The sequence below is a fragment of the Polyodon spathula genome, chromosome 18 (assembly GCF_017654505.1).
Source record: "Polyodon spathula isolate WHYD16114869_AA chromosome 18, ASM1765450v1, whole genome shotgun sequence".
NCBI lineage: Eukaryota > Metazoa > Chordata > Actinopteri > Acipenseriformes > Polyodontidae > Polyodon > Polyodon spathula.
This window is the reverse complement of record NC_054551.1, coordinates 3,584,493-3,656,067: the sequence shown is the minus strand read 5'-3', so window position 1 is coordinate 3,656,067 and position 71,575 is coordinate 3,584,493. Positions and strand designations below refer to the sequence as shown.

Below are 71,575 nucleotides of genomic sequence, written 5' to 3'. Positions count from 1 at the left end.
CTTTATATTTAAAAAAAAAAAAAGTATATACAATCTGGTACAATGTATGTGATTTTAACAAGATATCTGGGTATTAAAGAAATAAACAATCATTTCTGAAGATGTGCATCACCTGAGTAGAAGCACTGGGTGTGCCACGGCTAGCTTCCTGCAAGCCATGTTGGCATCAGACATGCGGTTCTCTGCTGACTTGGAGTCTCCTGTCTCAGCCAGCAAGGTGATCAAACGGTGCACCAGGACATCCAGCTATGGGAAGGCGACAAAGGACACAAAATACTACAAATTCTGCATCTCTGAGCTGGACAAACCGCAGTTCAAGGGGAAATAGATCTTCTAGACTCGCACTGCTTATCAGCACAAGCGTTTTTGTATAAGCCTTAGAGACGCCTCATACCTTTTGTACAGGTAAGCACTGTTTACCTGTAGAAGATTTCAGATAGTTAAGACTGCAATGGTTTCTTTATCCCAACAACCAGATAAGAGTCTAGATAGAACCATATCCCAAGTTCAGGTGCAGAACATAGTTTCTTGTAGTTACAGTACCTTACAGATGCTGCCATCTGCTGCTCCCTCACTGCTAAGGATGGCGTCTGGCAGCGTCACGTGTTGGATCACTTCCGGAACCTGCAGGTAGATCTGTAGCAGGAGGTTCTGGCAGCGTTTACTCATCACGCTGGAAAAGCAGAAAGGGTAAGAAATCAGGCAAGGCTTTTCCATCATCACGCCTTGGACAGGAATATCAGTTTCAAACCATCCTAGCAAGGTGCAAGCACACAGTTCTAACTTCTAATTCTGATACAGATCACATCTAACTCACCAAATCCTGGTGTTATATATTCACTAAACTAAAACACTGTGCTGTACATGCTTGTACCTGTCTCCCCACTTCTTGATGCAGTTAATGAGATACTCTGACACCTTCTTGACACTCTCTAGGTCTCCATGGCAACAGCTGTGCAGTAAGGGCAGTCGTGATTGGATAAGCGAGCAGGAAGCCTCATCCAGTGTCGTCTTGCTTTGGGAGTGGCTACGGCTGTTCATTTCAGACTCTGAGAGAATCAGGTCAACCAGGCAGATCAACTCAGGGGGCTTCAAGCACAAAACAAACTCATCTGTCCTCTTCTGTTTATTAAAAGAAAGAAAATGTTAAACCCCTATATCTTCTAGACCACTCCCATGGCATTCCTCAAACACTAGAATTACTGACAATTCACAGGGACTTTCCAGATACAACACAGGAATGCAAACCATTAAGCTTTTCAATTGAGGCGAATAAAGCTTTCAGCAGCCATCTACGATTACAGCAGAGCAGGAATTGCCCTATTTATATCATAACATGCATTGGTGTTGGCTGTTTTGTATAGAATAGATGAACCACTCCCAATAAAGGTTAGCAAAACAATGTTGTACCAAACAAGCTAAACATTTCCACAGAGACTACCTTTGACTAGAACAAAAACACAGTTGGTAAATACAGATTTATTAACAAGTTCTCAAACAATCTTCTGCCCCTACCTGTGGAGTTTTCTGGTCACGGCCCTGCCAGATGCGGGGAATGTGAATGCATGCCCAGAGGAAATCCAGTGAGGGTGATGGGTCAAGTCTAAATATGAAAGGAAGCAATGAAATGAAGAAACAACCTTTAGGTCTTTCCAACACATACTTTATGATGGAGTACACACTAACCCAACACATAATGAGCCACAAACAGAGTAACAGGGTATAGATACCAATGACACTGGTATAAACCACAACCCCAAATTTGATGTGGGATTAATAATGAACAGGGCATCACTTCACCTGAGTTCTCTTTGCTTGCTGAGTAGAATACTGATGCACTGATGCAAGGTGGTCCAGTTCGATTGGTGCGTCAGCAAAGCCAATAGATATGGCCTGTAAGTGGGTGTCTGTGCCCCCATGCTTTCTTTACCCTGGAGGTAAAAGCACATGTGAGATATTTACCTTTGCTTCAGGATGAATTAAACTACAATGCCTGACTGCATTACTAAGTTCAATCTAAGCATTCAAGAGATCATCTACAATGCCAGTTAACCAAGACCAGAATGAGATCTCTATTTTGGGAATTGATCTGCAAGCATGAAGCTCATACAAATAATAGTAGAATGCTATTATATTCTCATGATACATAGGAAGACATAAGAAAATACACTGTAAATCAGATGTATTTCAAATCAATACTTTGAGAATTTGCTGCTGTTTCCAAAGAAGAACATTTGCTTTTTATTATATGGATTTCCAGCTACCTTTTTCCAAGCAAACAGGAGCCTCTGTTGCAGGTCTGGACAGATAGAGATAACTTCAGGATCAAGCAGTTCCAGCCAGTCAATCAGCAGCCCAGAGGAGGACACTGTATTGGCCATTTCCATGCTGGAAAAAAAAACAACAAACAAAAAATAAATATATAAAAAAGTGTTAAAATATATATTTATAAAGATCTTTAAGATAATCAACCAATTTCATACCTTCCTGCATCAGCTTCCATTTTGACGGATGTCTCATCACCTTCTTGGAGAAGTAGTGTGTTCACCATGGAGACGGGACCTGCAACTGGGTGCTTGGTAACGGTTTCCATGCCAATGGTCAGCAGCACGGACAGGAATTCCTCCAGGTATGAGGACTTTGCCTCAATCAAGCCCTGGAGCACTGAGAAAAAGCAGCAACTTGCAATCCTTATATTTTATATCAAGTTTGATTCAGGTTTAATTTGTTGGTTTACAATTTATAAATTGAGTAATATATGTTTTTATATATTTATCTGCCTTGGGAAACGTATTAATTTGATACATTAACATGGATTATGCAATTGTGGAAACAAGCTCTTTAGCAGTGCAATCCAACTGGAAGTCAGTGAGACAAACATTATTATTTGTAATACCTTTGCCAACCAACTCTGCCTCTGCATTGCACCTCTCTCCAGATTTCAGTGTTGCAATAATTGTACGCACAGTGGCTTCAGATTCATGTTGATAGGCAAGAGCATCGGCCAAATGAAGGAATCCTGTTCGAACTAATGAATAGAAAAAATACAGGAGTTAAATTTACTACTCTTTTGCCCTGGAGAGGAAAACAAACTGTTTAATTTCTCTATGTCAACTATCACAATGTCTCATTTAACCTAACTCCTCACACTAGAAATTGACGCTTCTCCAAAAAGCAAGCAACAAGTTTTAAAAAAGTTTTTGTTTCAGGGAATCATACCATCACTGAGTCGGTGTTTGAGAGAGTACTGAGCAGCGAATGATTTGAGCTGAGCTTGCAGGGCACCCCCCTCCACTGCAGGATTCTCCAGCCAGGTGAGCATCTGCCTGACTGCCTTGAAGAACAGGGAGGAAAAAGCCATGTCCTGGGGAACACAGCGCTGGAGGAGAAATGCAAAAGGGACCGCAATCAGTGATGTGCTTCTAACACAGACAACGGGCCAGAACATATGCAGACATCACTCGAGTTACTTCAAGAATGTTTCTTTCAAAACGTTAGTCTACGAATAAAATAAAGTTTGATATTAAATGTTCCTTGACTCCTGTCAAAGAAGCCTTCAATGCACACCATATATTATGGGACAAACTGCAAATGTTACTGCCCAGCCCAGCCCAGCTGGAAAGCTCTTTACCTGGTACTGGTAGAGCTGGCGCATCAGGGGGCAGGACATGACGTGGTTCTGTTCCATCGCCATGACGAGAGCCCCGCCGTGCGGAGAGTTCAGCAGCACCACGATGGCCTGGAGTAGCCGCACTGCGATGCCTGTCACCTGGGCATTCCCTTGACGGATACGGGCCAGCTCCTGGGCCAGCGCCTGCTGTAGAGAAAGACATACCGCCCGAGGGTTCGAGCTCTGCCACCTGGGATCAGCGTTCAGGGGAAACAGCTGCCAAGAGAACAAACACGTCACATAATTCACACCGCGTTTCCAGCTCTCATCGAGCGTTTTTCTGTAGTTTTCAATTTCAGAACATTTTGGTTCATGCTGGGAATTTATTAAGACCTTTTTTTTTGTAGTGAATAAAGCCACTCAGTACCTGAAGAATCATTCCAGCCAGGTCATCGTCGGGTCCAATTACTGGAATTTGACTGGCCGCTCGGATCCGTACCGGCCCCTGAGGGTCCTCCACACTCACTTTAGGTCCTTTCCGGTCAGCGCTGTCTGAGAATGCATTAGGAAAATAGGTTTACAGAAGCCAAAAGGGTTTATAAAGCAGAAAGCAAATCTTTCTAAAAGGTACATTGTTAGCAGTAGGGTGTGTTGAAGCCCTGCACCTTGCTTACCTCTGCGGGAGGAGAGGGAGGCACTGAGCAGGGTGTGGAAAGTGCGCCCACCAGTTGCTCCTCTCTCGTGCTGAACCTCAACAAGATGAGCCATGTAGTCTACAGTACATGCAAAACAAATTTTAAATTAATTCAATTCATATCACGCTTTAAAAGACATCGATACCAGCAACACATAGTGTATGTGTTCCATGTTAAACAGTATGAACAGAGCTATATGAGCAAGCACATTTATGGAAATAAGTCATGATTTACTACAGTCACATGCACAATAGAAACTTTCTTCTGTGATGATCTAAAACATATATCTGTATTCTTTGGGTTAAAGAGTACACCCAAGTTTACATTTGAAAATGAATTTAAAAGTGTCCTGACAAAAGCAGATGACTATAGAAACGAATCTAACTCTTATCCATGATGTTCTGTTCGAGTGTCTGGGGGTCATGGGACACAGCCTGGTCCAGGTATTGCAACAGCTTGCTCATACTGGATACCGGGATACCAAACGACTGCACAAACAGCAGCAACTGCTGGGGCTCAAGGTCCTGTAATGCTGGAAAAAACAATATAATCATCACATTTCACTGCAGTACTTGTCTAACAGATTCATGAATACATGCAGATTCTACTGGTTAAATAGCTCTTAAATAGGAGCATGTACTGTATACTAGAGTTTGATAATAAAGAGATCTTTACATACAAGAGATCTTTACATGTAAAAATATTACATAGGTAATAACATGAATTCTCTTGTTATTTACCTGCATCCACCAATCGAGAGACTTCTGACCGGATCATTCTGAGTTTAAGCCAATCGGGAAGCAGCAGAGCCTCCTCTGAGGTGTCCACGAGGAAGGCAGTAGGGAGGGGCTTCTTTTCTGGGAACCAGATATCCAGCAGGCTGTAGAAATCACTCTCACCTGCCAAGGGACATAAACAGATACATTTTTCAACGAGTAGTGAGAGACCCCATTAAGAATCAGAAAGATAGTTTTTTTTTTTCGTGGATTATCAGACAAGTGATTCGATGCTCACATACCTTTCGGGGGCCCCAGGGTCAGCAAAATGACCATGGCGTGGACGACCAGGATGTGCATGGTGGCAGTCTCACCAGTCGTCCAACGCAGGAAAATCTGGTCCTGAGACTCTGACTGAAAAGCAAAAGAACACCATAAAATTAGAAAAGACAATCAAACAGAAGCTCCAATTCCCCCACTAAAAAACATTGAATGATTATCTCATTACAAAAGAAGTACATTTCTCATCATTCAAACCTTCCATTGAATCCTCATGGAACTCCTTTTACTGTTCACTCCAATAGTTGACCATTTTAAATGCCTGAGTTACCACGTACACAGTTACTACAGTTTTATTGCACTCACCCAGCTGTATAAATCCTCCCCCTCCTTGGTTTTTCTCATCCTCCTGATGTATTTGGAAAAGACAGAGACAAGTGCTGAGAGCACAGCTTCTGACTCTGGCCTGTAGGAGTGCTTGGAAAAGAGGTGGGACATGATGGTGGATCGCTCCACAATCAGCCGTGCAACATCCTAGAGACAACAGAGGTATAGTATAGCCAGATATAGAAAAGTCCTTTTGAGTGAGGAATGCATTTTTTAATAAGTAATCTTTCTATCTAAGTAAAGTATACTGATGCTTCAGTAATATTTCATTCAATTTTTTACTTTTATAAAGAAAACATGATTCTCCTACCAAGGCAAGATCATTATGACGGCCTTGCTCCTCCACTGGTGAGTACTGGGATAGGTAGATCAGGTAGGCACTGATGGTCTGTGGGTCTGTCTCCATGTGGATAGCCTATATTAAAAGGACAACATTAAAAGTAAACGTATTGCCTCTGTATACATTACTAGGGGTTTTAAGTACACACGCACACAGATTGGGTGAAGTTTCACCTGTTGCAATGCAACTGACGTCATGCCTCGAACACTATCAAATAAAGGTAGTTTGGGCAGATCCTGCAGCAGCCACTGATAGCCAGGAAGCAGCTCAGCATCCCCAGAGTCTTCCTCCATGGGTTGGTCCCGTTCCTCACCATCACGCAGCCCGCCCTCCGTCAGGACCAACGACAAGCCCTGCCAGGACAGAGGAATAAAAATTATTAACCTTAATAACCAGAAGAATAGTCGTTGCTGTACCCCAGTGCTAGAACATGCGAGTTGTGGATCAGCGATCCCAGCAGGCAAAGCAAACAAGCACAAACCTTCATGGCAAGAACCCTTGATGCAACCTGAGATGAACTGAGCCGCCGTAGGAAGTAGTCCAGCACCTCACATGTAGTCTGTTCATCTGCTTTGGGACCCAACAGCAGATCCTGTAGGCGCCCAAGAAGCTGCCTTTGTTTTTGCAGTCTCTGAATTAAAAAAAAGACAATAAAACATCAAGCAACTAACATTTCACATTTCACTTTTCTATACATTGGTTATCCTATCCCCTTCCTTCATTCCTTGCCTGTCGCTTTTTAACTCTCTGCTCCTTGCTCTCTCCTTCCTCATCCTCCTCGACCGAACACGGGTCATCTGCAGCGTCATGCAGCAGGAATTCACAGAGGCACTGCACAGGCAGCACATCCAAGGACCCTTCACTCGACTGTACAAGGTCTGCTAACCAGGGCATGGACTGTGAAGAGGCCTGAAATACAAACATTGTGATTGAAGATACATACAGTATGATTGAAGATTTTGCTTATTGCCCTAATACAGATACTGCTGTAGGGACAGTTTCACCCTTCAGTTCACGACGCACCTGTCTCTGGATGATGTTGAGAAGGAAGTCGGGGCTGCGACTGCGACACAGCAAGTGTCCGAGACGCAGGGATTGGTTTAAACTCTTCACTTGTTCTTGGACTTGAGGGGGTGGCCTACGCGGAGGGCCCCTGGGTAAAACGGAACAACTGAAAGGTCAGCCATGCACACTGCCATTGTAAACACATACTGAGAAAAAGCCTCTTACTTACACAACGATGCCGATTCATAGCACCTCATTATTTTTCTTTTTTTTGTGTTGGTGACTTTAGAAACGTTCTACATTGTTTAGCAACATGTGTTTGTTAAGCAAGAAGACAAAGTTTAAGGCAATTTTCAATTGTATAAATAAAGTCCTGAACAAAATCAGAAATAGCAAACTACTGCACCTGTCTACTAATCATACTTTATGTCACATGTTAAAAGATAATAGACTTGGGAGTATCAGTGCACACACACAGACACACACAAGAACCCTCTATAAAAGGATGCTTACTGTGGGTCGAGGCTGGTTAGCTGCGACAGTAGGAGGCTGTTGCTCTCTGTAATCGTCTGCTTGGTCGATGCTGCAGCCAGGTGGCTCTCGAAAGCCAGGATCTCCTGCTTCTCTCTCTGGGAAATCTGCAGCTCCCGGTTTATCATCTCTGTCTTGGTTTCCTCATCCGCCACGGTACAGGGAGGGTATGAGTAGTTACTGAGAAATACAGAGAGGAGTTTGCCATTGAGGTGCGGGACAAGGATATATTAAAACACTGGTATTTTAAGTGAATATTCAAATAAATCTAAGAACTGCCTACATATTGTAATTAAAGATTGTGTAAATAAAATAAATCATTGGTAAAGTTGCAGAGTAATCAGGCTGACATGTTACTTATATTTTGTATCAAACCACCAGGGGTCAGCACTACCTAAATAAACACAACTATCCTTTACAGTATATTGTTTCGGCAGCTTGGATGCACTGAAATATTTCCTGTATGCAGTTGTGAAAACAAACATACTTGGTCATGACCATCTCCATCAGCATTTTCAGAGTGGGGTAGCCATCCCACGCAGCCAAGCCTGCAAGGTCATTGATAAATGAACATCAAATGAGAAAAAAGGGGTTTGTGTAAAATGAAACTTAATACTGTGTGCTTTTATGATGAAGCATTACCTATATTCTGCGGGTTAAAGGCAGCCACAACCAGCAATAGCAGCCAGGCTTTCCAGTACAGTGTGGATATAGCCAGGTTTGGTGGTTGGTACCTATAACAGGGAAACAATAAGGAGGTCAAGTTTAATTCAATTCATTATTAAATCTTTACTACTATTGTTCAGGTTCAAAGCAAGTTGTGCATTCAGATACATATTTTTTTTTACCTTTTACTAATTTTCATTACATATATATAAAGATACAGATATAGATAGAGAAAGAGAGAGAGAGAGTCTGTTTAACAGTGGGAATTACATGGCTAAACCCCAAAGTGAGAATCTCAGATGTCCTCTGCAACATACCCAGGGGGGAGCTGAATGTTCTCAGGATGGTGGTAGGTACACAAGTTAAGAACAGCATCAATCAGTTGAATTCTTTCAACCCTTAAAACATCCAGGTCTGAAAAAAAAAAAAGGGAAGACAGTTGCTGTGACTACTTTTTTTTTTTTTTTTTTTTTTAGTTGTCTATTGATCTTACCCCATTTTTCTCCCAATTTGAGAATTTTGCCGCTCCCTGCGCTGACTTGGGAGCGGCAAAGATGAATACACACTGTCCTCCGAAGCGTGTGCCATCAGCCAACTGCTTCTTTTCATCCTGCAGGCCTGCTATGCAGCCAACCCAGAGCTACAGTGTTGGAGGACAACACATCTCTGGGCAGCTTACAGGCAAGCCTGCAGGCACCCAGCCAGTTTACAGGGCCAACCTAAGCCCACCCCTGGCCCTGGGGTGGCGCTAGGCCAATTGTGCGCTGCCCCCTGGGAACTCCCATCCATGGTTGGCCTGGACTTGAACCAGAGACCTCCAGGCTATAGGGAGCATCCTGCACTCCACGCAGAGCGTCTTTACTGGATGAGCTACACGGGGTTGCTGTTACCTCTATGTTAAATTAAAAATAATGTAATTTTATAATATATAAAATGAAAATGGTATTACCACAGCTTTTGGAGCTGGAAATATTTGGGGAGTGTAAAACTGAATTGGTCTTAGAAGAGGATGCCACATACAGCCGACTCTACTGCAACATGATAGTCATTTCTTTATTCTCCTTCCTGTCACAGCCACACAGAACACAGACCCCGGGTACCATCTGATTGGACAGCAGCCGCTCTCTTCACCAGGTGGTCAGCCAGCTCCATGGCGTCTGCAGGACCCAGTGGCAGGTCACGTGACAGTCCGATCACCAGGATGCGCATCAGTGTATCCTCCAGCAGGGGGACCTCAGAGCAGAGGCGAAGGAAGAAACTGGGGCGACACAGACAAAGAGGGTTCAGAAACTGTCCCTTGCACATTTTAAATTATAATAAATGTTGTAGGCTTAAAGTTATGGAATTTTTTTTTTGGGGGGGGTATTTAAACTTCTAATACATTTGTATATATTTGTCTATATTATTATTGGTTTCTAAAATATAATTGAATTTGTGTATCTTTTATGTAAAACAGAAAGACGATCTCCATCACATTAAAACTTCTAATCTGCTTACTTTCTGTCACTCTCTGGTGGCCAGTTATCCCATTTATAATAGGTCTCAGGCTGCTCAGTGAAAAGGAGTTTGTGGAGGCTGAAAAAACAAAAGGGAAATTAATTTATAGAAACAGCACTAAAGAGTACAATGAGCAAGATATGCAAACTAAATAAACAACTTGGCAATCAATGCATTACCGAAAGCTAATAATTCCTGCTGCTTTTAGCAACTCAGAATTGACTATATAGTCCAAGCACTTTAACAGATTTTGGCACATAAAAGATATCTGGAGAGGTTATAAAAATTTAAAGTTGAATATTTAGTCAGCTCAAATGGGTGCAAACAACAGAACATTTTGAATAGCTATGTTGGAAAATGCACACAACCTATAACTAAACAAGCATTTTTATCTGTAAAAGAGTTTTATAATAAACATGTACCAGTGGACATAATCCTTAGCCCCCACTTTGCTGATGGTGGGGACAACAGTGTGCAGCCACCACACTGTATCCCGCTGGATGGCAGCAATCTGATTCTGAAACGCACGCAACACTTCCAAGTCTAAAATATAAACACACACATGTATATATTAAAAACAAATAGTTTTGACTGAAAGATGACATGTTTTCTGGTTAAAAACAATGCCTTTATAGAGATAATTCTGAAAACCTGGCTAAAAAGGAACAATGCAATTCAACTATTCTGACAGTGGTTACATCCTTCATCATAACATCTGATAACCTAGTTGGCCAGTCAATAAAAACTCTATTTGATACAATATTAAAAACATAAGCAATTACTCTTTTTCTCTCCTTTGTCCCAGGCGATCCCAGCCTCTTTTACTTGAGCAGTGATTCCCAACATCATGGAGACAGTGAGCAGATCTGTTATCTGGCTTACAAAACGCTCCTGCAAAGATTTAATACATTAATTAAAAAAACACAAATACAATACACAAAGAAAAAAGGAAAAAATAAGAAATCTCCTACACTTTGAATCATTAAAGGGGTATTCTTTTATTTATTCTTTAAGACTTAAAGCATCGTTTAGAGAGTAAGTAGTGGGGTTCCGAAAAATAGTGTTACAAGTCCCCATGTGTTAACTTATAACTTTAAAGTCTGTTTTAAATTTTCAAAATGTCTGCTCTAGTGCACTATAGGAACAGCGATAACAAAAAAAGAGCGATTAAAAAAAAAAAAATCAAGTGCTCTGGCTTTTCTGTTCTATGCCACATCATGGATCGTTATTACTGTGTTACCTGTTTGACAATGTGGGCAATAATCCTTACACTATCAGTGCACTAGAGCGGACATTTTGAAAAAAAGCTTTGAAAGAGACTTTAAAGTTGTAAGTGTAAAAAGTTGTCAGGGTTTTAACAATGAAACGAAAAATTACAAGTATGTTAGTTAACATGTGGGGAAGTGTAACACTATATTTTTTGGAACCCCGCTACTTACTGTTTACCTGTAGTGTCTTAACGTTTTCAAATTGATACGGAGTGAAAGATGTACTCACTTTAAATTCCAAGTCAACATACGTGGGTTCTTTCCTCTCCTGCATCAGCCCCAAGCAGAACGACTGAAAATTGATCTCGTGCTTCGTCTGTTTGATAATCTCCCTCAGCAGGGCTCGAGATGCACGCAGGTAATCATCCTTATTGGTCAGAAGGTCCTGAAAAACCATCGCCAGGAACTGCGAGGGAGACGGAAAACAGTGCATCAGTTACACTACACATAAGGGAGATAAATAAGATCAGTTTCATGTTACCCATGTAAAGTAGTACCTTTGAAAAGCAAGCAATCATTTAAGCACTGGTTTCTATATTTATTGAGATCAGTGAAGTAATAAACAAAAAAAATATTCTTTTGGATTTCAATGGGTACAGCAGTTCTTATTTTGAAATCAACCATGTGCGCTATTGTACACCAGTATTAACGTTGAGTCCATTATGAATGTGTTATGAATCAGAAAAAAAACATTTCTTAAGCTAAACTGTATACAGTATGTCCCACACTCACCTTTGGAGCTTGCTCAGGACTGTGCTGCAGAACAGTATAGAGGACCTGCATGTTATTTGGATTTCTGGCATTTGACAGCTCATTAAAAATCAAAAACTTCACCATCGTACCCAGGTTATCTCGGTGTGCATTCAGCAGCTCCCTGTAAAAAACAACATTACCCTTCTGTAAAGACACAGTACACACAACATACTTGAATGCATAGGTCACTGTCAGATTCCCTTTCCTTTACCTGACGCAGAGCATGTAGTGGTTGAGGAGGACTTTGGGTTTCAGGCGGATTTTAATTAGACTGGAAACAACCTCCATGTCCTCAGTACCGTGAGTGTTGCAGTTCATACAGAGAGACATGAGCAGATCCTGGGCTGGACGAGTCAGCTAAGACAAGAATAGAATTCACTCTCATTACAATGACTTTCGTAGTGCACGTCTATTACAAACAGGTGAGAACAATGATCTAAACAGTTTAAAGTAAATCTGTATAAACAGTACATACCTGTGGTATGTATGCTCAATTGCCCTTTTATTCTGCTTTTTATTAAAAGGGCACCAACAGGAGCCCTTCTGAACCTCTCACCTTCGGGTTCTGAAGCCACATCTCCAGTCGCTGCACAGTCATTTGCCGAACATCCTTGTAGCCACAGGTGGCCGTCAGTAGCCGCAGTAGATTCCGGGATACGTTGTCCATGGGCTGTCGGCGGTTTAACTGGTCCCGCAAGACATCCAGGACATAGTCTTCCACGCTCTCTGCCAACTCTTCATATCTGCAACATGGGATTTAACAGCATGCATGATTTGTAGAGTCAGTTCTGTGCAGCAATAAAACATTTGTGACTGGCGTCTGGTGTCTTACCTGGGCATGACCTGTCCCTCATCCTCAGGACTCAGCTTCTCCTCTGCAATCAGTAGCTCTGCTTGATTATCATCCTCATCAGGATTGGAAGGGTGGGGACTGCTGCCTAAACAATGCAACACAGACTGGTAATAATAAATAATAATAATAATCTTTATTTTTATACAGCGTCTTTCATAGTGGACCACCATCACAAAGAACTTTACAAGATACGAGACTAGTGTGTGAACTATGCAACAGCTGCAGAGTCACTTACAACAATGCCTCACCCGAAAGATGGAGCACAAGGAGGTTAAGTGACTTGCTCTGGGTCACAAAATGAGTCAGTGGCTGAGCTGGGATTTGAACTGGGGACCTGCTGGTTACAAGCCTGTTTCTTTAACCACTAGACCGCACGTGGCCAGCCTGTACCTTTGTCCTGCATTTACCAGAATCAGATCTTTTTATTCATTTCTATCTGGAATCTAACACATGCGGTACACAATTGATTTGTGAAGGATTCTCCGTATACCAAATTTGTAATTAACCAGCATTACAAATGAATTCAGAAATGGCAGTAAATAACCTTGTTTTTCTTACTTCCATTGCACAAAACAGTAAGGGGCAGAATCTTCCAGTTGTGTCCAATTAGGCAACTTTAAGCAAATTGTTTTTCCCCAGTGTCGCCCTACCCCTCCTCCCTCCCCATCCCCCAATGTACCTGCACTGACTTCGCCACTGGAACGCCCTGTATCTATCTGTAACAGCATGCTCTTCGGGGGCATTTTGGTTCCAAAAGCTGTCTGGATGTTGTCAACAAAGTTTTTACAGTGTGAACTATCCACCCAGATCCTCTCTCCCAAGGAGTCCTCAATGTACACCTTAAGGGAAGTAAGCACAGCTGCTAAAATGGGTGGGCATGAAGCAAAAACACAAAAAAAAACAACGGATGCACAGTCACTTAAATTGCTAAAGCAGGCAATTCTACAAAACAGGTGAAAGCTCTTTTTGAAAAAAAAAAAAAAAAAAAATACCCAGGACTTCAAAAATAAAATACACTCTTCCTTCTTACCTTCACAAATATTTCTGGCCAGTTCTCATCCTCCTCGTAGGCAGCCATGAGGAGATTGCAAGCCAGCACAGAGACAAGGTTGTTCCCCTTTGCTTTGAAGTTTATAGAGGCATCGCGCCGCAGCAAGCTACAAAGAGCCTGTTTTGGGGGGGGGGGGGGGGGGGGGGGGGGGACAGAAGTGCGACAATTACAACATAATTAAAAAGATTTTGTTTTCACCGCACCACAGCACCATCATCACCATCAAGGGTCTAAAGCAGTTTGTTAGAATACACTTACCTCAATGACACCTTCTGTAGCAAAAACGTTGGGTTTGATTTTAGCCAGGAACATCAGGCTCAGGTACAAGGTGATATCTGGTTTTGCTCGGTTCATTTTCAGCTGCTTCACAGCCCCGCAAAGCACACCCTCAATCTGATCATCGTTGCCTTCTCCCTCCGCAGCCTCAATCTCATCCAGCAGCAGTGCAGGAGGGACTGTGAACACAGAAAGAGCAATCAAACTGTTCATTTGGAAATTAAATGGGTGGTGTTTTTATGGGGAAATAAGACAACAAATAAATATTGCAGACCAGTACTTTCTTATTATCAGGTGATTTAAGGGTGTTGCTTGTTTGTGTGATTGCTTTCTTACTTTCAATTGGCACAACTGAAGGTTCCTTTATAGAAGGTGAGATGGCTCGCTTGTCAGCTGCGGCGACATCGGCCAACCGCCCCAGAGCACTCAGTGGAGGTGTGGAGGAGAGTTTTGGCCGTTTGGTGAGACCCGACAACCCGGCAGATGGAAGCGCTGATGTGGCTTCCCTCTTCCGATCAGCAGGTAAACCAGTCGAGGCTGGCTTGAGCAGAACAGCGGGGGCTTTGGGCTCACTGGTCTGGCCCTTGGAGCCCAGTGCTATAAAATCTCCAGGTGGAGCATGCCCTAAAAGAAAAATAAATGTGTAAGATTACGGTTAGATCATACAAATGTACAATTTCAAAATGTTTTTTTTTTTTCAATTACATCAGTAATGCACCATTGTTTTCTTTCAAAACTAGAAATATTCTACTCAGAATGTTCTGATAAGGCCTCCTCTGGTAGGCAGACCTCAGTGCATCAGTACCATAGTTTACTACAACAGACAGTGGTATGCATTTTGCCACTCTGATGACAATTTTGTTTTTGTCTACTATTTCTTGCGAATGTATTTTGTCTACGTGCAAAATAAAGATTTTACAATACTGGCATACATTTACAGTTGTCTCCTCTATCAACTTCAGTAAACTTTTTTTTTTTTTTTTTTTTTTTTTTTTTTTTACGTAACTAGGAACTGGTGCCAGTTTATATTTCTCGTAATATTTCTATGAGAGTCAATTACTCACCGGAGGTTTTAGCAGCACTGCTTGGGCGCCTGATTGCTGTCGGTTTTGGGCGATTCATTGTGATACAGATTTAAATTCTATCCCATATATGAAATAAAACCTTGAAAGAGAAAAAAACAGAAACGTCAATCCTTTTGTTTTTTGAGGTTATTACTAGTTAAACTACACACTGAAGTTCCTCAAAATGCAAAACGTTTAGGTTTTGTGTGTATGCATATTAAGTATGCACAATAACATATTATACACATAACTTAATATGCAACAATAACGGCTGTACACTCGTCCTGCTTTTCGCAATTTTTACAATTTTAAACACACCTAAATCTTTTTATTATTATTATTTGTAATATTATTAAGATTTGGCAAACATTTACAATTAATCTAGACAAATAACCCAAACAACCAATATCCCATATTTACTTGGAATTATTTCTAAACCCGGAACCATAGTCACCGGAACACAGCGCAACCTGCCGAAAGCAAAAAGAAACGGAAATTCTGTGTGACACCACACACCTTCAAACGGAACTAGAAATTCTGTTTTCTGTGCTAAACCGGAATAAAAATAAAAACCGCCGAGGCAGGGTTTAGTAAACATGTCCTCATGTTTTGAACTATTAAATGGAAACTGTGATAATTGTTAGTAGTCTGAAACAGTGAAGGAAAGGCACATTTCAAGATAAAATTGCTAATGAAATGCATCTAATAATTGGAATGTACAATCATATTTTTTAAGGGCAGGTTTATAGGACTGCCATATGATATACAACCTCCTTTCTGTAAGAAAAAAACTGATTGTACTATAGGCGTGTTTTTTTTTGTTTTTTTTTTTTTTGTTTTTTTTTAATGTATTTAATTGTAGCAATTATTGCAAGCTATTTTGTTTCTAAGGATACACTTATTTATGTGGTTATTTTTATTACACCTTTTTTTTTTCGTAAAAGAATGTAATAACGTAGATAAAATTACGTGTCTAAATGTGTACTTTTATGAAATACCAGCGTCGTTCATGTAAACAATATATATATATATATATATATATATATATATATATATATATATATATATATATATATTATTTAAACCGTGTGTCCTCATTTAGATTTTATCGAGTAAATCTAAAATAGTTAATGTTGCAGTTCCCTTCGTTTTTACAGGAATAGTCATGCATCAGCACATGCTTTTACAATGACAGATCCTTAGCAGCCACAATATTAGCCAAATCTCAATTACGCAAAAACGAATTCCTATATGGTTTCAAATTTGCTGTTTTTTACCCCCCGCCCCCAGACAAAAGAATGCTTTTTCCATTCGCCCAACAATGGCAACTAAAAATGTTTCTTACTTGTTTTAAATTTAAAAGAAAAAAAAAAGGTTAGGTCACACACACACACACAATGTGAGCAAAACTGTCATGACTAGTGCATGTAAATGCCGCCTTTTTGTATCCACAGTAACGTAGGTCGGTTGTTCTTTGACTCAAGAAAAGAACACAGTTTCCATCGTGATGAGGTGGCCTCAATGTTCTCATGAAGTACTGTGAAAGGGAAGGTATTTGGGGATTTAAAGAACAAACAGCTTTTTTATTTAACAACGGCAGGGTTCACTCGAATCCTCTTCTTTGACATGTAGCAGACTCTTGGGGAGTCTTGTTGAAGAACAAAATGGCACCCTTATGACCTCAGCATCTGAAACACTGTTTGTGCTTACTAAACAAAATAGGATTTCCAAGAGTTATGCCAAGCCTGGGTCATAATATGATGTAAGACCTGGAAACAAACTGCAATGTGAAAGCCAGAGAAAGGTTTTCTTTGGACATAACATGAAAGACTGGAAATAAGGCTTTGAAGGCTTGATAAGGCTTTGAATAGGCACAGAATCATAATCAAAACATAAAAATGTTACCAAAAACAGTTACTTAAATGGCTATGTGGAAGGTTGCATTCATTGTATATTTGCAGCCAATTAAGCTTGCTATGTATAACAACTGGAGAAGCTGCAGTAGAACTACACAAACTTAAGATACCTATTTTTTCAAGCAGCTTCCCATTTCACTCTCCCCAACATGACCTTATGTCAGAGACATTGAACACTATGTAAGAGTAGGAGTTTGTTTTGTATATGTCGAGGCTGTCCCAGAAGAGGTCTCCTTCAGCCAGGCCGTTTTCTGACAGATTGAGGTGAAGTGGGTTTCCAGTGCTGCTCCACAGTGTTTGGAGTCTGAAATTCACAGAATGGTTTCTCTCAGACTTACATTATCAGCAAAGGGTTAATTTTCTTTTTATTACTCTGCTAAGTGATGTTCTGTGTACCTGGGTGGGAATGACAGCTCCCGCTCGGAGATACAGATTGATCTTGTCCAGCGAGGCCTCCAGCTTCACTTTCTCTCCGCAGGTAACCTGTGGGGGAGAGAAAGGTGAACTGCTTTGTGACACATCTGTGGTGGGCAAACAACCCTGGAGAGATCAATACTGTAGACTAGGCTCTAAAATCTTGTATTTTCTCTACTTTGGCCTTTAAGCAATACAAAATATACTGTAGCTTGTATCTCAAAACTGCTGCTACATCTTGATGGTAGCATAGTGTTACACATTTTATTTAAAAAATCATAGATATTGGTGTGTTCTCAATTAATTGGGAGCTATATTCACTATCCACCTGTGGCAAAGTGGTAAGTGATTACAGATGCGTGCAGTGCAGAGTGGATACAAAACACAGACAATGATTTCCAGGTGCAAGGGTGTTTTAATTAGCAATGTCCAGAGCCTTATGGTGAACATCTGTAAATAATAAATGATGGAAGTGAGTAGAGTGGCATGTATCACTTTGTTTGTAAAAATCCCACGGGTTTGACCTGCAACCAGAAGTCCAGTTTAACACACCAACACTAAACACAAAACACAAAACACAGTTCTTAGTGACAGTGAATAGTGCTCATGGTGTATTACAGTTATCCGTGAAAATGCAGGTGTGAAAATGATGTCCGGGTTTATGCTGGCAGTCGCTACAGCTCTGGATCGTGCTACTGATAGTTTATTAAAAAAAAAACAGTTAACAGACACAAGACAAAACTCACGGTTCACAATACGACAACACAGACTCCTTGTAGGTTAAAACACTAATCATTTACCAAGAAACAGATCTCTTACACTACTCCCCCTATTTATACCCTTGTTCATGACCCCTAGGTTAACGAGCGCATCCGTTCCTTCAATCCTTGGATGCCACGTCGTCTCCTGTCCATGGTCATTGAGCTTGGGTGCCATAGCTCAGCCCCCTTCCTAAATGACCGACTTCCACATACTCTAAGGAATAAGGAAGGGTACTCTGTTCCTTTTACATAGTGCCCTCACAGGTTGGGCAGGAGATGTAACACCAAGAATCATTTGATCTCTGTCACACTACCACATACTATATTTATTATATTTGGCCTATAGTACTATAAAATGACAGCATCAAGATATAATATATACATAACCGGATATCTATGATATTTTACTGGCCTAGTTGATCTACGACATCATCAACGAGTACTCGATTGTACACAGCAGGGACAAATTGAGCTCATGATATAGTTGTGAGTTGGATGTTATATATGTAAAGATTTGAGGTAATATCAAAGATACCACTGTCATCAAAATTGAATCACTCCACGTAGTCTACCTGCTGTCTTTTCGGTGATTATGACGTACATGATCGACAGAAAGCCCCTCAGAACTGCTCAATGGTTTGACTAAAAAAAATAAAAGTAAATATACTGTAGGTACATAATTGAATATATAACTTATATATATATATATATATATATATATATATATATATATATATATATATATATATATATATATATATATATTATATATATAGGTTAGAGATACGTTTTTTGTATGTGAATTTATAAAAGCAAGTTTTCACATTAACTGCCTTGTCCTACGCAAAGAAACTGCATGTTGGTGTCACTGTGTTTCCATTTATAATACCCTACTTTTGAAGCAGATAACTGTACTAAGCCCGGACCATGTGAGACAATATACCCAGCTGTGACCACAGGGTGCCTCATACAGTCACACCAGGACCATCATTCCTTCCCGATTAGTGTGTTCCCATCACAGTCGTTGATGAAGATGCCCCGCTTCAAGCCTTCATCATAGGGCCGGCACGAGCCAGCAGGCTGTGTGCTGCTGATAGCAGGATCCTGCAAACAATTCAAACATACATGGTACAGGGCTGCTGTGAACCTTCAGGCACATTGCATCACAGCAGTGTAACCTAAGCCATTATCATTCAACCGCCAAAAGTTACCATAAACTTTTCTTGTGAAATAGAAACAAATCCTGAGTTTGCAAGTGTATTCCAGGCGTGTTATTTGGAGTATAATAGGACTCCAACACAGTCCTTAGACTTTTATCCTAATCCTCTTCCATAGGCTGTTGTAAAATTCCGACTAAATACCAGGATCATGACGTAATGCTGTCCGTTATCATGCAGGTCCTTCGCCATTTCTGGAAGAGTAGCGAATTTAACTTGTCGTTTTCCACAGTACTCCTGTCTCTTCTGCCCTTTATCGTTGAATTTAGTGTTGTGAAATGCAGAACACCGCATTGCAAAAGGGTACAGTGTTGGCTGCTACTACAGGTAAGATAAATTAGTATATAGGCCACATTATACATACAAACATTACAACATTGTTTATACTAACAGTTTTGTTGCAATACTATTATATAAAAAAGCGATCCCCCGTCTTACACGTTTAAATTGGACAGATATGAAAGCTATGTGTGATCTATGTTAAAATCAATGCTGTCCTTACGTAGTGTATATTTATACTTTTGTATATGCACATGTTTCCTGGGAATATGATATCTAACTATTTGGCAGTGGCTTTATTACTCCTGGTTATTTCTGACTGCCAACAGTTTCCCGCCGGGATGACGTCAACCCAAAGTTATTTTTCATGAATGGAGGGGGCGGTCAAGAGGAGTCGGTGACGTTAGCGCTTGCGGAAACGCAGTGTGGAATGTTGCTACATTGTTGTTGTTTTGTAGTTCATTTTGAATTTGGATACTTTTCGGTAGTTCTCTGAAAGTGTGCTCCGGTTTGATTCCCACACCGGCGCGTCCTTCTCACCATCACGGCACCTGCGCGATCCCGACACACAAGGTCCGCGTCCCCAAGGTGGGTGTACGAGCTTTTTACAAATATCTTTTGAAAATTGTGTTTAAGTGCTTCTGTTTGTGTGGTCAATCAGTTAGCTAGCAACAGCAACGACGCCATACAGACTGTAGCCTTAGCCCGCCGAAGCATAACTGCATTTAAACCTTCTAGAACCTTAACAGAAAATGGAATCGCACGAATAAAAAAATAAATACATGATTTTATTTAGAATATGCTGATTTAAGATGTATTACTCGCAGAGTGTATGGCTGTCACAGTAAACACGTGTCAGCGACAGAAGGCGAGAATGCAGTTGCTGTATAGTAGGTCTGGGATTTAACGGCGATTGTAAAGTATCGTATTACTAAATATTTAATTAAAATGCTGAGTCGTCATAAACAAACCCCGTGCGGTTGTCAGATGCTATTATAAGACCATGTTTATAACTAATAATTGATTTATATTTTGGCGTTGATTTGAATACAAAGAGAGTGTCTGAACTGTTGAATCGTTCTTATGAAAGTTTTTTTTTTTTTTTTGCCTGCTTGCTTAATACAACTCTCCGATTATTTGGCATTACGAAATCATAAATACACGTGTTTTGCTTTTGGGGATTCTCGTGGCAGGAGCATAGTAAAAGGTGTGTCGCTGTAGTCGTGCGATCGGCGACTTTATTATTATTATTATTATTATTATTATTATTATTATTATTATTATTATTATTCACGATCAAAGGGGACCTGTTTGTTCTGGAGTTCGCTGTAGATTATCGAGTTGAGGAGGCGAAGTGTCTTGAAATGGGGAAAATGTTGCGAGATGTTAAGAGTGTGGTGTGGTGTTGAGAGTCCGCGCAAGCTGAGTTGTCGTACTAGTTTACAAAGCTGATGATTTCACCGCACTGAAATGCTTATTCAGTATTGCACTGCAGTGACGACGTGGTACTGTTTTGTAATTGTAAAAAGTGTCGAATAGACCAGTGTTATGCTGTAGTTGAACCCGTCCTGAAAACCGAAGGACGTGTATTGCTGCAGAAATATCTATCTATCTATCTATATATATATATATATATATATATATATATATATATATATATATATATATATATATATATATATATATATATATATATAATATAAGGTCTGACTGGAATACTGGAATGCAGGCAGTCTGGATATACTGTTTGCTTAGAGTTTCGCAATACGTATTGATCTCTGTGTTTGCAGTGTAAAAACGCAAGCCTGGCTATTGTGGTATAAAACATTTACATTTAATGGCTTTCTTCAATAAAGGTCCCCAGGGAAAAAAAAAAAAAAAAAAAAAAATCTGGTGGTAATTTGTTTTAAACAGAAGTAGCTCGTCTTCCAAAAATCAAATATCTAAGTCGCATGAACCTGTCTTGCTTTTTACCCTAGCTGTATCCTTCATTGTCTTGTTTGTCATGTAGGTCATTGATCAGCAGACTCGTTGCTCAAACTGTGCAGGTCTGATCTTGTTAACCATGTAACAATGTTTGCTGAACAATAAACTACTTCCACACCCTACTGCAGGAATCTGAATAGGGAGGTAAATAGCAGGGGTTTGGGGTACTTTGTGCAATCAGGTATATTGTGCAACACATTACTATGCTGTTCATTTTAGTGAAACCCACCCAACGAACGCACCCTTGTGGTTTTAAAACCAGTCTGTTAGATTCAGTGCCATTTTCTATTTCCCTATTGTTCATTTGAACAATATGTTCAGTTTTTAAAGTTAAATCCTTTTGGCATAATAGCACTCTCCATTTGTTCCTTTTGTTCAAAACCGTCCATAGGGTATAGTCCATTTTATTCCCATTTGAAAAGTGCCTGAATGTACAGAGCAGCCCTCCCTTCCACATTGGTGCTAAAACTGGAAACACAGACACAAGTTAAACATATTACTGGACTCCCAACAGGGACCAACATGTAGGTTCTATAGTGTTGTATCTTCAAAATAAATATGCATGACGACATGAAAAGAGGGCTAACAAGGGTAGGGAAAATGTGTTTAAAACTCTGCAGAGGAGAAGAAGCTTGGGAATTTGGGCGTAGACAAATAGCTTATGTAAAGCGAATGCAGGCATTGCCATGTGTTTCACAAGGCTTTAAGGGAATCCCTTGCATTAACGCTGCACAATAAGTAACCCTAACTCTGTGTTCCAGTACTGTGCTGTTATTTTTTTTACAAATAGAGCTACACCCTGGTACTTAGGAAAGGTGAGTCATAGCTGGCGATTGTGAATCATTTCCACTTGGCAGTTAACTGATTTGTCCCAGGCTCTTTTATATATATATATAAAAAAAAATAATAATTAATGGAATGTTTTGACAAGCACTTTTTTCTTCCTTGCCTACTGTTAGCTTACTTTAGATTGCTCCAGAAGTTAATTCTGTTTGATACATGTACATCAGCAAATATCTGCTCTAATACAATGGAGCCCTATTTAGTACATTCTGTGACATTAGACATCTCACCAAATTGTAATGGTTTCTTCCAAACTCAAAGCAATTTAAAGAAACATCACATGGGGTCTATAGGCATCCTTGGGATGGTACCACTTTTAAGGCCTACCTCTGCTTTCTTCTGTGTAGGGTAGCAAAGATTTTAGTATGGCAGTAAGAGTAGAATAACGGGCATGGAATAGACCAACACATTACTAGCATTCATACCATGAAAAAGTTGGCCACAGTGACTTACATTTACTGTAGAAAAGCATCTGATAACAAATGACCAAAAAAGATAGGGCGGGGTTTGATGCCTAATAAGCATATCATTACTCAGAGTGTGTGGGTGGTGCTTGGTTTTAGCAGGAAAGAACAATAGTCTTTGAAGTGAACTTTAATCTTTTTTGCATACCTAGCAATGTTTGAACTGTCTGCAATATTTTGCTAAGCTTGTGAAATGCTAAAGCAGCTTATTCACTGTGCCTGTCTACTTTCGAGCAGGAAAGCCCAGTTCAGGCACCCAAATTCTTTTTTTTTTTTTTTTGTTTTCCTGGCATGTCATTTTAGTACCCTCCCAAAAAGAGTTGCCCTCCCCAGGGAGAGGTTCTCTCGCCTGAGTCACTGCCAGTCTGTGACCTCCTGACTCAAGTGCTCCTACACTAACCACTTTAAAAGTGCATGGGTGGTTGGTGGGAGCTTTGTATTGTGTGGGCCCAAGACAGAAAAGGTCCCCGTCTTACATCATCTGCTCAACAAACGGCAAGCAAGATCTATATTTCCTGTCTCCACTTGTCAGTTATTTAGTTCCTCATATTACAGACCAGTATAAATGTAAATGAAACCCCATCGCTGGGCCACTCTTTGTGAGATCAGAGCATGCTTTTTGTCATGCTATTTATGAATACTAGGTCCTACATCAGCTATAAATTATGAAAACAATAAATGGCAGAAAGGAATTTGTACTGTTTTTTACTTGAATCAAGGCTTGTTGCCCAGGCCAGTACATCAACAGGACATTTCATGTGGAAGGGTGCGATTTCATGCTTCTGGTTCACTCACTTAACAGTAAACAGCATGAGTCACATCTCTGCTATGGAAGGAAGGAAGCAAGTTTTCTTCCAGGACAACCTTGTACTTGGCTTGATTCATGCGCCCTTCACAAAGACAAATCTGCCCGATTCCAGCCTGTGATGATCTGGGGGTGCTTCAGCAAGGCTGGAATCGGGCAGCTTTGGCATGAATCAAGCCAAGTACAAGGTTGTCCTGGAAGAAAACTTGCTTCCTTCTGCTCTGACAATGTTCCCCAACTCTGAGGATTGGTTTTTCCAGCAGGACAATGCTCCATGCCACACAGCCAGGTCAATCAAGGTGTGGATAGAGGACCACCAGATCAAGACCCTGTCATGGCTAGCCCAATTTCCAGACCTGAACCCCATTGAAAACCTCTGGAATGTGATCAAGAGGAAGATGGATAGTCACAAGCCATCAAACAAAGCCGAGCTGCTTGAATTTTTGCGCCAGGAGTGGCATAAAGTCACCCAACATCAATGTGAAAGACTGGTGGAGAGCATGCCAAGACGCATGAAAGCTGTGCTTGAAAATCAGGGTTATTCCACCAAATATTAATTTCTGAACTCTTCCTAAGTTAAAACATTAGTACTGTGTTGTTTAAAAATGAATCTGAACTTATTTTCTTTGCATTATTCGAGGTCTGACAACACTGCATCTTTTCTGTTATTTTGACCAGTTGTCATTTTCTGCAAATAAATGCTCTAAACGACAATATTTTTATTTGGAATTTGGGAGAAATGTTGTCAGTAGTTTATAGAATAAAACAAAAATGTTCATTATACCCAAACACATACCTATAAATAGTAAAACCAGAGAAACTGATCATTTTGCAGTGTTCTCTTAATTTTTTCCAGAGCTATATACACACACACACACACACACACACACACACACACACACGTTATCTCAATTATGTTTATATGTTTATCAATTCTGTTTTTGGGAGCTGGAGTATTGTAGAACCAGTAGACATTTTAGTGCCTTAAAAGAATAATCTTAAAATAAAGTGAATAAAAAAATAAATAAAAGAAGATTTGCAGCAGAGGGTTGCCAGCCAAAAACCTACAATTTACATGAATCACTGAAATCTTATTAGATTTGGATCCCATTGACAAATCTGGAATTGAAACTCTGCACATTTTATAAAGAGGTAAACGATCGGTGAACGAAACCATTTTTTTTTCTTAACGATTATTATTTTTTAATTGTAATTAATAATACGGGAAAGAAAAAAACTATAAAATAAGTTAGCAATGAATCTGTTCTCAATTACAAGTCATAGTGAATTGATCACTGCTAGTACTAGGCAACTGTTGAGTGAAAGTGTTCTTTGATCAGTGAGTGGAGTTTCTTTTTGATTGTTAAAGCTGCAGACTCACAGGAATGCTATGAAACATTGTCAGAGTTCATAGGCATGTGGTCTGAATATCGGTGTGTGGGCAGATGACACTTCTGCAATTCTTAGACCTACATACGCAAGTTTCTGCCTTAAACCCTGTTCCTCTTAATGTGGGCTATTCTAGGGGGTTTTATTTTGCGTGTAAGACTTGCAGCTTCAGTATGAGTGTTATTGTGCCTGAAGGGCAGAGTGGGTGTACATTTTTTATGTTAGTCATCTTAAGCATGTTTTATTGAGAAATTGCAAATCATAAACATTTTGCAAAAAAGGGGGATCTGATTCATACCACCGGGACGCTTAAAAGCCTTGTGTTTCAAAGTTATCCTACTCATTCTTGAGGCTATATAATTTAGGCCATGGAGTCCTACTTTTGAATGAGTCTGATTGGTTGGGCTACTGAAATAATTTGATTTTACATTGACGGTTGTGAACAGCAAGTTATTCTAATTACTGTTATTGCGGGCAACTTTTTGTATTTTAACCAACCTACATTTTTCTACTTAGATTTGTTTGGCTTGAAAATACACTTGTTTTTTACTGATGATAAAATATAAATTGTTCTGATGAATTGGTAAACAGTACAGAAATTGATAACCTCCAAATTGTTTAGTTTAAACCTGATTTAAATGGAAAAGGGCACTTACTAAGCAGGGTCTTGTGGTATATTAGTAGGCAATGGAAATTATTGCTATGGGCTTTGGAGGCTTCTTAAACATGAGTAACAATTCCATGATATGCATGGTCTGACAACAGGGTTACACCATCACCACTTTACCATTGATTGTGAAAGGTTTCTTTTGCACATTTAAGTGATTTAGAAGTTGATGTCTCCTTTGTATAGCTATGACCAAAGGTTTAGCAGAACCATATAGAATTGTCTAACTCAAAGTGAAATGAAACCTGCTGAATGATGTTAACATATTTAATTACGTAACATTCTGTAGTATACTTATACTACAAAGTGCACTTATATACTTCACCAGAAACTGACAAATTAAAAAAATTGACATTTTGAAATCTAACAAAATACTGGACAACTATTATGGCTTACGGTAGACTTTTGCAATATCATTTTGTAGTTTATTTGATTACATGATGTTTAAAAATCTAAATTATGTTCATCCAAATTTGCCTCCCTTATTTTCTTGACTGATTTCGTATGTTAAATATGTACTGCAGACTCAGCCATAGTTACAGCCATTATAGCCCGCTGTTGGTAGCAATAGTCTTCCCTATACAGTATGTGTGTCTATATACCGTCTATATATATATATATATATATATATATATATATATATATATATATATATATACACACACACACACACACACACATTTAATTATGTCTTAATCCTAAAATTCTAGGTAATGCAAAAACAGTTGTTTTGCAAATACATAACCAGGGAGCCTTGAGCTGCTTTAATCAGAGCCAGGCTTGGGGACAAAATTCCAGACACAAAAGATCTGGATAGCATTTGTTTTGGCAGTCTTTTTTTCCTCTTCTCATTGCAAATCAGTTCTTCAAAAGGTCCTGGAATCTGGGCATTACATTGTGGTTCTCAGATCAACCTTTTTCATCCTGTACTGAACTCCTGCACTGTGCTTGCTCATACACACACATCCATCATGTTTCTCTAATCTTATTTGGGAGTGCAATCGCACCAATTTAGAAATCAAGCCCACATCTAAAAGAAAACAAAATGGTCATGCAATACTAATGACCTTGTAAAACAAAAACAAAGAAGAATAGGAAATCTAAGAAACGTATTGAGCAAAATAAACTTTTCTCTTTTAAAAACTGAAGTTCATATTGAAAGGTAGAAGAGAGTACTGTACACCGCTGAAAGAAGGTGCCTCTGATGGGAAAGAAACACAGATGTCTCAGAATAACAATTGTGCTTTTCACAGCAAAATTCAGGGTAAAATACACAAACGATGCTCTTCGGGTTCAAAGAAACATAGCAAGAAAGTTGATCAGATAAGGTACCCTGTTATATTTACTAGAACAGTGGTTGATTTTAAGTCATCCTTTTTAAAGGGAAATTGGAAACAAATAACTATATCCACCATAGTTATCTTACTGTATTTGTGTCTTTAAACATTTAGAAAACAAAATCAGGGCAAAAGGTCTCGTGTCCATACTTTTCAAAACAGTGCATCATTTATTATATCAACATAGAGAATAATGAACTGTACAGTAAATAAACAGACAGGAATTGTATAGACTGCATACATTCCAACAAGAGTGGCAGTTGTATAGAGAGAGGACCCTAGCTTGTCCCAGTGACTTTTGGTTTTCCACAGGAGGGTCTGTTTAAGGCAAATAACTACCACATGAGTTAAATAAGGTAATCTAAAATAGACCGGGGTGCCTGGTGTAATAGGATTGTACTTGTAAAGCAATGACCACCTAAACCTTTTAAAGAATAATGATTTCAATGCATCTAAATAACAATGACAGTGCGGGGGAAACCTTGCTGTCTGAACAAACCACAAGGGAATCCTTCTCATAATCATGTTGCAGTTACTGGGGCATTCAGATTAAGTTGAAAGTTTTGACAATCATCTTCTAGAAAGCTGAAATGCTGATTTGTATATATTGCCAGCAATCTGCAACCTTCATAATATTAAAAAAAAATATATATACATTTCCCCAGAGAGGTTTTTATATTCAACCACCTACCTATAATTTTATATTTGAATGAAGTGATGCAAAACAAACTACAATGTTTGCATATGATATTCCCAATTGTGTTGCATAATTAAAATATTTGCCCAAAAGGCAGCTGATCTGATTTAGATCAGTCGATTGAATGGTGCGTTATCAAGCGAAAATCAGCCCATATGAATGAGCCAGTAGGTACTTACTAGCCTACTGACCCCTAAATCTACACCCTACCTCTAAACCTAACGTCTACAACTAACCTAATCTCTACCCCTAAACCTAGCAGTGTTACTATTAAAGTCATTTTTTACTATTATTTCAACACCACTTTTTAGCGCCCTCTAGTGGCTACTACATCCAGTGTCCATTAAAGCACTTGATTCGGACCGACTCTACCTGTTGGCCCATTCCTATGGGATGACTTTTGCTTGATAACGTCCCATTCAATCGATTGATCTCAAATCAGATCGGATGGAAAAGGTTATAGCACTGTCATTGTATCATTAGAAAACTGAAAAAGACAAAGTTCCTGTGCTTTATTAGAAGGATATACTGTTGTATTATATTGTTCTGCAATGTGCAGTATAATTATTATTATTTATTTCTTAGCAGACGAACGAGCATTACTTAAAATTCATGTAGGATAAGTGTACGTTTACTTTGGATGTTGTATATGTTCATCAGCAAAAATCTTTTTTTTTAAATGTGGTCTCTGCTATTGGTGTTTTGAATGCTTGTGATCTGTCCTTTTTGGATCACTGTAAACTGCTGTAGATTTATAATGTTTCCCATGTGTGCAAACGTGTTGTGAAGGAAGGTTGTTTACTGTTTAACTGGCCATGTGATTCACGCTCCATTGCCCATATGCAGTTGTTAGGGGTTCTCACCATTTCCATGGAAACTGTTTCTAAGCTGAAAGCATGCCCAGTGGTAAGTGGCTCCTGGGACATATGCCTGGGATACTTGGCTTTGAAAATAAAGTTACGGAACACACATATAAACAGTCGGTTTGTCTGCCTTTTATTGAAGGGACATTACGTGTTAAGAGATCCACAGCAATAATTTCTGCTTGTGGGTTTACCAGATTTTAATTTGACTATAGCTAACTCTGGCACTAAAATACATTCTGCAAGCCAACAAATCCCTTAAGCTTCAGGCACTTTTCTGCCATCTTAGTTGTGTGTATCTGGGATAAAGAAGAACACAGTTTTCGCATCTCATTCTGACTAGCATATCAGTTAACCAGACTGCTGTTGACATTACTGTAGCTATAACATGTTGAACATTATACTTATTTTTTTTAATATGTCACAGCTTTGACAGTTAGGTAAACATTTTTTTCTTCTTGTAAATTTTACGACCATCCCAAATAAAATGTCTTGCCACATGAAATGCATTGCATTGTTCCTCATACACCTGAAGTCAGGGTATTGAGAAATCTCCGAGGACAATATAAAAGTTTATTATTTGGCACCATTCATGTGTGTACACTAACAGTACTTTTGCTGCCATCTTCTGTATTTTTGTGTGGTTGTAAAATAATGGAGATCTGCTATACTTATGCTGGGGTTTCTCTCTGTCTGATAGCTGTTTTTCAGTAGGATTCTGGCCAGTTGAATGCATCCTGGGTATGACGACTAATCCCAGAGGAAGCAAAGCTTTAAAGGTGAGGACATGTTGAGTAATTCACATTTTGTCTAATCTCTCCCTCTCTCTCTCTCTCTCTCTCTCTCTCTCTCTCTCTCTCTCTCTCTCTCTCTCTCTCTCTCTCTCTCTCTCTCTCTCTCTCTCTCCTCTCTCTCTCTCTCTCTCTCTCTCTATATATATATATATATATATATATATATATATATATATATATATATATATATATATATATATATGATATATATATATATATATATTTTAACTATGCAATCCAGAGAAAGGTTGACAAAGGGTATTGCAGTGGGAGAATCAGAACATCTTCACAGATGAACATTGTTGAAGGCAGTCTGGTGTTTGATTGCACTGGCATGTATAACTTACCCTTTTAAATGACCTTGTTGCTTTCTTGCATGCAGGTGAAGAAGGAGGCAGGCGAGAATGCTCCCGTGCTGAGCGATGATGAACTTGTCTCCATGACGGTTCGGGAGCTGAACCAGCACCTGCGCGGCCTCACCAAGGAGGATGCGGTGTGGCTGAAACAACGCCGGCGAACTCTGAAGAACCGCGGCTACGCTGCCAGCTGCCGCATCAAACGCGTCACGCAGAAGGAGGAGCTGGAGCAGCAGAAGACGGAGCTGCAGCACGAGGTGGACAAGCTGGCCCGGGAGAACGCCAGCATAAAGCTCGAGTTGGAAGCTCTCCGCTCGAATTACGAGGCTCTGCAGAACTTTGCTCGGTCCGTGGCGCGGGGGCCGATCATGCCAGCCAAGGTGGCAGCCACCACCAGCGTCATCACCATCGTCAAATCAGCTGACCACAAGGCAAGCTCGGCTCACTTCTCCACCCCTTCCTAGTGGCATACTGCAGGCACTTGGGTCAGGGTGTCCTTTGGCATTTACACTGGGTGCCCAGTACCTATTGCATCATTCATTATACCCACCACCCTCTTTCCAGTCCATCCATTTGATTTTCAGACAACCTCTGTGTGGTTTCCACTTTGCTCAGCCGCCCTAGAGTAAGACTAATTCTGTCAGAAACTTTTGTTCAGTACCATAAACTCTTACTCAAAACTCCCAGTACCGGCTAGGCGTCACCCGTCTATGAAAAATTTGAGAGACAACAAAGCACTTAATCCAGTACACTGTCAACTTTATTAGGACAGAAGCTCTATGGTCTAGATAAAAAAAAACACTTGTTTTTTTAAGCTGGGACCAGTTGTGGTAATGAGACTAAAAGTCTCCACACACCAGACATGATGCGATTTGTCCAGCGATAAAATAGTACCTTTCACCCCCCCCCCCCCCCCCCCCAGTGCCCCCCCCCCCCCCCCCCCCCCCCACCACCACACACACAGATCAATGTAATGTAAAGCATCTTTAGATGATAACAAAACCTAGAAAATAATCAACATTACGATTAAATACTAATAAAACATGCAGAAATATATATGAATTGTTACTGGTGGACAGGCGCATATAGCCTCTCCTCTGATTGTATCATCAGCTGGAAAAAAAAAAAAAAAAAAAAGTCATTTTTATTGCCAGTCCTGTTATACAGCTAATAAAAATGTATACATAATAGCTTTTTAGAATGCTTTCAGTAAAGGTAAACAAATCATACACACCAGCTATATCCAGTTCCCTTGAAATCAACTCCCAGATGTTCTCCCTCATTGCCGTGTCTTTATAATTTTCATGTCCTTTATTGTACAGCTCCTTGTATTTTGATACTGCGAGAAAATCTTTTACATCACTTATCACTAATTTAGTACATTATGTTTGTTTAAATAGTTGATGTTATTCCCTTCCGCTAACAAGGGGCAGCAGTTGTAGTAATTATTTGAATTAAGATTAGCAGGTCACTTGTGATCTCTTTGGTTCACAGCCGCAACCAGCTCTGCGGCAACTTTTCAAAGCTGCGCTGGGCTGCACAGGGCTGCGCAGGATCTCCACAGATTTCTGTGAGTGGAGTTGAGTGACGTCACGCAGCAGCCCTCGAAGAACACGCATCTCTGCGATTCTGTCCAGAACTGTGCATATCTGTGGAAATCTGCACTATGGGAAGAACGCCACCACTGTACTACCTCAGGCGAGAGAATCGTGGTGTATTGAGCTGAGTGTGACTTATGTTGTGATGACAACATTTGGGGACTTCTTTCTCTGAAATTCCCTGTTGTCGGCAGTGAAAGTCGCTAGATTTGTTGCTAGTTGCTTTGACAATGTTATTGTCATTAGGGAAACCCAAAAGTCACTGGATCTAGCGACAAAATCGCTAAGTTGGCAACATTGCTGAAGCCTTCAAGGCGTGCAAGGGAAGCTGTTCCTCACTGGTCAGTTCCCCAGCTGCCGCGTGACAAAATCGCAAACTTGCATCACAGCCAGTGTGAACGTCTTGTATCAAGTTTTATTTATTTTTTGTTGTGGTGCTGTTGCCGTACGACACATTCGCTTGTCACGTCATGTCTGGTGTGTGGAGACCTTACCACAGAAAGAAAATACAGTATACAAATTGCTGCTCAGTTCCCTGTGGCAATAACACTTAATACTGTTACAGTAAATAATTACATACAGTATCAAAAAAAAATCACTTGCTAAAATATATATTTCTAAATATTCCAGAGAATGTTGTTTTACATATCAGTGTGGCAATGTAAATAAATATATATATATATATATATATATATATATATATATATATATATATGAGATAATATAATAAATACTATTATATATATATATATATATTACCATTATAAAAAGTCACTACCAAATACCAAGGTTTAAGTCACTAGAGAGGTTTTCGTGAATGGAATGTTATTTTAAATGAACATAGTCTATTTTTTTTACATTTAGAATTATATGCAGATAAGGAAGGGAGAGGCACAAATGGTTGTGCCCTGCCTTACCTTAGCAAGATAAGCACACAATTGTGTCAATATGTTTGTATGATCCTGATAGTTTGCTTGACAATTTGCTATCGATGCCATTTTCATGGTAGGTAATCCATATTGGATAGAGAGATGGAGGCTGGCTTTGCAAAAAAAAAAAAAAAAAGTTGATTGTGTATTACAGATTAAAGGAAAATATTGTTTTAGAGCTGACAATCATAGCTTTCTCTCCCAGTGAAGACACACTCCTCTGAAATCCAAGTCATTTCTAGGTGCCATTGCCGGTGCTGGGTAGTTTCAAAACAATGCCATTGTTTGGTTACAAGATTATTTTGACACGTCCAAGAGTAAAAATAAATACATTTGAAGAGTCTGCTCCAGTTCAAGTTACAAATAGGAGGGGGCTAGTCTGGTTACTGTTAAACTGGAAATGTCTATGGCAACTCACTTTCACAGATTTACATTTTTTTTTTTTTTAAAATCTACTAAGAAAAGCAAGATTTTGCACAGGTACTGAAAAATTATACAGACTATTTTAATTGCAAGCCATAGTCCCGTTACCATATTTTTAAAAGTGGATAATAATCATCAATACGAGTGGGTGCTGATCCCAAATATATATATATATATATATATATATATATATATATATATATATATATATATATATATATACATTAGGAGTACCCTATGATAAAATTGTTAAGATTGCTGCTAATATGGGTGTATGTAACCAGACGATAAAGATTACAACATTTCAAGTCCCCAGTTCTATTGACCGCTAGCCAGGTGTCTGAAAACTGGAGCAGACTCTTTTTTTTTTTTTTTTACTCCATGGACACGACATTATACTCCAAAGCAAGATTATTACTGTGCTCTTGTTATTGCCGTCTTTCATTTCTATGCTTTCATTTTCTATACAGTTGTCAGTGTCCAGGGCATGACATAGTTTAGGAAGGGCCAGAGGAAGGGCACTATCCATGACTGTTTTATTTCTCATATGTGCAATAAATCAGGCATACATTTAAGTTTTACATTCTGAAAAAGACAAAAGTATTCTTTCTGACAATTTACATAATGGGTTATCAGATTGGATGGTGTGAATGCATCTTAGAAATTAAACTACTACTGTTAATTGTGAAATATTTTCTTTTTTTTTTTAATTCTCCGTCCAAGTCTGTTTTTATTCTTACATAGTTTTAGAAGCTGTAACTTGGGATTCCTTCCTTAAATGATTATATTAAAAAAAAGATTTTCTGTAAATGTGGATATTGGGTTAACTTTTTATAAATCTAATTTATTTTTCTAGTTTAAATTGCATGTTTAGGTGCCCTTATTTGTCCTAGTTCATGGTGGCGCTTTGCTAAGTCAAAGAGAAAAATGAATACATTGCCTTAAAGTATCCCTGTATCTTGCTTTAGTCTTTGCTGACACCCAGTGGCAAGTATTTAGATAAGCAACACAAAAATGAACAAGTTTGGTATGAGCTCCAGGGTTTTTATAACCAATATATCAGCGAAGCATTTAATACAGTATGAAGGGTCTTGTTTTATGAGGCTGAAAGTCATCTTTGTCAGAGATCAAAATCAATATCAGTGTTCAAGGTGTGAGTGGCCTATTAAAAGATGACAACTTTATATTTGTTCAGAAGCTTAAAATTAAATGTCATGATCGTTTTGGGTATATTTGTGCTTCCTACCGTTTCTGGATCCAGCCAGCAGGCACCACCCACTTGTAAAACCATCTTAAGAGCTGTATTGTATATTGTATATACACGTTCTTTACGTGCAAAGCACCTGCAACTCAAAGCCCTACTTTCTACAGAGCCTCCCCTGGATTGGCACTCAGCTAATCTCTAATAGAAACTGAACCACTGGTAAATGTCACCAATCTTGGAGATTCATTATTCTCCATTGAGAACATTTTAGGACAAAGATTTCAAATGGGCTACCAAGGAAATGTAGACAAAGGGTAATAATATTTGTGCCAAGACTTTTTCGTTTTAAGTGACTAAAAGGGTAGAACTGGAAATAGCAATAAATGAAACTTCTGACAGTTGGTCAGGAGAATTCTAGACTCTGTTTCATGCCCTGGTTTTCTGTGTGTGTGTGTGTGAGTAGAATTGTAACTATGTTCCCTCAAATGAGTGCCACCAACTCAAATGTTTGATATGCAAAAGAAAGGTTTACTGTACATATTTCTTGTTGGATACCGATTTACAAAATCCAACTCCCTTTTTTATGTTAAACTGTATTATGCTAGTTTGGTTTTATCTTGGTAAATTATTAACTTACATACTTGCAGTATATGAAGATATTTAAATTATATTATGCATATTCATGCCTATTTCAAGCCATTTGCCACTGTGCATATGTACTTTACTAAATCTTCTTACTGTGGGATATGGTTAGGGGTTGTCTAATTAAACAGACCCCCAAGTCAGTGCTCTTTAATGGGAATGAGGCATTCTGTTCTGTGGCTGCACTTTCGGCTGTAGGTAACTACGTATTATGTAAGAGTAGTAGAAGACTGATCACCTGAAAAACACTTGAGGGAATCTTGATTTGTTACATTATCTCTGTTTCCAAGTCTTATTTCAATATTTATTTTTGTTTTGTTGCTTTTTTACATATGTAAGTTATTGCATTTTATTCAGATTCATTGTGGATTGATATTAAAACTAACCTTCCTCCTGGTGTAAATACAGAATATCTCCCGTTTCCATGCTCGACAGAAAAAACAGAAGTTATTTATTGCTGTAACTGAAGTACGGCTGTGACTGTTTTTGTATGTCTCATGAAAGCTACTGTGCTGGAACATTCATTAAAAAAAGTTTCTAATATTAAACTGTCATTCTGAGGTTTTTTTTTTTATTGCAATTACTCAAATTCCATTAGGCAAAGGTGACAGTGAAATTATTATTATTAATGTTTTAATTTTAAAATGTGTTTTTTTTTTCAGTAATCCAGCTTGAAACTATAATATACCTTTTTTTTTTTACCGTTTAAAATATCAATTTGTACCATGAATACCGCAAAAAATGATAGATTTGAAAAAGAAACAAATGAGCTTTTACAAATAATTGAGCACAAGAAAATAACACTTACAAAAGAGCCAAATCAGTAAAAGTTATTTATCAGTATAATTATTATTATTATTTATTATTATTATTATTATTATTATTATTATCATCATCCTCAGCAATGCTTGATATTTATATATTGGTTTAAAAATAAAAATAAACCAGAAAGAACAAAGTTATTCTTTTAATTTCCAGTACTTTAAATGATTATATTGCAATGTACAGTAAATGGGAAGAATCTTTAGGTCACAACAGCAGCAGCAATAAAAGAACCAGGCACAGCATTAGGTATTAAATAAGAGTTACTAGGAAAGGAAGCATCAGTGGTGAATAGACCCCAAAAATAAAAACTGGGGGAATAAAAACATTTGTGTGCATTCTACCAAGTCTGTTAGCACATGCCAAAGAATGTAATATTTACAGGTCATGAAAGCACAGATCCAAAGCAGAATGTACAGTATTATTATTTTAACAGCTTTCAAACTAACTAGTTAAACAGCAGCTTAACAAATACCAACAACCTATATGAACAATTCTATTTGCAAGTATTGTGATGTTTTTGGGCGAGCAATGATTGCCAATAAAAGAACACTTAACCATTTGTCAAAAATATAGTACTATGCTTCACAGAACAAGTGCTTTATACTCTACTTTTTGGCAAAAGTCCATTATGATTAAAAAAAAAAAAAAAAAAAAAAAAAAAAAAATAAAAAAATAAAAAATTTTGGTTAACAGGTCCCTGGTCCAAAAAAATATTAATAAAGATACCTTATAAAGATACCTTATATATATATATATATATAATATATATATATATATATATATAATATATATAGATATATCTATATATATATATAGATAATATACTGAAACTGACTTTTTTGTTAAAACAACAAAAGAAAATCTAAATTATTTTCAAACACTAAGCAGTAAAAACAAATTAACATTCTTAAAAAAATGACAAAATGTACAAGCAGTTACAAAACGTTATACTCTGCACTCTCCACACCTCTTTTTAAAATACAATTTATATTTTTAAAATTCGTAATGGTTTTCAAAAGCTGGCCCTTTGGAGGCTGACAGAAAGAAGTCTGGATAAGAACATGGGCATGGGCACTCAGCGGGTTTTAATGGCCAGTCTAACAACTTAAATAGAGCTGCCAGTCATATCCAGCAGCGAGTCTGATGTGAAGCAGACAGCCTCTCTGTTTACAATACAGCTTTCCTAGCTATGATTGATGATATTGATGAAGTGCTTCTCAAAACTGACAAGAATCAAAATACAAGTCTTACTTCTGAGGTTTTGAGTGTTATTCACCCATACAAGAAGGAACATCAATTTTCAGTGTGTAAACGGGAGATTATATTTTTTATATAATAAAAGTATATAGTATATGTGTGTGTGTGTATATATATATAGTATATATATATACACACACACACACATATACCACTGTGTCTTACCTACCATAAAGGAAGCAGCTTTATTTCTATTTTAACAAGTTGTTTATTTTATAATTTTGTAAACCTACCCATTTAAAAAAAAAAAAAAAACATTGGCAGCTATCTAGCTGCTTCCCCATTATTGGTTACTCGCTCTTCCTGCAGTGATTTAGAGGACAGATCTCAAACCCCACTGCACTATCATGGCCATTTTGAGCTTTGAAACAGACTTTAAAAAGTTATAAGTGTAACAAGTTGTCAGGACCATGAAAAGAAACATGATGGGTCTGTTATTTAAACAGTCGCAGCAGCACCTGGGGACGTGTAACGCTAGATTTTTCGGAACCCCGCTACTTAAAGTGGTGAAACTCACACAGTACAATAAAAAGCTGTCCAAAAGGGTCTACTGTTCATCATCTGAGGGAAGCAGCATGAGTTTGTCATTTTTCTTTGGCTGCTTGGTTTTGTGCCCAGTTTGGTTCTGCCCAGGCCTCCCATTCTGGCTGGGGGCCGTCACATCCTGGGTGGATTGCTGGGTATATTGCTGGTAGGCGGGGGAGAAATTGTGAATGGCATCCTGAACCATATCGTTGGGGTTCATGGTCTCCTTCAGCCCACTAGAGATGCTCTGCATTGGGGCCTGGTTACCTGAAAGAAGAAGAGCAAAGCAATTCAAATCAACAACAGCTCCCCACTTACTATCCTCAGTGGAAGGAAGTGAATAATGTCTGGTTCAGCAGTGTTTTAATTGGAGAGGCTTGAAAAAAAAAATGGCTAAGTGTATAAAGAGGTGGAAAAGAAATGCTAAAAAAAAAAAAAAAAAAAAAAAAAAAAAGGACAGCAGGCCGTAAAATACTTAAGTAAATGATTAGGTAGAATGCAGATGGTGCTGCAGGTTGCAAGAATACTGGCTTAAGTTAAGAAAATATACAGCTCCATCTGAAGGGTGCTGAGCATTAGGATGCAAGAACTGCAGGAGGCAGTGTGGCATTGCAGTGATATAAAGATTCTGCTCATCCATCTGTTAAACTAATTATATTGTAAATCACATTTAATATTTAATTTTGAGGAATAAAAGTCTGATGAGTTGCACATTTTTTTTGCAGCTTCCAATATTAACCATTTCAGCAGTAAACTATAACAAACAAACATTATTCCATGATAATGTATTTAACAGTTTCAGTATGCCTAAATAGTATGAGCACATCCAAGACAAATTACCTGTCTATTTCCTAGACCTGAAGAAACGAATCTACTGTATTATATTTGTTCTCCAAAAACATTGCTGTGCAGTGTCATGATGTTTGTTTATTATTGTGCCCTGAAAGACTGATCTGTACATACTGGACATGCATACATTTATTGAAGGTAAAGCTTTCAACACATTATTTTTATTTAAGTGTCTTCAATTCTGCTCAGGTCACTGAAATGCAACACTGGCATCAGCCCCCATTCCACCTGAATAAGCCCTCACAGTCTAGTTCTGGCAGAATACCTACAAAATCCTCATTTACGCTCAACTCGGGGCAGGAAATAATGAAGGAGTAATTAAATCTCTTTCCCACTTGTGTAGGTGGATGAGAAAAAGAGGAACACATGAGATTATATGTGAAAATCTGAATAGGACAGCCACACACCTCTTCTAGTTTCACTACAGGAAGGAAAGCAAGCATTATTGGTCCGACACACCTGGGATAGAGATATAGCTACAGATATAGATATATAATGCAGGACACTGCAATACATAGTTTTTCCTTCAGTTAGAGGACATGTTCAGGATGGTTAAGTCTGTTGAGGAGGATAAAATAACATGAATCTGCCAGACACACTTTAAAGGTTATATTTTGTGTCTCTCAAATTACATTTATTCACAGGATGTAGCTTTCCATCTATGGTCTTAAATGCCATATCATTCCTCTCTTCAACAGATTATAATTTAGGAATGTGTTTAACAGCCTCCAGAGTCTCGATATGGACAAACCCGTAGTTTAAAGTTTGTATGCAGGAAAATACAGGACTAATTACTGTCAGATACAGGATCTTCACTCAAAACAGCTTTATCAATTCAGTATATATATATATATATAAAATCAATAATAATCACAATAACCGATTCCAACATTAGGATAGGGTATGATATGGACGGAAGTGTGTATCAGTGCATGTACCAAACTCTGGGTCACCGTGTGTGTCTCTCTTACATGCTCTCCCTCTCTCAGCAGAATGTAAAGAACACCAGCACTACTTTCCTTTCTGCACAAATAATTTACCACCAACTGCAAATGCAGTACAACATCTAATTTACTGGGATGGCTAAGAAATGTTTCCAGCAGCAGATGCAAAAAAAAAGAAAAAGGTGTGTTATTTATGCAGTTTTATCCGTGCATGGTTTGCCAATAACCGCAGTGGACCATCTGATGGAGGTAATTCAGAAAACCTCCCCAGACTCTCGATTTCCTTTTTCAAATTTCAGCTGTCGACGCATAAAGACTTCAGCAATTATTAAGCATGCCCTCTGGCTGGCTGCAGTTGATGCTCTTCTGCACTCAGCCGTTCTTTGTTGATGGATGAAGGCACGGATAGAGGTGACAAGAAAGCGGTTGCGTTGCTTATGAGATTCTCTTTTTAGAGGGAGCCAGGCTTTGCCTGCGTATTTTCTGCCATGCTAGTTGAAGGACAGACATCGTTTTCTTGCATTTTGAGTCGAGTAATGCACCAGTGCAGATAAGATTAAATTGTTAAAGCCTCCTTTAGGTTACTTCAAGAGCAACTTCACTTATATCCCCAAAGGGCAGATATGCCATAAGGTTCAGCCCCGAGTTAAATATGCTGTCAAATGCCCCCTCGCCACAGATGAACTGCTTTAAAACTAGATCTGTATTACCACTTGTCAAGAACTGCCAAGAGGCATCAGAAGCAAAGGCTTCCAAAAAAAAGACAGAACCCTGCAGAGATCTGACATTTAAAAACACAAAACGGCACAAACTTCACAGAATTACAATTGATCATAAAAAGTTGATTATAAAATATAACAATGGCTTTGCTTCACAATGCTTCCATTTTTGGACAGATAAAGACTTTTTAAAAGAAAATATTTGCACACTAGAGCCATTGAGATGCCATACTTTAATTACAGGGAACTATGCCTCTGTTTAAAAGAAGGGATTGTGAAGCATCACTTAGGATTGAAATTTAGCCAAGATACATTTCTTTCTATGCAATGAGAAATTAGACTCTCGTTGCATAGCAGTTTGAGCCATTTCATGTTGTACTGCAAGCTTAAATTAGCTACAGTGGATCAATAACAAGCTCCCAGCACTGAACAACTCTGCTTAACAAGATACTGTAGATAAGATCTGAATCCCACAGTGGAAAAGCTTTACTGACAATATATATTTGCCAGCCTGACAACCAGTGCTACAATTGATACAAACGCAAGGATTTTACTATTTTTCAGTTAAACATAATTCTTGCATAAAAAAATAGCCCTGGTTTAGTAAAAGCATTTTTTTAAACTGTTCAACACGGTGCCCTACTGTGGAAGTCGAACGACTTAATAATAATTCAATCAATACAAAATGTCATGTTTGAAGAGCTAAGAAATAGGTTAGGTTGTTTGTTTTTTGTTACACCTGAGGCGAACAGAACTTGGTCAGTCAAGCCATTCAACACTGCAGCTTGGTTAAAACCATCTGTAGAGAGTGGTATTGAAACACCAAAGATTCCTTTCAATTCATTGATATTTTTAAACCAAGCTTGTTTTCTCCTGGAGAATGTAAGCACCACACACAGGAGCAGGCAACACAACTAAACATTAATTCCTGTTCTTCAACATTCTTATCCACCTATCTGAGGTTGCTCAAACACTTTTGCGTTCACATTAGGTTAGTGAAGTTATTATAAAAAAAATTAAAAAAACAACACCACCACTACAGTCTGGTATTATATAATGACATTTTCCTTCAAATACATAAAACAACAAAATAAAGCTTTTATTTAAAGAGGGAAGGCGGCAAACATACTAGGGATGTAAAAAAAAAAAAAAACAATATGTATTTTAACCACCCACCCAGCCCAGAATTAATACTCCTTTACCTACTACAAATAATATTGTTCACTGCAAGAGTTGTTGATACATGGGATTCATCTGATCTAAGCACTTATAGACTAGAATATCTACATATATGGTAATATCCTCATATGAACAGTAGAAAATAAATCTAAGGTCACCAAAAACCTAATTTGAATGTATACCACTATTCAGAAAATAAAAACAGGATAGTATCTAGGGTAGCTGCTGAATGCGCAATACATTTTAATTGAGCAGCTGTCCTTGGATAAACAAAATCGTCCCACAAATCTTGTAACTGCACAAGACAAACACTGGAAAGTATATATTATTGGTTATTTTTGAGTTCATACCTGGTACTTCATTCTTTTTCTCCTGGTATACATTGTAGGTGAAGGCATATCTTAGTGCTATTGCAGCAAAGAACATCTCAATACAGATGATAAAGTTCTGCCAGCCTGCAGCCACTGTCCCAGCCCCAACTTCATGACCGTCGATTATCAGGGCTTCAGGGATGACACCACACCTCTCTAGGATAGCAAGCAACATTCCTGAAAAAAAAAAGGAATACAGCAAGTCAGTGCAAACAGAATTGGTTCAAAAATATAACCCAATACCACCCCAGCAGCATATTAGCCAAACACATTCCTAGAACACATGACAACTTGTAAAAGGACAGTTACTGTATGTAACTCCATTAGAAGAACAGATGAGCTGTTGTATACAAGATGCATCATACTTCTTATCTGAACCCTATTCCAGAATTTACACTGCAGAATTTAGCAGTTTTCATTATAATACAGTATTTTTTTTTTTAAAAGTACAATCTTTTACCTTGCCAGAAAGAGAGGAAAATGACTGATTTTATGGTCAGAAATTTTAACACGGGTTCGAAAGGGCGGAGCAGGTCACTGGTGGCGAAGTAGAACAGAAACAGGGAGTAGAGCGACAGGCTCACCGAGAAGTTATAGATGATGCTGATGTAGAGGAAGCCACCATTAACACTGCAGAATAGAACAGAACACCACCTTTAAGAAATGTAATAAAAACCAATCTTTGCAAAAAGTCTTTACTAAAGAAGTCATCTCAGGTAGTGCATGGTCAAACACAGGTTGCAAAAAAGCTCACAGTAGAATTGCATTTCATGCAATGCCGAAATCTTCTTGAAATTGATGAACATTGCAAAGTTATACAAAATAAGTGTTTTCCCCTCACTTGAAGTCTCCGTCATGGTATTTCCCGAATGCTTGCAAAATTATGGTGATGACGGCCATGATGGGTTTGACAACACAGAACTGAAGAGTTGCCTAAAACCCAGCAAAAGAGAAAAAGCAAAACCATTAGCAAATCAAGGTGTGGTGTCCAGTAGGACAGGCGTTTTGGCAAGGTGGGCTATGGCTTAGAACGAAGGGTTACAATTAGATTTCAAACACAGGCACAGATCTCAGGACGGCTACTTCATTCAACACTGGGCAATTTATGTAGGAACCAAAAGGTAAGTATCCTCCAAAAGATCCCTGGTTATTCATGTAAACACACCAGATTTTTGGTTTAGCATGCTTAAAGTTTTTAATGCAGTGCTTAGTGTTACAAATCACCTGGTTAATGTGCGCTTGAAATAGTTAAGAAGAATTTTAAATCAAAGATTTCTGTTTTGTTCTGTATTTTACACAGCAGCTTTTGAAGTAGCTTTCAAGATAAGATTAAAAAAAAGTCAACACAAAGTCATTTTCAAATAGCAATCGTTTCTACTTTACTAATAATTGGGAATATGAGATTAGGTTTGGAATACATGACACATACAAAGTGCATCTTATCTTGCCTATTTCTCAATAAGAGATTCATATTCATTGTCTAGCCAATTCTTTAGAAAACAAATAATTTACATCACAGTAGTACAGCCAACTGCTCCTGAATTTCAATCCTCTCTGCAATGAATGTCAACTGACAACTGATATCATTTCACTTTGAACATGCCAGAGACACAATTCATTTCACAAAAAAATATGAATGAATAGTAGTTATTAACCATTATTGTTGCACTGACAATATTACTAAAAAACGAATTTCAACATACTTTCTGGCTTTGCGTGACTACTACCTGGATAACATGCACACCCTATATTTATTTTAAAGACGACTATAACAAAGCAGCGTCTGTCTGCAATACTGTATTTCTCACTATCAAGAATAACGCACAACAGTTCTGGGAAACCATAACTCCACATTATTATTGTACACCTAATAACTCCCCCCCCCCCCCCCCCCCCCCCCAAAAAAAAAACCCCAAAAAACAATCTATTTAAGTGGCTGTAGTGTATGAGTGTCAAAAGGACAGCATATGTAACAACCTGTTTGCAGAAACGCAGAAATCCAATGGAGTAACTAATTCCTCCCAAACAGCAGGTCCCATATAAACAACTCGACCTACATAGGGAGAAAAAAAAAATGCATTAAGATATTCACGATCATATAATGTTAATAGAACTGCATAGCTTGGACATGCTGGACCTTCCTCTTCATGTAGTGTATAATCTCATTGCTATATATACTTGCATACAGTAACAGCATGCATAGAATATTTGTGTATTTGATAACAACTGTAATGGATCAATATTGGCAGTGTCAGAATTTAACAGGCCAAGTTTATTGAACAAATCCAGATGGGACTGTTTTTTGAAGCTATTTCTCTGTGATAGCTTTAAAAATACCCATTAGCTACATATCACTAAATAAATAATGGAGAATAAAGTGTGCATACGTGGTCACTCTTCACTAATGGGATGCCTCTAAGGGACATGGAAACAAATGAAGCCTTCTAACCAAATTAATAGAAAATAGGCCTTTTTCTCCAAGAGCAGACACAGCACGACATAGTGACTGTGAAAAAGCTCTCGTGCTAATCCATCTCTCCCTGTGGGGAGTTATCGGCGTGGGTTTACAGAGCTCCACCAAATGAAAGCCGAAGAAGTACATGACAGAAAAATATATAGAAACATAAGCTGCATCACACATTTCAAAATGAAAAACAGACGAAATGACTTACTCAATGGGTTTCCCTCTGATTTCTGACATAATCGCACTCTCCCCTCCAAGATACTCAAAGGACAGACTGAGGAAGTTATAAATTACAAATGCTGTAAATGAAAAAAAAAAATATATTTTTTAGCATACCTTTTGATGCATCTCAAGATTGTCGTGATAGTGAAGACCCAATTTCCATTTAAAGAAATATAAAGAATATAACAGACTGTCACATGAAGGACTTCAAATGCATGTGTCTACATTGAACAATAAATTCTGCACAACTGCAGAAACATTAGTATAAAAATGTTGGGTTTTTTAGCAGACATGAACATAAAGTATTATCAAAATGTAATTTGTATATATTAAAAGTCTGAACAATTAAATGCATTCTAGTATGGTTAATGTGTGGGGCAATGGGTTTAAATTTATTCACAAGATATTAATTTACTGTAACATCCCGTTTATGCATAGGTTTAATAAAAATCTTCATCCAATTATGAATGAAACACATTTCTTAATATTTATATAAAAAAAATGCAAAACCATGTTTAAAGTTGGGGGGGGGGGATCTATGCTCATCCCAACACAGTTAACATTTTCTTCCTGTTAATTTCATTATCATAATAGGCACGTACTATATGTATGCTGCATCACATTGTCTGTGACCCCGAAATCCCCTGTAATCTCTTGTTACTATTTCAGGTGGACTTAGTTAAATCTTATTGTAAATGCAGAGACTTGAGTCACTTTTTCTTCAAGCACAGCTACCAGGAAATAGAGATAATATTTTAAGCTATTCAGTACTATTTCCATTTAATTTGCATTAAATAATTTAGCGGAGAAAGCAGCATATCTCTTTAGACTTAACACAGCGAGAACTACTGTACATGGCATTTTATGAGTTGGGAGCTAAGCAAATACTGTTTAAACCAAGAGCAATTTCATCTAACTCTTACTCTGATTACAGAGAATACTTAATGCATGATTAACCAAGATAATTAACTGTTTGCTATCTCTCCCAAAATTGTGTTCACTGGTGCAGGATCACATAACAGCCATAGAGCCCAGTACTCTGTGACAAATATAAAAAAGAAAATAGGCCAAGAGGATTTCCCCAATTTGAATTCAAAACCATGTCATGTGGATTCTGTAATTAAAACCTTAATCAAATCTCTATGTGTGCAATTTTTCATTCTATGGGAGACGCTTGCATTTCTGCCTACTGCACAAGATTCAGACCTTACAGCTCTATTAGATACAATATAATAAGCACTCAATTAAATATACCACATATTTAACACTGAAAAGTAAAGTATCTACATTTTTTTTCTCATGCAATTCTGGCAGAGAATTGTCATTTGTCATGCTTTACTAAAAATAGAATTCACCCATGCAGATGTAGGTGTGGCAGCTAAGATTACCTCTGGCTGAGCTTGCGAACTGAACTTGGGTGGTTCCCACCAGTTGACTCCATATGACTGCATAAACTGTGCATCAAAATATTCAAAACTGTTAGAAAATACCAGTTATTGCATCACAACACCCTTTTTATGCATTTGGTGGATGGCCAATGCAACACGGTTTACCTTATTAGCAAGAAGAACACTCATAATCTTGTAACAAGCTTTTCAATTTCAAATTCAGCCCTCTTCAAATGTAACTCCTTTGTTACTGTTTGCTAATGTATCTGTGTGTATTGCGTTTCTGCACTGGTTTTAATTCAGTCTTTGGAAAGAGGTTTAATTAAGCTATGCATTTGAAATCTGCAACAAGTACATATTTTAGACAAGAAGTTTAAGCCTACAGATGCACAAGAGTTAAAAAGATATTAAACACGTATATTATGGGACTACAAGCAAAGGCAATGACCCCCAAGGGAGCATTTCAAGGACTCAAAGAGTTCGAAGACACACAGATCAGGCCTAACTAGTTTCCCTCGTCCCTTCTACATTGCCCACATTCCTCACCCGATCCAAAAAAAGAAATACAAAACTGTTCACAAACAATATCTGTTGCAAATCCTAATTTACGATCACTTTTTTTTTAAATTCTGTTATACTGTTATGACCAAACAAACACAACTTTTAAGCAACTTGCCAAACAACTAAATACAATTTGTAGTCATTTGTTAAAATCCTTGTATTTATAGTCACTTGGTCCAATGTTTGGTTTCTCACAATGACTAGCATATACATCGACAAAAAAGCCCCCACATGCCATGTTTAACAAAAGTGTTTTCCCAATAACATTGCCAATCTGTACTATGAAAGCAGGTCACTGAAACGTATATATAAAAGTTACATTAGGTGTGATACATTTATGCAACAAATGACCAAGCAAGATATCGCCCTTGTTAACTAATCCAATCCAGGCTAAAAATAGGTAAAAGTGTATGCCAGTATATTCACAAATCACATTTCTTGTGTTTGTGAGCCACAATTTTATATGTGCCAATGAGATTTACCTTCGTAGCAGTCCCGTACGGAGTCAAAATAAACATAGTACTGATCATTGCTGATGAAAAGAAGGCTGAGCCAGGAATCAAAGGCATAAATTGGAACAATAAAGAGAATTCTAATGATGTAGCGCTGCTCGTTCGGAATGCTGTAATACCGTAGATGCATGTAGATCTGTAAAATAAATGGAAAAAAATAAATACTGTCAATCATGATCTGAAAATCAATACCAAGATGCAACCAGGGAGCAATTAAGTATAAAATTATAGATTCTAAACAGTCATATCTCATAATTAAAGCTTTCATTTCAAGGTGCAATAAAAGAAGATTGGAAAAATACTCTCATAATAGCAGAGGTATTGTAAATCTTGATCACATAACTGTTCTTGTTTTTTTAAAGTGACACAAACCTGTTTTGCCAGAAGTAATTATAAGTGAACATACTTTAAAAAACAAACAGAAAAAAAAACTGAAATATTTTCTCCTGTGGTGTGAACACAGACAATAGGACCACTTCTGTTTTTTGTAACAAACAGCATAGTTCAATCAGGTGCCAAGATACAGGTCCACAAATCAAACAGAAAATCATGCAAAAGCAGATGATCCAAGTTTCATCACAATTCAAAGAACAGACAAAAAAAAGAATGACATGGGTATTTTCTAATTACTTTGTCAACTTCCCATAAAAGAGGTCAAGCAACGTTCAGCACACTTAAATGATTTATCTCAGCGCTAAGAAGTTTTTTAAGTGGTCTTGATATTCAATAGCGAATGGATATGTGAACTGGACAAAATAGTTCATTTTATACCTTTAGCACAGAGATTAAACGCCCACTACAGCCATCTCACTTGTAAGCCGCAGGATGGACAGCAGCAGCAGAGACTGCATTAATCTAGAGCAGGTCCTGCACGGACAGTGGGTATGGAAGGTCACGCAAACAATACAGATCCACTTATGTTTTTCAACTCTGTCCTGGAGAGAACTCGGAGGCCATAATCAACCAATTTTCAGCACTGAGATGATCCAACACTGCCACTTGGACCCAGTACAATTAAATATCTAGTTGGGAGAAAAAATTTATTTCATGCAATAAAAGAATCGTTAGGGGAGTAATGCTTTTTTTTTTAGGGGGTGGGGGTGGGGTTGGCTTTAATTTATTACATCACCTATGATATATTAATTGAATTCAAATATACTGCAGCAGTTTATTCATTTAAGTACTGTACAGTGCCACTGGGTGGTTTGTAACTTACAAGTCATTCAAAAGACAAGCACCAAACAAGTACCTGTTTATAGTGAATTGGTTTCGGAGCTTTAAAAGAACAGAAGTAAATGTATGCATACTTTAAATCTAGTCACAGGGAAATCCCAATAGGATCACTAAAGTGTTGCTGCTGATACTTGTAATGAAATTGGCTGCATTTGGTTTAACTATGAGCGAATCTATGTTCATCCTCACACCTACACAGTGGAGAGTTAACTAGCAGCTACTGCTGATACTGCACAGCAGCAAGTACTAGCCTCTATACACCCATCAGTGAAGACAGCCACATGCTCTGGATATCAAAACCCATTACAGTACTAGATGAGAGTTGATACAGACACATCTCAATGCAGAGATGAGAATTGGACAGGGTGAAAAGGGTCATTATGCTAGAGCACGCTTACTCAGCCACTAAGTAACACAATTTTATTCAGACTCAAATTTAAAGCTCACTCATTGTCCTTTCAAGTTGGTTTGTTTTGAGTGCATTAACTTCCAACCCGAGAATATGCTGCTTTACCATCCCTGAAGCAGGTTCTACAAATCATTCTACTTTGCGGAACACAGATGGAAAGGCAATTCAATTATCTTAATTTGTTTTGTTTCAAATCTCTTGCAAACCTTTTTTTACTTAGACACAACATAATCAAATCTCTTTGTACAGCATTTTGGATAAAATTATCCTTTTCAGATGCACCGATTTGTGTGTACATAATAAAAATGTACTTTGATTAAAAACAGAGTTATAATAAGATTAAAGCAGATGCGTCTTCCTTGGGAACTGGGGTATTTTGTTCTGTAGAGGCTCTTTGTGTGACATTTCCAAAAGTTATTTTCATGCACTTTACCCAGCGTTTCCATTTGAAGAATAACAAAAGCCACACCTCTCTTAGCAGGAATACATTCTAAGAGACATCAGCATTATTTAAAAAAAAAAAATTATAATAACAACATACATACATACATACATACATACATACATACATATGTATGTATTCAAACATGCATATTTCGTGTGCAGTGTGGATGATAAGGCGTCACCACACTAGAGCACCTGTATTTGCTAAACCTGGAGGAGCTGTCTCGGAAACGACTGATATTGAGAACTATTTAATCAGTAACTGGCTACGTGGGAGGCTATTTTCAAAGTGAGTGTAGATAACACTTTCAAGGTTTCGTGCAACCTCTTGTCCTTCCCAACAACACATGTCATACTGATGAGGATATGGAAGACTTTGCTTTTTCAATGCCACCTACAATAAAACTAGGTCCATAATGATCTACTGCAGGTTAAATAGAACAGAATTGTGCCTCCCTTGATATTATACAGTGGTACTACATAAGTTCAGTTGAATGGATCCTTTGGAGTCAGTAACCATGCAAGTATGGTATGGTCCTGTCAGTGTGCACGACAACCCTAGTATTTACTACATAATTTACTTTGGCTCGGCCACATAACAATACAAACACGTAGAACAAACTGCAGCAGAGCACACAGCAGTACAAGATTAGAGAAGGTTAGTCACATGTCTTATAAACAGTATGTCAGTAGGACATGTTGCGAGATGCTGCCAACCCGCCAACCCCCCCCCCCGAACATACAACACATTCTGGACATTGTAAAAAATGAATAATTATTGGTTGAATGGGTGATGTATTTTACAAAACTGACTGATCTCAGCTATGTTTATTAAACAACATCAATTAACCTACTATTCGAGTTCATTGCACCGCACAAAATAGGACAAGAAACAAGGAGGCAGGCTTAGGATCTCTTCCCCCTTACCTGGTGACAGGTGAGCAGCAGTGCTGACCACACAAAGATCCCAGACAGCCCCTGTGCCGCCGCTGTGTTCAAAAAGAGCCGATCCCCACTGATGGATTCGTTTCCAGAGCGTAACAACGTTGCATTTCTAACATTTGTAGAATTTGAAAAAGGAGATGACAGCTGCGAGCTTACGCCACCAAAAACTCTTGCAGCTGATGGTTTTGTAAACAGGGTGCTTGTTAACATTTTCTCACCAGTGCTGTTCATCTGAGAGGGGGGGGAAAGAGATAATGAGTTTGTATTCCTGTTTTTATATATATATCAGGAATATATCCACATATATACACACACACACACATATACTTTATTAAATCACACTATAGGTCTATCATGGGTTAGTACAGTGGGATAAGGCCGTTTTCATGTTTGCTCACAATGGAGGCCACCCTCTATCAAGAAGTGTTGTTTTTATGTTCTTGATAAGCCTTATACTTCTGTCTAGGTTGTGGACTTGAAGATTCTCTAGCAAGAACAGGGCTATTAACATTAAACTATATTTTTAAAGGAAGATTTAAAAATGCTGGTCTTTAAGGGGAAAGAAGCCCTCAACATAGAATGTGATACAGCAGCAGACCTACTTGTCAGCCTATATCTACACTCAGGGGCTCAAAGTTCATCTCTTGAAGGAACTACTTCAAGGAACTCAAAGACAGTTTTAAAAAGAGTGTTTTATATGAATATATATACACACTGTGCCTACCAGTATACTCCATGACTAGGTGATGCAAAAGGATGTCCTAAAATAGGAAGCACTGAATCTTTAAGCCTATTGTTGAAAGAGGGATTAAACTTCCTTCCTATCTATCTATCTATCTATAAAATCAACACAAAGCAATGGCAGCAGCAATCTGAAAAGTTGAGGAAAAACACAAGCATGTGTGTACTCTTTGCAAATCATAATGTAAACAAAATATGCAAACAGATTGAAGCAAAACATTTATCAGTTATATCTAAGGTCAGTGTTTTACCATGACGCAAGGATCACTGCAGTTAAAATGCAATATTGACAATCATGTATTACTCAATCGCCCATTCAAATTGCACAGGTTTTACATTTATTATCCCAACGCACTGCCGCGGCTTGGCATTGGACGTGTGTTAAATAACATGTCCAAAGTGCTCTATATTTGAAAGTAAGATTTAGAAAGTCACTGCCAGAATGCAAATTAAGGCAATTCTTTACTTCATGGTGCAAAATGATCGGTTACTATTAAAATAATAACAACTTTTGGTACAAGCACGCATTTAACAGTTTGGAGGGAGAGTAAACCAATACATCACAGACATTAAAATAATTTACATCTTATTTTGACCGTATTAATTACAAAAACATATCAACATGGATCTATAAAGATACACACCCAACATTTAATTATTGATACATTCACATTAATCTAAATAGTTCTTACAGAATTCCCATACTATTTACCGTGTTAATACTAATCAATATCATAATGTTATGCAGATTACCAGTTTGACTGGCAAACACACAACTACTTTTCACCTCTAGACGGAAGCTTCTTTCCCCCCAAATCAGTTTCAAACTGGCCGAGATGTTTCTGTAGCTTCACGAGGTCCGTTGCTTTGGGAAAATCCAAACTTAATTTTAGTGAAAGCGGCAACAGTCTTTAAATCTGCAACAACAGGTAACGAAAAAAAAAAAAAAAAAAAAAAAAAAAAAAAAAAAAAAACTAAACTTCCAGCATTACAAAGATTGAAACTGGTGCCATTTATCTTTTAAATGGCTTCTTCCTACACGGACTGATGTCTCTTTTTTAGTGCTTTTCTAATTAGTTGAATTTTAGAGCGCGGTATTCTTTACTCAAAATGCAGACGTCAGGAAACGAAACATGCCGACAAGATTAAAGTCCATTTGACGAAACGTGTTATTGTTTTGTTTTCTTCTCACCAGCGGTTCACCAAAGTGATTTTAGTTTGCTCCATGTACAATTTCTTTACAGCTCTCAGCACAGTCTCCTTCCTCATACACCATCACTCCCATTTCTGCTAGCTTTACCTGTGTGACAACCAAATAAACTGACATAGGTGCAACTAACACCCAAACCATGTGACATTAGCTAGAAAGCCTTCGACACGTGATACAACGACACTGCTTCACGTGACACAGATATCATGCCACCTTAGCCCAAATAAAAGTGCTGTAACCATCAAACACGTCCGTGACATGATATGCTCTTCAGTAAAAAACTATTTGTGGTCTATTAAAATCTGATTTTGTGTTTCATTATATCACACATTGAAATACAGATCCAAGAAATACCAAGGTATTGCATCAATCAATAAAATATTAACAGGCCTTGCCACGCACATACAGAAACCCAACACCAAAATACTATCTTCGAACTTCTCTAAAATGTTAAGTGTTTTATCACAGTAAAAAAAAAAAAGTTTCTTCTTATAGAACCGCAGTGTTCTTTCAAAAATTCTGCCAGGGGCATATTTCTGCAGTGTTAAGCATGGTTGTACCCAGAGATCCGTTACTTTTTAATATAATGTCTCTGACAATAATGTCAGAATTGCAAAAAAAGATTAGAAAACTTCCCTCTGAACATCCAGCAGTTAAGAGGCAATGCAATCAGTACCACCTATATCAGTGCTCAATGACCTTTGGAGTGAGATTGACTTAAGCTCTTAAAGGCTTTGAATTTACTTAGCAGTATCAAATCTGATATTAGTTTCTGCTTAGATGCATTGAAAGGAAAATGGTTATCAATACTGGCTCCAGTTATATATATATATATATATATATATATATATATATATATATATATATATATATATATATATATATTATATATTTCTTTAGCAAATAAAATGCAGATCACAATAAACTTCACACTGCTGTTGTGGAGCTCAAAATAAACTGTTGGTTCTACATTTGTGATATGTCATGATATACAAGAGGCACTGACAAATATAGAAATCTCTTCTGAATAAATGGTCACATTACTGCTTTCATCAAGTGCTTTGCAGGTATGAATATATAATACACTCATATCTCCGTACATACAAGATGCTTTGCCCAAACATGCACGCTGCATATCATGTATAACACATTTAAACGCTGGTAGATTAGGAACCGAAATACATTTAAAAAACATTAGTTACACAATCAAGCTATGAAGAGAACACAGGCAAAACAAAGGTTTACAAAAGTGTATTTATTGTGCACAAATGAATCATACATAATTCTATTTTTTATGTTATTTTTTTTTTTTAATGACAGGAAGTATTTATGCTGCAAATATTATGACACCCATATTATGTTCAAGAGTGGAATGAATCAACACACCACACAGGGCTGATTTTAAACGGCAATTTACCCCACAGAGAACAAAAGTTTTTGTAACTAATAAAAAGTTTTGAGTACTCACTACAGGTTTATGTTTAGTTAATTTAAATTGCTGACCCACGGCTGAAACAATGGTGGCAATACAGTTGTGTGATGAGCTTAGGTACCTCAAATATTCCTCATGTCTTGTTAAACAACATAGTTTCCCCACTTGCATAATACCTCAACATATGCCGACTGCTTTATAAGGGTTTTATTACCCGCCAGGGGCTGCATGACATTTAATTGCAGTTTGCATTACATGCTTTTACGATATTTCACCTTCAAGTTTACACAGAGTTGTTTGCACATTCCATCAGAGGTGCCTAACTTTAGGGTTGTCAGCAACATCAACAGCTTCACTTCTGTCTCCCGGCTAATTGGTTCCTGGGGCCCCAGAGTCTTTGGTCTCACTTCCTACTTGACGTCTTGTTACCAGACTTGGCAGCTTTTGATCATCTCTTTCATTGCTTTCATGCCTTCAATGTTTACCTCTTTGAGGGCCAGTGCCAGCAGGACAGGTCTGTTCCCTGCCGCTTGAGCTACAAAAGTCACCAGGTTTTTGGCATAGACATGTGTCAGAGCCTGTGAACAAGAATCAAATATCTTGGGTTAAAAAAACAACATAGGATTATAATGTGTTTTTTTTGTTTTTTTTTAAACTTTGATAGAATATTATACTTTGACAACATTTTTATCTAGATTTTTAACTGTGGACAAATAACCCATGCTATTTCTTTACCATATCACTAGTACGGTATGGGCATATGCCCAAGAACATTAATGATCCTTTATCTTTATAAGTGGAACAAGGACGACTGAATAAAACTAACAAATTCAAACAAACATACAGGCTTAGCACAGCCTGAATGTCTTATCCACAAGATTAATTAAACTGGGTAAGCAGTGGTACTGAAATGGCAGTGTTGTCCTAGTTCCATTTTGCCCGCTTACTAATTTAGTGGTAACAAAATATGACGCCGTTTTAAATCAGCCATTATACATTTCATAAAATACATATTTCCTACAGAGAAAGAAGCTTGTATTATATTCAGTACTTGCCACGTGTCTGAACTACAAATACACTTATGATGTTTTAAGGAAATTATAGCATTTCTTTTCCTTATCTTGGAATGCACAGAATGCCAGCGTAAATATAGAAATATTTCAGAGACACGCTATGCTATTGCACACAGATTTCATGCAATCTAGCCTAACATCAAAAAGGTAAAAAAAAAAAGCAATATTGCAATTTGCAGCTTACTTCATCTTTCCCTAGAAGCACTTTCGTGGTAAACATGGGTTTGCTGATGTCACTAGATGTTGCATCGGGCAGCAGAGATATTATTGTCCCTATCTTTCCATACTGTGTGAGCACCACAAGGATGTGGTTGCTGAACGCTGTGCAGACAACTTGTGTGGAGATGCCATTGATCAATGCCTCTTTCTGCCTGGAGTTGATGATGGATTCAGCTGCCATGGTCAACACTGAGATCTGTTTCGAAACACAGAACATCAGACACTCTATGGGTTAACAATCACAATCCAGTATCCATTGATTTGCTGCCAGCACTTCGCATTGCATTGTTTCAAGCGTTCTGCATTTTAAAATAAAATAAATAAAAACTAAAGAACACAGTAAATAAAATCCCTGTTGGTCCACAAAGTCCCACCGCAATTATCTTAAGTGCTACAGTTGATCAGTGTCCCTTCGGTCTCATTTGACTGTCCACAGCATTTTGGTTTAGCAGGGTGACACTTCATAAATGGAGTATTGGAACTGGGACAGGACCCTCTGTCTAGTACAACGCCTGGTGTGACGTCACCTTTACTCACGTCCATTTTCTGTAGAATTCACAAATATTTCACAGCCAATGCTAAAGAAACACATAGTAGCCTGCTGCTTACTGGTGTCCGATCACAACATGCGGCCCATAGCTACCAGGATGCAGCAGTTGTATCTGGATTAAAAGCGTGTCAGGGGGGGGGGGGAAAAAAAAAAAAAAAAAAAAAATAAAATAATAAATATATATATATATATATATATATATATATATATATATATATATATATATATAATTGATACGAATGCTTATATTGAGAATGTGTTTTGTGTAGCTACTGGCAGCCGCAGAATCAGCTGTCTGGTGCCAATAAAAATCCTACTGGCATGGTAGTAACATCGGGCTAAAATAAGCACAAAATACGGGGCAAGTGATAATACAATTACAGTATTAAGAAGCATGGGTAACGTATATAATGAGAGCCGTGGAAATGTAACGCTATTGGTGGGGCAAGCAGTTAAAACATCGGGCTATCTCAGTTCAATTGATAATGCCTACAGACAATGAATTTGTTTGGTGAGCTGTATATCAAAAATGCAACACAGTTACTAAGCATCATACAAAATGTAATATTCATTGGAATTGTATACGATTACGTTAGACGGCTTTTAGAAAGAAAACAAATCTCAGGAAGCAAACAAGACGTACATAATAAACAACAGAACAAAAATATGAGAAAAACAAAACAGCAGCACCCTCTCTATGATCAGTATCCCCACCTACTGCAGCCAATCGCCGGATGAGTAAACCACTGGTGCACCGGGCTAAAGGCCTTTCTTAGCTAACCAGGCTGATTTAGGGGACGGAATTATAATACGTCCTTACCTTCTGCAGGTTCTGGTTTATAAATTATGCACTGTCGAACGTTGAGCAAAAAAAAAAAAAAAAAAAAAAGAACTGCAAATTTGTTTTTAAAGAGACACAAATGGTACAATCTGCAGCGCAAGCCTCCCTTATCAAGAAGGCAAGTCACTGTATTTTTTTTTTTTATCACGTGTGTTTCGCATGCATTCACGGAGAGCATTCTGCGCAGAATGTGACCAGTTTACCCAATGATATTCTGTGTGATCTCCGTGCACGCACCCATTGGCTAAATTGCTCAGATTCTGCACAGAATCTGCGCAGAATGATCTCCGTGGACCCGGAGAATACAAGACTGATACCGTGATAACGTCTACCACGTCAACTTCAGCAGCAGTTCCTGACCTAAAGCTACAAAGCTCTGCATGCAGGAGTGAGGTAAATTCAATACACATGCGTGTTACCCCTTAGTTTGTAATATGTAACAAACGAACAAGAAAGCAAACCATTCTGCAGTGGTGAGCAACAAACTGCCAAAAAAGTGCAGTCGGTATGGTTTAATACATCATATGGAACGACGGTAAATCGTGCGTTTGGTAAGGCTTAAAATGTGTTTTGGTGTGTTGACTATGAGTTGATATTCAAGTTTTACAGCACACAGTGGGTAACAACATTATATTCTGCACAGTGGAAGGCACAGTGAGACCCTGTACAATATAACAATCCCAGGCACAGTGAGACCCTGTACAATATAACAATCCCATTTTTTTTTCACCACAACTTCCTATTTCATGAGTTTAAAAAAAAGTCACTGAATTTTAAATCCTTCAGATTTGCAGGAGTGTTAAAGTGGCAGGCGCCGTTCAGCTGAGAGCCTGTGCATAGCCCTCTGTTGGAAACTTTTAGTATTGCAAGCCACTCGGTGAAAAAGAATATCATCCACTTTATTTTAGGCGTAAACAAAGTAACAATTTTGTGACAGACGTAAACAGAATGTCAGGATTATTTTCTTCTTGGCTTGTTGCAGGGTTATCTCTAAAATCCAGACTTTCCCTGGCAGGACTCCAACGTTTTTTGTTTTTGTTTTGTTTTGTTTTGTTTTGTTTTTGTCACCACAGTTTGCACATTGTGAAATCCAGCAGCAGCAAAATTTGGGAGCACGTCCACATTTGACGTTTTAACACCATTTAAATCACAGACAGCAGCGTCAAGAATTAGGTTGTAAGCCCACGTAGAATAAAAAGCAGACTCAGTGAAATACTGCTGACTACAAAATATTGACTGTAATTACTCAGATTGTTATTGTGTATAACAACATGCTGCTAAAAATAAAAATAAAATAAAAACAAAAAACAAACAAATCGACGAGTGACTGTGCTTGTTGCCTTAGAGACTAGAGCGTCTGTTTTGTACATGCAGGGAGACTAGCTTAGCTCCACTGCAGTAAATGTATTTTTGAGAAACCTAGCTTTTATTGTTGTGCTGACCATGTTCTGTATGCTGTGACGCTGTAATTCTCTCGACATATTCTTACTGAAATTAATTGAAGAAACTTTTAACGTCCCCTGGTGAGACAGGACTCCTGTCATTCTCTTCAAAGAGTTGCCTTGCTTTTATTGTGCAAAGAATACTACCAGAGCAGCTGTCCTCTGTAAGAAACATCTGGGCACAACAGATGACTTATGTCGAAATGTCCCTATGTACATTTTTTCCCCACACAGCAGCATTTGTATTTATGCTAATGTGTAAACTGCCTCTGTTTTAAAATTTTTAAATACCTTTTTTTGTTTTTGTTTTAATATGTTCTAAAATAATACAGTATAGGGCAGTGGGAGGGACCCCTTGATGTTTAAGAATTTTTCCACAGACCTGTCCTCGATTTTGACCACAAACTATACCTGTATTGGTAGGAGCACTGTACATCTAATATTGATACTCCTCCTTTGTGTAAAATATTATAGTTATTGCAACAGCAACTTGTGGTTACACACAATGAAAAATGTTTCCTCTTCAATTTCCTCTTTATTTGGAAGATATTTCATGGCTGGAAACCTCTGGTGCAAGGGATTTCATTGACAAACACAATGTGTGCTGGGTGAATTTGCAATGTTAAGAATCAGATACTACAAGAGTATGAAACAGTGTGCCATTTTGAAAAAAAAATAGTGTTTTTACAAGGAAATAAAGGCCCTGAATCAAATACAACACTTCCTGCTGCTACAGTTATCTCAGAGGACTCATTTAACTGCTCCAACATACAGCTGCATTGTTTTCCAACCTTCATGCTGTGGAAAAATGGGGTGAAACTTTGCACTTGCTACAAAATAGGAATCTTTTTTTTTTTTTTTTGATACATCAGCACTATATTAGATTGCATCGATAATGAAGATAAACAGCACCTTTATACACCACATGAAGCATCTACATGCTGGTAGAATGAATTGGACTGCAATGCTTTTATGCATTGGAAAATGTTTTTATCAATACAGTTCAGGGTGTGGGAATGTATGAACCACCTCCCACCCCTTTCGGGCTCCCTCCACCATCCACCCTCATTTGTAATACTGTCGGTAGATTAAAAGTAGCTTCATCATCATCATCATCATCAAACACTGCAGGACATAGGTCAACCATTTCATCCTTCTTTTCTTCACCCTTTGTGCAGCCCACTCCAGCTTTAAGTCGCAGTTGAGGTGGGTGAGATTGACCTTTTCAGAGGTCACCTGCACAGACATTCTCATCAGCAGAACTGACACATTGCAGGCAGTGTTATTGGCTGAAACCTTCCTTCCAGGAATACTGCATCAAAGCCATAAAAAAATCCCCAGGTTTGCCATCTTAATACAGTGCTTGCTGGAAAGCAGCTTTTTATTTTTCTCTGTGATACATAATTCAGGAGGTCAGAATATCATTATGTAAAGTAATGTTAGGATAAGTATTCAAAAGTCCTTGGGCTATTTATATATATATATATATATATATATTATATATATATATATATATATATATATATATATAAATACCTATAGCTCCTATAATATCATATAGCTCCTAGTAAAAACATACTTTTTCAGAATATCATTGAAAACAAGATGTTACATCTCAATTGATCATTCCTGAGATAAATAAATACATGTATTTTTTTTTTTTGAAAGCTATTGAAATGTTATTGGAAAACTATTTTCTTAGGTATGAGACACGACCCTTGTGTTGTCATATGACCTGAGACGTTTTATTCACACAGAGATCAGGTGCACTCAGATCTGTAAGCTAGTTGTTGATTTGAGTTGCTGTAAGGGGTCAATATCCCATGCTCTATTAACTGTGAATAATTAACAGATTACCTGGTAGGCAAATCTTTACAGAGGTTTCCATAAATGCATTAAATTGATCTGCTCAGTAAGTCGTGTCAGGGAAGCTGTCACTAACTGCCCTTGTTTAATATTCAGAGTCCTTCCAGAACGTTCTGGCAGATTAGTGTTGTCAGACAATGTTCATATTCTAACTGAGAGGACTTTGCTGCATTACATTGTGCTTTAGAGCTAATGTGTTTCATCCAAGTGAAGTATGTTTACAGTATTTGCATATGAGTTGAGTTTTAATAAAGAAAATCTATTTTTTATTTTCAAAATGTATGATGTGCCTTGAATATTTTGCAGACTCTGGTGCATGGCACTGTTGTTGGTAGACGTTATCCTTAACGTGTATTTTGGGGACTTTGGTTGGCTCACCTCTACAGTCAATGGCTGCAACGTTAGAAAGCATTCCAGCTATTTTGTTAATATCCCTGGATATTTTTGTTTTGCTGTATGGCAGCCTGGAGTCTTTCTTGCTTTTGTCCAAAGCAATAGCCGGCTGTACGAAACACCTGGATATGACAGATGACTTTCAGCACAGCTGTCCCCGGCAGTTCATTCTTTGGTGTATTTGAGTGTTAGAAAAAATGATTAACAGATTCATAAATACAAAAATCATGAAAAAAGGAGAAATACAGTAACAATAAACACACCATCTGCACCATTTAATGACATCATAAACATACATCACTGGATGCAATTCTTGGGTCAACACTTAATTTTTTTGCTTCTCGTTGAGGGGTAATTATAACACATTCAGAATAGTGTGGCTCAGTACAATACCTAAATGCAGTCTTCCTGAACAGGATTATAGAGCTAGATCTCCCGTGCAGGTTAAAATACCAATAGATTTATGCTACACCCTAATTTACAAATCTGTTACAAGTGTAACAAGGTCAGTTGCAACTTGGTAAAGTGGCTTGTTCTTTAATTATTAAATATGTGAAGAGATCTGTGCAGCATGTGCAGCATTATAAAATAATTGTGTTTTGTTTATTGTACGCTATTTTATTAAGAATGAGCTAGTAAATGTGCCTGTTTATCCCAAAGATGAAAGACAGACACATATGGTGTGTACTCCTCAGGCTACATTATAAGCCTCTTTTGCCTTCAGATATATCAATGTAATTTTAACACATAAAGCTATTAATTCCTTGTGAGTAAATAAATGTGCATTGCACAGTAGAAGCTCAATTTCTCAATTTGTTGGTACTTGTATTTAATTGTTTCCATTGTTTAGCTGAATGCTGTAATATGTCATGGGGCCCTGGCAATTTTTTTTTTTGAAGGGCTGAAATGCAGCAGTGAAGGTCAGCTTTGTTTGTATTGTGCATTAGCCTTTTTACAGTGGCAGTTCTTCTAAACAAGTTAAAGCACTCTTTATAAATAGGTAAAAGTAGGTGTTCACTTGCCTGTAGCAGTTTATCAATCTCTGTGGTGTGATTAGAGCTACCATGGTCCATTTGGTTTGTCTCCTCATACATTAGAAATGATCCTAGGGTTAATGCTGCAGACTCCCTGGTAAGGTCTGTTTCCAGAATGTAAGCTATTGATGTAATTATTCGGTGCCAAAAGGGCAGGCATTTATTACATTTGAGCCAGCCCTGTCACAAACTGACTGACAGTGTTGGCTTTGGAACAACTGCACAAGTTCAAATCTTTACGCCCTGGCTGTGGTTCAGAGAAACCTATTAAGTTCTTTTTAGTGTATTAATTGAGTTTGGGCCTCCCTGGTTATTTTTAGTGTAGTTGTTTAAGTAAGCCTAACCCTGAGACCTTTCGGTACATGCAAACTGACATGCCCAGCACTTAACTGCATTTACCTCATTTTGTGTTGAACTCCCAGTGTCTTTTTTTTCATTAAATGGTCTAAAACACTGATCAATACGGCATTAATATCAGAATCATATTTCTCAAACACCGGTACTGCTGAAAAATGGTGTTCGTGAAACATAACACTGACACTGTAATCTCATTGACCAGCGTTTCAGCTCTGTAACAAAATGACCTTCAATAGCTCAGCAACTTGTGCTTTCTGCTTGAGCTTACAAACTTGCAAGCTGAAATAAATGTTTTGTACTACAGTCCCACCACATCAAGCTTATTTCAGTCCTTCAATGGTTTGTATGCTAAATATTCTCTTCTCTTCATATTTTGATCACAAACTAACTGGTTTCTTTCTATTTTGGTTTATGTCTGAGAAGATGTGTCTTTTTTCCCAACTAAGATGTATTTCTTTATCTACTTATAAAGAGTAATAAATGATACCTATCAACCACAGATCAATTATTTTAAACCTCATTAGTTTAAATTGTTTGTTGAATGATGAATACAGGATTATTATTATTTTTTTTTTTTTGTAAACCTACAGATGCTGCCCAGTGCCCACAGAGCATACATTATCAGTGAACGAGAACTCATATCTATAGCATATGAATAGCCCTTTGAATTCATTCTTGGATTTTATTTTTGTTTTATGCAAGCCTGATTATGCAGTTACATTGATTGCCCATGACTAGATCAAGACTATTTTATGATTTCTTTTTATATGTATATTTTTTATTTTATTTTATTATTCGTATAAAAAATAGACTGTATTATTTATACAGAATTGCGTGAAGGGGGGTTGTACTTGACTGGATATAATTAGGAGTTCAGTTTCCTAAAGTTTAACTATGTAATGCCTGTTGTCACTGCTTTTAAATAGGGGACACAGCTTGACAGTGATTTCCGTATATTGATTTTACATTGATTCTAGATATGCACAATCTCAATGTGTTATTTCAAATCAAAGCAAGCTGAGATTAGTTCCGATTAGGGTGAGAATACACAGGATATCTTAACACAATATGACTCCATTCACAATGCTAACTGACTTTGAAGCTGCAGTGTCTCACGATCATGTTACATTAAAATATGATAAATGGGTGACAGATTAATCAATTTCACTGACTACCCATCCAGTGACATTTTCATTATGAGCTTATAATGTAACAACCTTTTGAAATAAGAAAAAATATATTTTCTCAACTGTATAGGGCTTCACCAGTAATTGTAGCTCCCAAAATAATTCTGTAAATCATAACCATGTTACCCTTTCACTAGCTATAAAGATGTAAAACCCAGAAATGTCAAGACAGTCTAAAAGCATGGCTTGTAACCAGGGGCTTCTTAAACCTAGTGTAGTGCCAGATCTCATGTTTTGAAATGAAAGTACATAGTTGCTGTGTTTCTTTCAAAACTGCACATTTGAGATCTATAATACATTGACAGAGACTTGTTATGGATTATTTTGTCAACTAGAACCAGATAGTTCCATGGTTAAAACATCTGTCTATGAGCAGCTCAAGCAAAGCCCTAAATTAATCTAAGGTGACTGTCTAAGGATTTGCTTTTCTTTGCACCTAAATGGCTTTTGGTTAAGGGAGAGGCAGAAGACAACTTTGGTTGGTTAGGTTTCCGGAGCTGAACTTTTTTAGGAGCAGAACATTAATTTGTGGAGAGAAAATAAACACAGTTGGTCAGAGGAACTTAAGTGTCCTGCAAATTAAGGATAAGGGATGTGTTGAATGTTTTAGGTGCTTTGCATATTTCATAAAATAAAATGATGAGTAAATAAAATATTTAGATAATCAGATTCTTTAAGACTTACCACATGGTCAGCTACTGATAAGGAAGTCATTGGAAGGTGTATTTGAATAGAGGCATGCCACTCTACCAGCTTCAGCTCCACCAACAGTTGCTAGGTGAAGATTTTACAAATGTGGCACTGGGGAAAAGAAATAAAACAGTAAAGCCAACATTTCTCATGCAAATCTGCAGTTCTGAATGGAAAGTTATTCTTATTTACAAAACTTACTATAGTAGAGTCAAAAGCTTAAACTTATGAAATCCAGTGTTTTCTAGGGAGATCCTTATATTGCGTAAGACTGGGTGCGACTTTGAAAAAAAAAACATTAATGAACCTTGTGATCTGTAGAGTAATACAGAAAAACATTGACGGGTATGAATTTGTTTCAATCTGTGTTCATTTTCGGAAACACACACTTTTCTTAGTGCAAGTATCTAAAATAGATGCTAGATTTCAAAATAAATAAATAAATAAATAAAATAATTATACCAAGCATTGCTCATTTTGCTTTTCCATTTATGCATTTACATTTAGATTAACAGTTAAATTAATTTACATGGTAAAATAATTCTAATTACATTCTTTGCAATGTTCCCTTTCATTTTGAAAAGACATCTGGTTTCAGACAATATGTTTCATATTGCGAGAGAAGCTTTCTAGTTCCGAAACGGAACAGTTATAAAGTGTTTTATATTTAAACAGTATATTTAATTAAAAATGCTCAGCTAACATCTGGGGCTTTATGGAGAGGGTTATAATGGTGAATCAGAGCACCTTTAGTCAGAGCGGGATTTCATGGTGAGTCTAGACAGATTCATAAACGACCACTAGAGTGCTGTGCTGCATTACAATTTGAGGTTACTTTTACAAGAGATATTGCCAGTTGAATTGCTTTACATGTAAAGCAGGACTTTATTTGATAGATTACTTCTCTTCTATTTATCACTGCTTCATAAATACAGCCAATGGGAGAAAATATTTCCATTTTGTATACAGTATTTCAAATACAAAAAATTGTAAATTTGTAAAATTGCATTGTGTTTCCCATCATGCCTAATCCGTCTCAGCTGTACAGTACATTTAGAAATGCCAGCAAAGTGATAAATACCATTACAGGTTCATACCTGAAGGCATATGTACTCTACCTAGTCATTTGTTTTTAGCGCTGAAGATGCAATCTACCATTTGTAATGATGTTTGTAAAGAAGGGAATATCAAAATGCATAAAAACGCTAACCTGGTTATCTACGACACTTAGCTCTTGGAGTGATATATTGTTTCCATCGTATGGCAAAGTTGTTGTTTTTTTTTAAATAGGTGTAAATTAACAAGTATCCCAGGACATCTTCTAAAGACCAGGTGGCACCTGCAAAGCAGACGGCATCACTTTGATGTCTCATTTGAAATGCTGCACTTCTATCAGCACAGCTCCACTTTATCCTTTACTGCAGTGTCTGTAGATGAAGTATGTCTACATTTTACCCAGCCATGCTTCCAGCAGATGCCCTTTTAGCCCAGAGGCATGTTTCCTTCCTGGTGACACACCGACTCTCAATATGGTGACAGTGGCTCCCTAGGCATGTTCATAATTGTTCAACATTCTCTGCTCCTCATATATAGCTGTAGGCATGACCGGGTTAATTTATTTATTTATTTATATTTTTGCTACAGTGAAAAACATCCTTGGAAATGATCCTTGCTAAAAACACTGGAACTTGAGGGACAGACTCCTTGGCCGTCTGTAAGTGAACTGACCTAGTGACATCCAGAGTTCTGTACATAAATGAAACACAGGCTTTGTGACTAAAACATACTGACTCTATGAACAGTGATTAAGACTGGATAAAAAAGACGGTGCCAGTCGATGCAAACAGTAATGAGCATAATTTTGCAGAATATTCACTGTTGTAAATTGAATAAAATGAATATAAAACACAATATTTGCCCTTTACACACTTCTGTTTGCTTAATTGAACCTTCTGCTGCCAGAGAGAACCAATCATATATTTTCTACCACGTCAATAAGAAAAAGGCTTTATTATTTATACTTATATGTCTCTTTCTTAGTTCCGCATTGATCCGTGGGTTATGATTAGATTGAGATTAAAGACTAGTCCACACATTTTCTGCTGCTTTATAGTATTCATAAGCATGGCTGACGTTTGGGAGTACGACCCTACGGCACAGGGATCAGTGAAAAGGTATCATGAAGCTAATCTGTAAACCTGTAGTGTTGTTTTGAAAAGTCTTTACATGCCTAGTTAAAAGTAAAACAACACACACGCACACCCAAAGATGTCATCATAATAGTAAGTGGACCACTGATAATGTTGCAGTAGCTAAGGAGGAGTAAGAATTGGGGTTTAGCCTTTGTTATGACTAATAAGTTTCTGTGGAAAAATCTGTAACACTTTTCATTGGGTCTCTAATGACTGTGTATTTACATAGTACTATCCCTAACCCTTTTCTGATACAATTGTGTACATACAGTATATCATGCAAAAGGACTTAGACATTAAGTACATCATAAATGTGCATAATAACATTGTAATTGTGTACATACACATGTATTTACTGAGTAATTACTATGTAAATACACAGTAATTAGAGAAACAATGTAAAGTGTTTCTGAGAAATGTAAAAAAAAAAAAAAAACAAGATTCAGTGTGATGACTGTTGTAAAATATTCATGTGCAATTGATGTGTTTTATGACATTTCAGAGTCAACAATCTGTGATTAATGGGTTCTATGAATTGGATCTTAATAACTAAACACCTCATGGTCAACAAGAATTATCTTCTGCAATTTGAATCCATCTTTAAATGTTTCTGTATTTTGGGAGATTTTATACCCGCTAAGGTATAATATGGAGGTTAATATTTATCTGCGCATTTGAGATTAATTGAGATTCAAGTCTCATGAACCCAAACAGTTTAATTTATTTTCCATTGCAATTAGATATTATTTGATGAAATGTTATCGCTCATTAAATACTAATCATATAACAAGTTCCTTTCTGCTGTTTTAGAAAAATCCAGCTAATGTTTTCAGTTATTATTCAAATGTATTTTTCAATTATTTGAAACCCACGGTTATGTTCTTGCCAGGAATCAATGAAGTGCTGAATGCATTTTAAATACTACCTCACAAAGTTTAAAAAAAACCCAAACAATTATGTTTTTATATTTTATTCAAGACAATGTGTTGAGGTTGAACTCTGGGGAATTTCAGACATAAAACATGGCAATATTTTCTAGAATGGCAAGCTTTTTTTTTTAATCTAATTTATTTGGAATTCAGTAACCAGGAAAACCACATTTAATTTATTTTCTGTGATATTCCAGGTTACAGGATAGCCTGACTTAACTAAACATTGAAACTTGTCCGAGGAAATGTACAGACAGATACCTTATCATGGTTTGGTATTTTTTCTTCATGACTAGCCTTGGCAACTACTGTATTGTATCCCATAGTGATTCAGTACTTCAGATGCAACTGATTAGAAATAATAAACAAAAAAAAAATAGTTGGACTTCCACTATGCAACTCAAGGAAGCACTGTGTGCTCTGGTAAGCAAGACATGCTAGAAAGTGCTTTTACGGTAGGAGCCAGCATCCGCTAGCGAGTTCACTCTCACTGTGAATTGCCAGCAATACAAAAGAACACTTCATAGCTATTTATTAGATGACTTTGGCTCTTACATCCACAAAGACATCCATGCTGCCCTGGCCTTTGTTACTGTGCATGACTATGCTTGGCAACTAGAAAAAAGACTTCAAGTCTAAAGGTTTGTCATTGACTCTATTAGGTTTCTTTAAGTATTTGTAAATGTAGGACTGTTGAAGGTCCCAGTATGGGTGCATATGGCCAAGGCATGGTACTTTTGACAGCAATAACAAATGGCTATTATTAGTCACTTGCGCATAAACAAACCATAAAAGTAACACATGCTATTTGAGAAGGGAGCATAATTGAATAAAATGGGAAGGATGGAGTTCATAATGATAAGCTTCTGCTTTGTCCTCCTGATTACCATGTCTAGTACAAAGAGCAGCAACTTTAGAACCATCACTTACAAGTATAACCATTCATCTAAAATGCCTTTAATCTCTGTACAACATTCACAGTAATTGTATCATCACTGAATTGTATATGATTAAGAATCCATGGGTCTTTGTTCTGTTCCATTCAATAATTGGATCACAAATGATACTCTGAAGTATACTTCATATGTAAATATGATGGAAATGTGTTTTATTTTGTGTTTTTGTTTTTAAATAAAGGATTACCATTTCCTGTTTTTGGGGTCTCCTACGCATTATGGAGTTTTTTTTTTAATGTTTATGTATCAGAATACCTCAAAATTGACACTAATGTACATTGTTTTTATTGCACTTTCTTGTTAATTTTACAGAAATAGGGTCATATGCTTTTTGTGCAAGCATCTTATGCTAATACACTGGGACTGTCACTTAAAATATTGGATAAGTGTTCTTTGCTTCCTTGTAGTTTCCCAATAATAATGTCTTTGTAGGCTCTGTTTAAGATGTAAATACATATTGCATATGCCACATGAAATAAAGTGCAGCTCTTTGTTAGCACAGCGTTTGTCCGATGAAACAAAATGCTTCATGTTCCAGCTTATTTCTGTAAATGGAGCTCAATATGCATACAGTATGAAAGTGGAATACAATATAATGTTTTTTTTATCACTTTATTTACTTTAAGCAGGTTTCTCAATCCGTAGATTTATAAATCATTGTTTATTCTTTGAATAGAGCTCTACTGAGGCTTTGGGCAGAAAAAAACAAAACAAAAAAAACCCAAATGTGATATAAAATAAAACAAAACAGAATGTAATACCCATGCTGTTGCATCAATTAGCCAGATGGCTTGAATTTTTGAGTAGCAAATCTTGGATGTATTTTTAATACTGAAGAGCAATATAATTGACTGGACCTAAATGTTCAGACTACTGTGTTTTTAATTTGCTTGTTTTAAATTGACCATGTGGTAAATGAACCAAATTGACCATTGGCTTTGTGTTTAAAAACACAAATTCAGTTGCATTATTAATCATGCTGTTAAGAGAAATTTTGTTATCTTAAATACATTGCTTTTTGCCTCCATTTAAAGAATATTTGCCTCTTTACCCTATTACGAGCTCCAAAAGATGAACCAAAAGATAATTAGAAATGGAATAATGAAGAACAATCCAAACTGTAAACAGTTAGTAAGAATGGGAATCATATTTGTGAATGTTAGAGTGGCTTACTTTGGCCACATAGTGATTTTGGTATGAAAAAAAAAAAAAAACATTTATAAGCCACGCAGAAGTGTTGAACGTCCCTGTGGAATCAGTGTCCTATGTCATCTTTCTTACCCAGAAAAGGGAGCGCTCCGCAAACACACTGAAGGGTTAATGATATAACACTTATAGGTTCTAAAGAGAAAGCGCTGGGTATTTAATTCTGCATCCTGCCATTTGGGCTGTTTGATTCTAGCAGGCTTCGAAGAGCTGTTTTATTTTGTCTATTTCCACTAAACACCTGCTACCTGTCCTTTAAAATCCTGTGGGGAATGAAGGAAGATCTGCTTCAGAGTATATTAAAAAACATACTAATTAACAATACACTATTCCGATTGGGTCACTGCAGCAGGTAAATTGGATGGCAAGCCATGCAACAGCTGTCTATCTGTCTGTCTCTTGTGGGCATGGTCTCATGAACAGACAAGAGAAGTTAACAGATTGAAGCAAGTTACCAGGGAGAATTGACTGTACAGATTTTAATAGAACATTCGTTTTTTGTATATCTTTGATCTTCTGGCTCCTACTTTGAGCCTTAGGACGTGTGATCTAGGGTCCGGTTTGATCTTGGTCTTGTGTGGCTGTTAACCCTTCTTATATGCATAAAATGAAATGTATTAATTGTTATCTTTCTCAGTGACTTGGTAAACCTACACCAAACTACCTTCTCTTATTCTGCTCTTGGCATCAACCCATTTGCATCATTGTCAGTGTCTGTTTTCCATAAATATTGGTACATTTCCACAGCCCCTCTATCTGTGTCCCCAGGAAACTCCATCGTTCACTGCCTCGCTGTCATCATCTCCCGTCAATCTGAAAGAAATCTTCTGGTTTATTAGTGCATGCCATTCTGTTCAGCTTCATCACCTGCTGTTATGCTGAAGTTCGATTTTATAGTTTAGTTGCAGTGTATTTGTTTTTTTTTTCTTTTAACTAAGACCTTGTTTAAAGACTTGCTTAAACTGTTTTGTTTATGAAATCAAACACCTCTGAGTGTGCGTGGGCAATAAAATGTTCTTGCACTTTGTTACATACATTGCTACATTTATTGGAAATGTACACTGCCAGTTGCCCTCCTGGTTCCCCCAATCTGTTTTCATAGTAGGGTAGGGATTTCTGGAAATTACTTTTATTCATTTACATCTGGTTTAAATAATATGTTGGCTGCGTTTTATGTTTTTTTGCTATTGTGCAACTTTACATTTTTTTTATTCCATGCTAAAAATCTAATAAGAAATGTTTTGATTCACAGAGAACTTGAGTTATATGTCCAATTATCATTTATTTTCAGTTTTGAAACAATAACAGCATTTTTCATCTCTGCAAAAAAAAAAAAAAAAAAAAAAAAAAAAAAAAAAAGCAAGCTAGCAGAAAAAGAAATTAAAAACCAGGCCTGCATTTAGTAAGTAGAATGCCAGTCCATTAAGGAGAGTGCTTAAGATCAGAAAAATCCTGAGAAGTGAATTGTGTTAATATTACATTTTTTTTTGACCCCTGTCAGGGCTTATTAATAATTCCAGTTACTGGCTAGTAGATGTTTAGTTAGCATTTTATATATGCAAGATCCTTTTATATTGACCGTGTCAGCAGAGGCAGGAATAAAATCAAACATTTAGTCATTAAAGCAGATGCCATTTTGTCATTATATCTGTAATAAGAAATAAATAAACTTGATTAAACATTTTGCTTATAGCCAGAATATCGAACTGTGGAAGGAGAGTTAGAAATTAATGAACTCTGTTGTCAATTGATTCAGCCACACTGTAACAAAAATTAATCTCGTTTCAGGTTGAATACAATATATTAAAATTTGTTCAAATTGCGGGAGATGCTTCTGGCTCAGATAAATGCATTTTTCTGCTGAGGTTTATTAAATGTCAATAACTAACAATGTCTTTTCTTATCGTCTTCCGTAGTGTCTTTGAAACTTTGACTAAGGATCCGTAAGTTATATTGGTAAAATCCCATATGAAATCCCATTCCAGTGTTCACCAGGACATCTTTCCAAATCAGGAACTCTGAGTATCTAATTGAGAAAACTCTATCTAAAGTAGGAGGTTTGATGGCCGTGCCATTAATAAGTTTGTGAAGTCATGTAATTGTCTAGGAACCTACCTAAAGACAAAAGAGTAAATAATGAAGTTTCCAATTACGAGGTACGAGATAACATCATTACTAGTAGGATTAGACGAATCTGAACATTATATATATATAGATATATATAATATATAATATATATATATATATATATATATATATATATATATTATATACCACTACGTCATGGTGATGCAGAGAATATTTTCTTTTAATTTGATGACTTCTCGTACCTCTGGGAGTCGTCATCCTGGGCTATGCCCAAAGCCTCAGGCTAATCTTGAATACATTGGAAAATGCCAGAGAGGGAATCGGTAACATTTGCAATATAAGAAACGTTTGGAATAGCAACAAGAAGAGGACACTCGTGATCAGCCCATTAAGGCTCATCCCTCGACTCACCATTACCTACAATGTCTACATTGATTGCTTTCTTGATCGACCCTTGTTTTAGCTGCTGCAGTCACACCAAGTAAACTATTTATCATGCTCAATCAATACGTTATATCGTAGTACAAAAAAACAAAACTTTGACATAAACTTTTAAAATAAACACAACCAGCAGTTCATACAACAGATGGAAGCACAGCACAGACACTGAACAATACATGGGGCACTACAGCTGAAAGAAGGGTACTGTTGTATAACCCCACTAATTGACTAGACGCTGTACAATAACTTTGCTTTGTGATATGGGACACAACCAGCTCAACTGTTATTGAGAATAGTCTGCATATTCCTTGCTAAGGCAACACATCCCTGCAACCACACTGACATTGTACCTGATAAACACTGTAGCAGAGCCCAAAACATTAACAGGACACACCTCTTGAATTAGAAAGCTGCTCCAAATCTGCAGAGTGAATATGTGTTAGATACTCACTTTGGTCTGAACTGTAGGAATTGTTCACCTCCCAGAGAAACCCAGGGGCCAAGACTTAAACTTTTCTGGCAATTTTAACTAGGTTCTGTCATTTTAATGGAGACATTAAAAAAAGAATGCCCAGCTTGTCTCTCAAGACTTCTGCATACCTTTTCCCACTAGGCAATTTGGACTACCATAACCCGTAGATACAAACAAATTAATTCAGAGCTATATTAAACAAGTGCAAAAGAACCAATTACACAGACACCTGAGCACAGAGGGACAAGGTTTCAGTTTCAGTTGTTTCAACAGTGATTGCATTGCCTATTATCTCAAGACAGGTCTCTTTTTTTAAGGCATCAACACTGCTTTGCTGTAAGCAAATATGAAGTGATTGCTTGACCCTTATGCTGTAAGCATTGAATAACACTAGACTGCATACCATTATAAGGTTTGATCTGGGCGTCTAAAAATATTTAATTTGGACTGTAGTCATTCCTTGCATAGCAGTTTAATACTCTTTCAAGTGATATATATATCTAATATTATTATAAGACAATAATAACATTCTAATAGCTGTTTTATTTTTTTGCTTGTTTTGTATTTTATTTTATTTGCTGGATTGGATTGGAACTCAATAGAGGGCAAGTTTCCAAGAAGTGTACATTTAAAGGCCATCCCCACTGCAACTATATGTTATTGTAGAGTTCAGTTCCTGTATTAAGTTAGATGATTTCATTTTTAGATAGCTGTAAAGAAAAAACGAACGAGCTAATATAACAGCTAATCATCTTGAATTCCAGCAATAGCAGAAAGAGGGCTTTCAAAATCAGCCGAGCAGACAGACAGAAATCACTCTGTACTGGAGTAGTT

General features: G+C 37.5%; 4 protein-coding genes across 12 annotated transcripts in view; 1 reads left to right on the top strand and 3 right to left on the bottom strand.

The window, feature by feature from the left end:
* Positions 1-15,494, bottom strand: part of LOC121330946 (integrator complex subunit 1-like) — a 22,359-nt gene extending 6,865 nt beyond the window's left edge. For 3 of the 6 annotated variants that reach the window (XM_041277946.1, XM_041277944.1, XM_041277947.1), the window contains exons 1-40: positions 15,412-15,494; positions 14,992-15,091; positions 14,264-14,551; positions 13,910-14,106; positions 13,631-13,768; positions 13,280-13,439; positions 12,580-12,685; positions 12,304-12,490; positions 11,959-12,104; positions 11,727-11,868; positions 11,224-11,400; positions 10,509-10,617; positions 10,149-10,269; positions 9,727-9,804; positions 9,321-9,487; positions 8,547-8,643; positions 8,206-8,297; positions 8,051-8,111; positions 7,546-7,743; positions 7,051-7,180; positions 6,757-6,936; positions 6,509-6,658; positions 6,201-6,380; positions 5,998-6,102; positions 5,667-5,834; positions 5,324-5,435; positions 5,046-5,204; positions 4,691-4,837; positions 4,285-4,383; positions 4,038-4,162; positions 3,632-3,886; positions 3,220-3,379; positions 2,897-3,028; positions 2,484-2,664; positions 2,265-2,388; positions 1,801-1,931; positions 1,516-1,603; positions 875-1,122; positions 544-673; positions 113-246 (exon numbers count right to left, since the gene is read on the bottom strand). In XM_041277946.1, the coding sequence (XP_041133880.1) occupies positions 113-246; positions 544-673; positions 875-1,122; positions 1,516-1,603; positions 1,801-1,931; positions 2,265-2,388; positions 2,484-2,664; positions 2,897-3,028; positions 3,220-3,379; positions 3,632-3,886; positions 4,038-4,162; positions 4,285-4,383; positions 4,691-4,837; positions 5,046-5,204; positions 5,324-5,435; positions 5,667-5,834; positions 5,998-6,102; positions 6,201-6,380; positions 6,509-6,658; positions 6,757-6,936; positions 7,051-7,180; positions 7,546-7,743; positions 8,051-8,111; positions 8,206-8,297; positions 8,547-8,643; positions 9,321-9,487; positions 9,727-9,804; positions 10,149-10,269; positions 10,509-10,617; positions 11,224-11,400; positions 11,727-11,868; positions 11,959-12,104; positions 12,304-12,490; positions 12,580-12,685; positions 13,280-13,439; positions 13,631-13,768; positions 13,910-14,106; positions 14,264-14,551; positions 14,992-15,049 (5,660 nt within the window). In that variant the 5' untranslated portion in view covers positions 15,050-15,091; positions 15,412-15,494. Of the gene's footprint in view, positions 1-112; positions 247-543; positions 674-874; positions 1,123-1,515; positions 1,604-1,800; positions 1,932-2,264; positions 2,389-2,483; positions 2,665-2,896; positions 3,029-3,219; positions 3,380-3,631; positions 3,887-4,037; positions 4,163-4,284; positions 4,384-4,690; positions 4,838-5,045; positions 5,205-5,323; positions 5,436-5,666; positions 5,835-5,997; positions 6,103-6,200; positions 6,381-6,508; positions 6,659-6,756; positions 6,937-7,050; positions 7,181-7,545; positions 7,744-8,050; positions 8,112-8,205; positions 8,298-8,546; positions 8,644-9,320; positions 9,488-9,726; positions 9,805-10,148; positions 10,270-10,508; positions 10,618-11,223; positions 11,401-11,726; positions 11,869-11,958; positions 12,105-12,303; positions 12,491-12,579; positions 12,686-13,279; positions 13,440-13,630; positions 13,769-13,909; positions 14,107-14,263; positions 14,552-14,991; positions 15,239-15,411 lie in introns of those variants that run through there. The other 3 variants (XM_041277948.1, XM_041277950.1, XM_041277945.1) reach the window with 2 other exon arrangements.
* Positions 15,495-19,995: 4,501 nt separating this feature from the next.
* Positions 19,996-30,684, top strand: LOC121331232 (transcription factor MafK-like). Its single transcript, XM_041278485.1, has 3 exons — positions 19,996-20,166; positions 29,330-29,408; positions 29,806-30,684. The coding sequence occupies exons 2-3, from the start codon at positions 29,373-29,375 to the stop codon at positions 30,241-30,243; spliced, it is 474 nt and encodes a 157-aa protein (XP_041134419.1). The 5' UTR covers positions 19,996-20,166; positions 29,330-29,372; the 3' UTR covers positions 30,244-30,684.
* A 5,577-nt stretch (positions 30,685-36,261) lies between these two features.
* Positions 36,262-51,121, bottom strand: LOC121331231 (transmembrane protein 184A-like). Of its 2 annotated transcripts, XM_041278482.1 has the most exons (10): positions 50,951-51,121; positions 49,405-49,653; positions 46,362-46,527; positions 45,319-45,384; positions 43,917-44,007; positions 43,222-43,297; positions 42,086-42,177; positions 41,705-41,874; positions 41,224-41,421; positions 36,262-37,449 (listed from the first exon to the last, which is right to left on the bottom strand). In XM_041278482.1, exons 2-10 carry the CDS (start codon positions 49,651-49,653, stop codon positions 37,205-37,207), a joined length of 1,353 nt encoding a protein of 450 aa, XP_041134416.1. In that variant the 5' UTR covers positions 50,951-51,121; the 3' UTR covers positions 36,262-37,204. The 2 variants fall into 2 exon arrangements, with proteins under 2 accessions (XP_041134416.1, XP_041134418.1); XM_041278484.1 differs by lacking the exon at positions 45,319-45,384.
* A 1,488-nt stretch (positions 51,122-52,609) lies between these two features.
* LOC121331233 (proteasome assembly chaperone 3-like) lies at positions 52,610-55,822 on the bottom strand. Of its 3 annotated transcripts, none has more exons than XM_041278487.1 (3): positions 55,468-55,822; positions 54,063-54,293; positions 52,610-53,383 (listed from the first exon to the last, which is right to left on the bottom strand). In XM_041278487.1, exons 2-3 carry the CDS (start codon positions 54,276-54,278, stop codon positions 53,231-53,233), a joined length of 369 nt encoding a protein of 122 aa, XP_041134421.1. In that variant the 5' UTR covers positions 54,279-54,293; positions 55,468-55,822; the 3' UTR covers positions 52,610-53,230. The 3 variants fall into 3 exon arrangements, with proteins under 3 accessions (XP_041134421.1, XP_041134422.1, XP_041134420.1); XM_041278488.1 differs by lacking the exon at positions 55,468-55,822 and adding an exon at positions 54,707-54,754; XM_041278486.1 differs by lacking the exon at positions 55,468-55,822 and adding an exon at positions 54,635-54,703.
* Between the last annotated feature and the right edge of the window lie 15,753 nt (positions 55,823-71,575).

Excerpts from the sequence above, each read along its gene's own strand:
- LOC121331232 (XM_041278485.1), top strand. The coding sequence starts at position 29,373 with ATGACGACTAATCCCAGAGGAAGCAAAGCTTTAAAG. Across the intron at positions 29,409-29,805 it reads GAGGAAGCAAAGCTTTAAAG|GTGAAGAAGGAGGCAGGCGA; the intron begins GTGAGGACATGT and ends TCTTGCATGCAG.
- LOC121331231 (XM_041278482.1), bottom strand. The coding sequence starts at position 49,653 with ATGAACAGCACTGGTGAGAAAATGTTAACAAGCACCCTGTTTACAAAA. Across the intron at positions 46,528-49,404 it reads TGCTGCTCACCTGTCACCAG|ATCTACATGCATCTACGGTA; the intron begins GTAAGGGGGAAG and ends TTTATTTTACAG. Across the intron at positions 41,875-42,085 it reads TACCATGACGGAGACTTCAA|TGTTAATGGTGGCTTCCTCT; the intron begins GTGAGGGGAAAA and ends TCTATTCTGCAG.
- LOC121331233 (XM_041278486.1), bottom strand. Across the intron at positions 53,384-54,062 it reads TGCTTCTAGGGAAAGATGAA|GCTCTGACACATGTCTATGC; the intron begins GTAAGCTGCAAA and ends TCTTGTTCACAG.